The 72,089-nt window shown below is 41.6% G+C and overlaps 1 protein-coding gene across 2 annotated transcripts; it reads left to right on the top strand.

Annotated features, from left to right (window-relative positions):
• Window positions 1-37,910: 37,910 nt before the first annotated feature.
• sptlc3 (serine palmitoyltransferase, long chain base subunit 3) lies at window positions 37,911-70,799 on the top strand. 2 transcript variants are annotated; one of them, XM_053875883.1, is made up of 12 exons: window positions 37,911-38,156; window positions 40,800-40,991; window positions 43,607-43,761; window positions 46,170-46,318; window positions 51,730-51,854; window positions 54,007-54,100; window positions 57,542-57,647; window positions 59,194-59,413; window positions 63,114-63,240; window positions 68,041-68,176; window positions 69,586-69,715; window positions 69,782-70,793. In XM_053875883.1, the coding sequence occupies exons 1-12, from the start codon at window positions 38,058-38,060 to the stop codon at window positions 69,893-69,895; spliced, it is 1,647 nt and encodes a 548-aa protein (XP_053731858.1). In that variant the 5' UTR covers window positions 37,911-38,057; the 3' UTR covers window positions 69,896-70,793. The 2 variants fall into 2 exon arrangements, with proteins under 2 accessions (XP_053731858.1, XP_053731859.1); XM_053875884.1 differs by lacking the exon at window positions 40,800-40,991 and having other exon boundaries at window positions 69,782-70,799.
• The last annotated feature ends 1,290 nt before the right edge of the window (window positions 70,800-72,089 follow it).

Below are 72,089 nucleotides of genomic sequence, written 5' to 3'. Positions count from 1 at the left end.
TGATATAATAACCAGAACTGAACTAGGGAGCTACACTGAACACATTGCTTTAGATTAGAATTCAAATAAGACCTTTTGATGTGGATGTTGACCAGATATTTTATATGGGATAATATGTGTATAGTGATAAACTCTTCTCAAGGACCAATAAAGACCTCAGTTTTAAAGAGCTGGAGCAGTCTGTCAACTGTTTTCTGCTTCATGCTTCATAGGGTTAATACATGTTCCTGGATTATGAGTCATTATTTTAATATACTTGCTTAATAACGTATGGTGTCGGAGTATCACAGTGAGATGATTTAAGTAACCATTGGTTGAACAGACGTTGAAAATAGGTCCAAACTAAGGTAATCGCGATGAGAATAGGACACAAATGGATGTGAAGAGATGGGTGAATTGGCCTCAAAGGTGAAGAAGAGTTGCTCTCCAAAGTAAACTGACTGTTTTTTTTGAGGGCTATCCCATCGAAACTTTGACACCACTCAAGCCAAACACAACATAGATCACCGTGAGTTATAGAGGAGACATTAAATAAGGCTGGAGAGCCCTCCACTTGTGTGTGTCAGCCACACTCTGAGACCTCTCGCTCCTTCTATTGCCTTTTTGATTGCTGAGGGAGATTAGCTGACCTCAGGGCCTGAGAGTAGCCGGTATTACTCACCTTGACCGTGCCCTCTCTGCTCCACAGGTTTCCAATCAGAGCGAGAGCCCAACTCTCATTCCACTCCGGCCGTCACAGGAGGTCATGGTTCTTTGCAACATCTGCTGGTGACAAATAGCTCCTCGAGGGTTGCCCCGCAGAGACGCTGGGACTGCGTGATGGGAGGGAAGTGAAGTCGCTCAGACTCCCGCCAGACAGTAAAGAACAAAGACGGCAAATATTAAAAGTCACTTTAGTGCAGTATAATGCTATGTCTTGTAGAAACATTCCTACACTCTTTAATTAAATTTCGGGTACTGAGGCACTGACTTGTTCCACCCTGAGCAACCTCCACCGTAATTTCTATAACAATAAGAGCGGAACTTTTTTTTCTCCTGCTGGCTTTGATCATGAATGCATTGTGTGCCCACTCTGGAGACTTTCGGATTACCATCTTTGTATATGTTTTACCTTCAGTTCACCTCAAAACTTCCACTTGCAAAGAGAGGCAGGGGGAGCGCTAGCAGCAAAGACGCCCTGGAATATGTTTTAAACATAAGGGGGGGGGTTGTTTCCCGCATTCCGCTCACAGCCATAATTACGCTGCTAATTAGGGAGCCCCTTGGAAAAAAACGTACAAAGATAGAATTCGATTCAGGGCCCTCACGAAGTTGACCAGGAGCGAGAAAACACAGCAGGGGAAGGAAAGACAGGAGGCAGGAAGGCAAACCCCAGAGGCGGAAAATGAGTCAGGCTTGCTCTTCAAACTTTAGGCTTGTTGAGTTTGTCGTGTTCAAGTTGAGAGAGTCGAGTCACTTATTCAAGTCATTTCAATAGTCATCTCAAGGTGTCGGGATGTGCCACTTACTGTGAATCCTCAAGGCTAAGACAGTGGCTTGTGCTCAGGATGCACATTGATCTTTTGAGCTTTTCACTGCAAGCAACATCCGACTTATGACCGGGATCGGTTCCGACTAACCGGTTATAAGTCACATTGGACGTAAGTCGAAGGCCATTCAAAATAGCCGACATGAGGGTTATAGGTGCTACTGTAGTGGTAGATGGCTGTGTGAGAGTGAGATGCTGAGATACAGCTGCCGTAACTGCCGTACGTGATGCCGGGCTGCTACGTGCTGCGGTGCCAGACATTGAATTTAAAGAAATAAAATAAGCGTCTGCTGGCCGTGGTCGTAAGTACGGGTGGACGTAAGTCGAGCAGGTCGTAAGTCGGATGTTTAATGTGGATGACAATAATGCGTTACTGTTATTCAGTCCACCACTCGGGGTCAGTCTGTTTGTGTTGTAAACGGAACATTTCAGAGAAAGACATATTTAACTCAAACCTTGACCAGAAATGAGCTAACTTGGAAGAGATTTCATTTTGGTGGTGGTTTGTTTGTATTTACATAACTCTAAAAGATTTCTATTGATTCCTTGCACTGCATGCCGAAGGTATCACTTGGGGGAAATGTTGGAGAAATGTTCGAGTAGCGGCCAGTCGCTCTTCACCCTCTTCAATATTTCTTCAGTCATTGTCCCAGCCTTCCAACTTTTTCAACATTCGACCAATCAGGAACAAGCAGTTGTTCCCTCAGGGAAGCAAAGCCATTGGGCTATGGTCATTTACAGAACAGTGTGAGCACATTGTGTGTCATGTTGTCATTTCAATATATCGCAAGTGTAATGGGTAACGGTTTCACTTTTATCCACGTTTATGTTTTTCAATTGTGCGACAATAAACCAGTCAAGGTATTAATATGTTACGATTTATTTCGCAAACATTTTTTTCTGAGGGAACTTTCAATTGTTAGCATGACTCAGCAATATGGTAAGCAAATTTCTCAGATGACATGGGGTGATTTCACAATCATGCACTCGTTGTTTATTCCTATATCGATTTATTTTTCAGCTGCAAGGTTTAAGTTCAATGGGATTCTCCACTTTTAGTTGATCAGCACCGCTAAAAAACACACGAATGCAGTGGAGCTAATGTTGTTGAGGTTGCCAGCTGCTGTCAGATTAGGCTCAATAGAATTATATGAATACAATAAATAAAGTCTGAAAATATTGGGTAAAAAATATTGGTGGAAATGGCGGCATGTACTCTCTTGAAAGTCTTTCTATATTTGCATATATACAGTACATAAAATGCATACACACACTTGACTCCCAGAATTATAACTTAGTTGATGCAGTTAAAATGGTTCTCAGTGAGTTTTTGTTTGTTTTGTGTTTGCATTCAACATAAAGGAGTCTATGCACAGTACATGATTCACACTCTCACCCGTCAGCAACAGCATTCCTCAGCCCAACAGCAACAGGAATCAAACAGAATGGATCACATTTGATGGATTCACGAGGGATGAATGAGGGATTTCTTGCATATGTGAGTCCCCTAGTGAGCACTCAGTCCAACGGTTGTGTTTGTTTTCTGACTAGAGTCATCTGAACACGAATCTGGAGATGGGCATCAGCCAATCTCTTCAGCAGGGTTCCCCCTGGTGGACACTACTGTGACATATGTTTCAACTTATGCTATAGTAGCTTGTCGTTTCAGCACTAGCGTGAAACAGCAGGGGCAGACATTTCTACACAGACAAGCTCTCGATGGAGAGGTTAACTTCTTTCATGGTTCAAAGCACTGCTGGGTGAGAAAAAGGTCAGGAGGGACGACAATATGACGGGGGGAAAAGCAATGGAAAAAGAAGGAGAGGGGTAAACAAACAAGGATGTGGTGAGTGAGTTTCCAAACCTAGAATATATACAGAAGAATAACTAGCTCATGACTTGTAATGTGATAATATATGTTTGAATAATTTATATTAATGCGCGGGTAAAGCTTATTGTTTCAGATGTATGTTACGACTGTCTGGAGTCAATGGGATATTGAGCAGCAAAGGAGCCTGATGGAAAAGTGGCCAACTGATGTAGGGCACATATGGAACCCGAATTCTGAGTGAGGAGCGCTAGATTGGAATATATGGTTGGAGAAAGTGTATCGCTGCTATCTATAATAGCCTGAGCAGTAACGAAGGACGGCCCAAGGGTTGCCATTAAAACGCTTAGTTCCCCTGTGTGCCCTTGCTCCCTTTTATGATAAGAAGTAAGGACATCGCTGTCATTACTTGGCTAAATGGGAAGACTTCCTGCTGTGCACCTGCATGATGTACCTAGCTTCACATTCATGGAAGCTAAGCAGTTTTTTTTTTTTAAAAAGTCAAGGAAGTGCACTTAAAATTCTGCCTTGCACGTTCCAAAAGTCCAAATCATCTATGTTTAACTGAAGCCATTCCAGGATGGACCCACTCTGCCCAAAGGAACAAGTTCAAGTCATCGAAGTGGGAAATAGAGAATCCATATTTTAATACCTCTGCTCAGGTCTTTAGACATGCATGGCCTCTTTTTGAGCATGTCTGCTGGACCACATGATGTCTGTGGCATAGCTGTAAGGCTGGGGGGTGTGGATTCCCGCTGCCTTTGATGTGTCAGCGCCGCGTGGACCGCACACCTCTGTGCAATATTGAAATGTGATGCAACGGTGATAGGTAAGGGCAAAGAACAGCCGGCGGCTAATAGAATACGCTCGGCATTGCACGGTCTTTTCCATGCCGGGAGGTCCTTATATCACACCTTGAAATTGCAGCTGTGTGCATGTGTGTGTGTGTCCCTGATTTAGGGTTCTTGCAGTAAGTGTTAACGGTTATGTAAATAGGGCAGATTTTAATCTTTTGGACTTCATAAACATCGACTGATCGATAAGCTAAAGACTAGGCTAGTTAAGACATGCGGCATGTCAGTCATGTAAAAGGACATTTCCAGTTGCAGTCAAAGTTGAAATTAGGCTATGTCTGCTTTTTGTAAAATAAAAATACATTTAAATGACTTGAAGTTTGAAATTCAAGTCATCAGATTACACAAAAACTGCAGACACATTTGATAAAAATGATAATTAAAAACTAATTTAAAATGATTCCCGCATAGTAGTATAGCGGTTAGCGCAACACCTCATAGCATGTTTGCTTCCAGCGTGGGGGAACCTCAGTCCTTACTGTGCATTCTACACAAGCATGCATGGATTTTCTTGTTACCTTCCGTGTTTTCTTGTGCTTTTATTTTGTTATTTCCTGTTTTCCTGTCTGTGGTTTCCTTTTCCTTTGTTCCCACCAGCTTGGCAGCGCAGCTGGAACTTGCCCGATGATCAAGCTTGCTGATTTCTACACCTTTGTTCCGGTCTGTGCTGCCAGATGGTTGTTCCACAACGTCCAGGTAAAGTTCCCCTCGAGATCTGTTTCTGTATCATTCTTTGTAAACTTTGCGCGCACCTTTTCTGCTGCTTCCTCGGTTCTTTTTCTAGCTAATTTTCTGTCCTTTTATACCAGAGTTTTGTGTTTGTGTGAGCGCTTTTGTACTTGCATCTTACTTTTCCTGATTGGCTTTTTCTTCCTCGTGTGTGAGGTTGAGTCTTCCACCACCGATCGCTTTTAGTTATTTAGGTCAATTTTATGTGATGAGTGCGTTTTTTGTTGTCCCCGTTAGTTGGCTTGATAGTAATTCGCCTCTTTTCTGTTTCAGGTTTTTCCCCGTCCTTGAGTGTTTCCCTTGCTCTGCATGTTGGATAGCGGCGTCTTTAGTTCTTCGTTTCCTGTCTGTGCCTTGTTATTTTTTGTTTGTTATACATTAAATCTTGTTAAACTTATCCTTGTCATTCTGTGAGCCAGTTGCAATCTAGCATTTGGGTCTGTTCACCTGAGCCAACCATGACATTTTGGGTTTCCTCCCACTGTCCAAAAATATACAGAGGTAAAGTACTTAAACTGTTCAGAGGATGAGTGGTTGTTTGTCTCTGTACCCTGCGATCGCCTTCACCTCTCGCCTGTGATAGGCTCCCATGACACCCGAAAGGAAATAAGTGGGGAAAAGTGAATGAATGAAAACTATTCCAGCAATGTCTCTTATTTTCTATCTTGTTACTATTGAGATATACTGGACTTTATTTTCTTTATTTTGTTTCCACCAAGTGTGTTAATTCCAAATGAATTTCCGGAAACCCCAATATTGAAACGGTTGTGGATCCATATGGGTGAGGATCCGTTATTCTTTGTCTTTCAGCAAGTCCTCCATCGTGACCATTCTTTGTGTCATTTACCACATCCATGAACCTCAATGGTTAACTTCCTCTTCCTCCATCTTTTTTTTTTTCTCCTCTCCAAGTCAACAAACTAGTCGGCCCTCCCTTAATATGTCACCAAATGTAGCCACTCCCACTGACAAGCTGAGAATCTACAGCACAGCCACTCTCACATCACCTTGAAGCATTACTCAAAAACCAATCTTCAGATACCGTGTTTGATATTACTGTCTTTAAAAATATCACTCTCACTACACCGATGATCAAAGCCGAGGCACTTATTGAAAAGTGGCGGTGCTTTATTGAGGAATAATAAGAGGAAGTGTGGCTTCCATAAGATTAAAAAATGTAAAAGGGAAAAATCATATAGATGCCACAAAACTCAGAATGATTCAGCCCTGTATGTCGGTTTGGTCTACGAAGTGAGAAGGTTCATGAGAGCCCTAATGCAGCATGGTGGTCAAAGAAAGTTGCTACTGCACAATTTGGGAGATGAGTTTGTTTAAGCATGCTGTGAGTCACCCTTTTAAAAGCAACATGTTGTGACAGTGGCTGTCTGGTCTCGGCGATGACATGAGCCTGCTATGAGAAACAGTACTGGTAAACATGCTTCGTCTTCTCAGAGATCTGATGTCGGGCTAAATGGACTTCCAGGTAAACGGCTGTACATGAAAGCACACATTGACTCAGGGCCTGACCTTCATGTTCGACTCATCTGGAAGTAAAACGCATCATCCTGGGAGAACAATGTCATCGCGGCCAGTGAAGCTGAGAGTGAAGGGAGTGACTGTGAAGTCAGATAATCTCTGCAGCGATAGGCAACGTGCGGCCCTTTACCTGCATTTAAGCGGCCATCATGAGCTGTGGATCATGACTGAAAGAACAAGATCCTGGATACGAGTGGCTGAAATGAGCCTCTCTTAGAGATAAGGTGAGGAGTTCTGTCACTCGGGAGAGACTCAAACTAGAGCCGTCGATTCGCGTTGAAAGGAGTCATCAGAGGTGGTTCGGGCATCTCATCAGGATGGCCCCTGGACGGCTACCTTTGGAGGTGTTTCAGGCATGGCCACCATGGGGGAGACCAAGGGGTCGACCCAGAACCAAATGGAGGGCTTATATCTCTTCACTGGCCTGGGAGCGTCTCAGGATCTTCCAGTCAGAGCTGCTGTGTGTTGCCCAGGAGAAAGGCCTTTGGAGCGACCTTTTGATGCTGCAACCTGGCAACAGATAAGCGGATGAGGATGGATTGGAGGATCATGAAGTCAGACCATCTGATGTGTTTCTGCCCCAATAGCAGACTCTTAGACTCTTAGCTCTGTCCTTGGGGTTGAGGGCCCCTCGCAACAGTCACAGGGTTTGATGTGGCCCCTTCGGAAATAGAATTGCCCACTGCTGTTTTAGAGGCTTCAATTTGCTTTTGTAATCCTCCAGTCCCAAGTCCTCTAGTTCTGACTCATGACCTTCACAGATATGACCTGGTAAATTAGGCTTTGCTGTCATTTACTGTACTTGACCTGGAAAGAAACCAGTCAAGTTAGTCAAGATCTTTCCTGAGTGTCTTCTCAGGATGCTGAAATCTTACCATTTTGAACCGCAGTCATGATATCTTTCTTAACAATCTTATTGGGCCAGGATCAAAAGCTGGTTTTCTGTACATCATACCTAGAAGCCATTATCCACATAACAAGTACAAGATGCACTTTTCAAAGTTTGCTGCACCCTGTGTTCACCACCTCGTCGTCCTCCCACCTCCACCCTTCGCTTCCTTTCGTTCGCAGCTCCCCCGAGGGAGTTTGTCGAAAGTCATCGCATCAGCATTGCTGCAGCGTTCAGGAAAGAAAAAGTGGGAGGGTAAAAAATGCCTTTGCTCTCTGGCAAACTTTTTGTTTGGATGGCACTGCCAAGAGGGCGTATGTTAATGACTCACCCTTGTTTCCAATTTTAGGAACTGTTGCTGAAATGACGGTGATGGAAGAAGATGTGTTTTTATCAGCAGCTGCACCTGAATACTAAGCAAAATGTGGTCTGAACTTATAATTCCTGTCAAGTAATACTGATGGCTGACATCAATGCTCACCAACTCTTGGTTCTAAATGATCCTACAAAAAATGCTGTGTCTAAAACAAAATATTATATGCAGACATGACAGCTATGAATTTTCTTTTATTCATTTTTAGTATTTAGGAATTAACAGCGGAGATCAGTCGCAATTTATGCGGCCTGGCCAATTGTGTCGATAAAAGCAGATGCAACATCTAAAAAGTGTATTTTATTGAGGCCTTTTACACACTGAGAAGGAGTCTGCCATAACCACACAAGTTAGATCTTATTCATACATAAGCCGCATCGTAGAAAGGTCAATTTTATTTCTTATAAAATAAATGTCATGTCACTATCCTTGCTCAGCCAAACAGGAAAGTGACATTTTTATTTTATCTTTAATGTATCTGTGGTATATCTAAATAAGGGGGGACGGAACATGTGCATAGGGTTCGAAGTTAACTGTGTCCGTTTGAGTCAGTCATAGCAACATTTTTGTCATGGCTGTCTATGTGATCGGACCCAGGTGCAGTGTGTGTGCTGACTGACAGAAGCCTCGGAGAATGAGATTAAATTAAAAAAACGAACATATACGGAGAACCGAGGACGTCGACACCAGAACGGGGAATGGGAAATACACTCAAGGACAAGGGAAAACCTGGAACAGAAAAGCACTGAATTATAAACAAGCCTAACAAACGGGGAGAACACTCGGAAATTAACTCAAGAGGCCCGATAAACTGAAAACCCTTGGTGGTGGAAAACACACACACACAAGGAAATAAAGATAGCTATCAGAAAATAAAAGTCTTACAAAATACTCACACGCGGTTTAACAAGAGAATAATCGCGGCACACAAGAGAAGAGAAGAATGAGAACTAAGGAGGCAGATGAAAAGGGAATCAAGCGCGCACTGAATCTGGAAGATTCAGGAAGGCAAAACAAGAGAGTGGAGTCTTGGGAGAGTTTACCGTAGGAACGCGAAGTAACCATCTGGCGACACGAGCTGGCACTGAAGTGTTGATATCTGTGGGCGCATGTTTAGCAAAGGCTGTGTCGCTCGGAAAGCTGGGGAGAAACAAGGAAACGGAAAACACAGAAAACAACCGGAATCACAAAAATAAAAGCACAGAATAAACGGACAAAACAGTTTTAACCATCAGTCATAACTATGGGGTCTGTTCTACTTTAGAAGAGCGCAACAGCACAGCCACTGACTTTCTACTAACAGTCACCTGAACGCTGGCTACAGAGAGCATGGCTGGCACCAGGTTCACCTGTGCAAGTCCAAAAATGGCACAAAATCTACACCACATAAAACATGGTAGAGTGGTTCACCGTGCAGCGCTATGCAGGAGACCATTGAGAAGATACTCTTCCTTAAAAGTTAGCTGCTATGGAACGTCTGTAATTGTATTAAACATGAGCAAAGCGGTAAAAAAAAGCCAAAATATAATAAGGCATGTTATTTAGCTCACCCCCTAAAAATAAAGCACAGCGACTGGCACATTAGTGACGTGTACTTTCAAACTTAAAAGCCGCACCCTGCTTCCCTTCTGGTCTTTTCAGCAACACGTTGCAAATCCCCAACTCCAGACTGAGTGCTGCTTCAGAGCTAGCGTTAATGTTCACATTCAATCACGGCAGATGATTTTCCCTTTCATTCTGCGTCCTTGAAATTCTACTGCTCACACATCTATTCAGCCACTTCACCATTCAAAAGCTCTCGAGCAACAGTTGATATAGCTCATAATTTATGCAATGAAATACATGGAGACGCGTCAAAGGAGATCTTAATCTGCTAAAAGGCCAGTGGAGGAACTAAATCGCATGAGAATATAAAGGAGAAAAATAAATCTGATCTGATGAAGTCGATTGTACATGGGTCAATGGTGGGTGATATTTAAACCTCCTGTAAGTCCGACGTGCATTTGACCAAGATGCTTGAATAGGTCCGCGTGATTAGAGCGACATAAAAAAAACGTACAGTCATTTGAATTTAGTCAGTGTTCAGCACTGCTATACACAGCTGTAGCCGCCTGTGATGTAACCGTGCTGCTAAATAAGGATGACTGTTAATGTTTGAACACTACTTAGTCATGCAGTCACCCAAGTCGTGGTGGAACCATTAACAGCTATCGTGTCCTCCTTCTGCAGCAGCACTTGCATCTTTCACGAGAAAGCCATCTTGCCGAGACCCAGATCTCTTCTGCGTGCGATCCGTGCGCTAAAATAAAAAGCAGAACAGAAGGGAAATCAAATGGGAAAACACATTCACAATTGTCATTAACATCTGAGGTGAATAACTCGACGATCACAGCGCTGTCCCCTGTGTGGCAACGTGTCGCCTCCTCGTACGTCTTCTTGGGCTACAGAAATAAGTGAAGGTTTTCTGGGGAACAAGCATGAAAAATGAATTGAATCCCTCCAGCATGTCCTAGGTCTGCCCAGGGGCCTCCTGCAATTGGTAAACGCATCGCCAGTGAGGAGTTGGAGCGGAAATATGATGAGAAGTTTTCGCAAGGCAGCTAAGAGTGGACTTTTTTTCTTCTTCTTTTTACCCACGCGCATCTACAATCTTTGTTTCGACACCAAACAGATCCAGCCGTCAAACGCAACAAGGTCCAACATCTGGACCAAGGGTCGACCGATACGCTTTTTATTAGGGCAGATACCGATATCGATATCTGGTGGCTAAGGAAAGCCAATAGATATTCTAGGTCGATAGGTATTAAGTACATTACATTGTGGAGGTATTGATTTGTTTGCAGACCTTCCATGAGAAAAAAATGTCCACAGTCTTGTACAGAATGGTTTTATAGCTTTACTTGAACAGAAAAATGACTAACTTGCAAAAACAGCTCAATAACCCTTACAACATTTAACATGTGATGCAGTCAGTGACCTAAACTCCAGATGAAGGGAAAAAAGGATAAATGAATTTACCATTGATGAAAACATGATTTAACAAAAACATCAAAAAAGGCAGTAGACTTTTACTTTTCCAAAGGCACAAATGAGTGGCAGGCTGGATTCTTAACACAAGGGGTGCAACTGGACAAATACCTGCAGGGACCGATATGACGTAGGTCGATAGCGACGAGGACCGATAGTGAAAAATGGCCCAAAAACGGCCGATAATCATCAACTGTAAGTGACTGGAATCTCTTTGTGAATGTGTATTTGTGTGTTATTTTATTTAGATATTTATTTTTCACAGCTTGTGGCTACTTCCACACCTGAATTTCAATGGTTCGTTCATTGGATTTTTTTGTTTCCAAGCTAATTCAGATAAACAGGATTAGGGCGTTTTTTGTTTTTTTTTTCCCGCAGCATGCTGGGATTTTTGCCAAGTGAAAAGTCGAAGAAAAAGGTTGAGCAGCATAAATCCTAGACGGTCACATCGGGCGCAAGCCAAAATAAAAATCCACACATAATAATAATTCATGCACATGATGCACAGATATAGCATATCCATTGTATCTCACATACGCGTAGTGTCTTGGAAGAATTCCATAATTCCATCATGGTTGTTTTTCACTGATAATGTGGATCAGTTCATGAAGCCAAATTTGTTGACGGTCCCTAAATGATGCTGATGGTGGAGAAGTAGTGCTTCTGGTGAGACAGCATGTGTACTGTCCAAGGGGTTCATTTAAAAGTACATATGGTATGGTTCAAGCGTGGCCATATTTTTCTCATATTTGTACCGCTCCTCCTCTCTTTTCCAAAATTCCAGCGCAGCCTTGAGAATCCTGCGATGGTTCTGAGTCACATTTTGTTAATTTTTCTGTTATTATTTCTAAAATGTATGTTTTTCGGTTGGAAAGGAAACAAGTTCATCTGTGGCTCCTGCCAGTCTCAGGCGGACATAAATACCGAATAAATAGATCCTCACTCGGATGTTTGGACATCTTTAGAGAAGAAACGGTATTGGATGAAAAATGTTGGTTTCCAGGAAAAAATAGAGAAAGCTTATCAATGAGGTTCATGCATGCGGTAACTGAAGACAAGATGGGGGATGTTGACTCACCATGATGCGAAATGCCAAAATAAGAAGACTGGATAGCCAAGGCATGAAAGCATCCCAGCACTGAATACATTTGCATGCGAAGATGTCAATTGTTTTATAGTGAGATCACTCGCTTACATATAAGAGATTCATCAGTCGCTATATAAATAGGTGCAAGCTGAAGCAAAACGCAGACACAAAGCAGTTGATAAGTCGTCTCCTGTTCGGTTTGTGATTGTTGCCGTCTGCTGGAATTTCCATATTGCCATGTGAAGTGTTTGACAGCCAACAGACCTCCACGAGACACGCTTTTTCTTCCTTCACTTGTCTCCTAGGCTCCTCTGAGCGTTTTATGCGGTAGCTGCCAGCCTGACAGGTTGAAGCAAGTTCATGATATCTTCCTCTATTAAGAATGCCGCTTTAAAAACGACGCCTTGCTGACGTGTGGTGAATATTGAAGGTTGCTGCGCCGCTTCAAATGCAATTTTCTGTTGGTTTGAGGGGGTAAATTAAATTTAGGTCACTGTTTTTATAAGATCCAAGAATTTATTTCAGCAATCAGCTGGAGAAAAAAAAAACACAAAGTACAAGGAAGCAAGAAAAGAGACTCACAACGGAGACGCAGACAGACACGACGTATGATACCGTACAGCATTCACAAAATATCTGAAGCCTCCAGAGCAGCGAAGCTACTGGAGAGATGCTGGAAACTAGGTCATCTGAAGCCTTCAATGCAATCTTTTTTTCAGAGTAATTCTTTTAATCTTCGATATCCTTAGAATTGCATTTGCTTAAGACGCCGGCGAATGTGTGGAGATTGCCACCGATTATATAGTAAATAGTAGCGATGGTCATGGCTGACTGCTGTGTCACACTATGTCAAAGAACATTCTCATCTAGTAAGCATTGGATTAAATTTGTCCCATGTAGTCTGGAAATGAAGTTAAATGTAAGAGGATTGGTCGAAATAAAAATATGTCTTTTCTAAACAGCATCATTGAGGGGAGATAGAGGATGTCATAAAATATCTTAAGCTCATTCCCTTTTAATATGTGCAGGCCAGTGGGTGCTGAATAGATTGTTTAAGAACTGTGTCTCTGGAGAAAAAAGGAATAAGTCATGTTCTTAAAATCCCTACTGGGCTTTAGAGTTGAACAGTTTCCAAAGTGGAGATTTAATTTTCAGATATTAAGTGTAAACTTAATATATTTTATAATTTAAAATATGATGTTATTATTATTATTATTATTATTATTATTATTATTATTATTATTATTATTATTAATCTTCACCCAGAGCTTCCATCGACATACCTTGAAAGGTTCTGCTCGGATTCAATAGAAAATTTCAGGATATGTTCATGATGGGACATGGAACAAGCTTTAGAAAGGTTTGTCATTTTGTCATTCAGAACAAATAAACCTAGTCCCATTGCCAGGCAACACTTTTTATATATCTTTTTTTAACAGTGTGGCACCTAAAAATGTAAAGTGGAATACTTGAAAACACAGTTCTTGAATCAGGTACGTGGTTTTAGCATGGCTTCTAGGTGGACTTCAGAACTAGGGCAGTGGACAGGTGGCAGTCTTTCCTGGCCAGAATTGTGGTGGAGTACAGACTGCAGACTGTCTGTCTTCATTCCCCTCTGCCCTGGCCAGTGTGCTGGCCTTCCTCTCAGTATCTTCCTCCACAGTCGCCATGTTGGTTTTGTCACTGCATGTTGGTGTGTCACTGCCATAAACTTTTGACTGTGGGCTGCACCCCCTGCTGGATATATTGGTGAACACATACCAATCTCCGTCCATCTAAAAACTGTCCCAGTCTCTTCGCACCACCAGGACATTTGATGCATTAAGATGTGTTGAGTTGCTAGCATACATATTTGCCATCCGACTAGGGTCATTGGTTGTTAAGAACAGATCTATGACTATTATCTACATGGATGATCTTACCTTCCACCTTCAGGCTTCCTTGTAGCCTGACCCGCTATTTTCTGATCATCGTTCACACACCGCTGAAACATTCAGTCTTGATTTTTCTGAGGAACCAGAAGAGTGATGTATTATCAGTCGTGCGCTCTGATTTAGTCCCATCATCAACCAACATGATGCCTTTCATTTCATGGGTTATTTGGAGTGATGCATGTTAGTGCTCTTAAACTGTGATGTTCAGATCCTCCCCAGAGTCCCAGTGCTCGCGTGTACTGGGGGGGTTGCAAAAGGAACATTTGCATATCAAACGCCACTGTTGGGGACTTATTTTCACAGCTATTCCCTCTGTCAGTAAATGAGAATGGTCATGCTAACAGTTTACGTCAAGTAGGTATTTTCATATAATGTGAGCGTCTTCAAAACAAAATAAAATTTTGAATGATTTAGACACATTTTTGAGAGCTGCCAAAGCATCATGGAGAAGAGCAGCTGTTGTTGAATGTATTTCTATCACTCATTCGCTCACCCTCCACGCCACAGGAACCAATCTGAGCAGATTTGGGGAATGATGCAGAGTTGACCCTGACATGTGCTGCCAGGCCATCAGGCCCGGCGCTTCAGCAACATGAGCCAAGAGAAACAGCATCCTGTCGCACACTCTTTAAATATAACACTCAAGAACGAAACACTGCTCCATAAAACGCTTACACTGCGTTACCTTAAGGCCATCCTTAGCAGAACTTTGTTGTGAAAATCGGGTGTATTCAAATGATGATATTTGGGGCTTCCCAAAATGTTTGGTACATGACCTTGAAAAAAAAGTAGCAGAGACTAGTGATGTCATGAGCCGAACCCAGATCAAATGGCTTCTCTAACTCCACCTTTTGAGATGCGTGTTAGAAATCTGCTGCTGTACTCTGACATACGTGTCACCTGCTGTGTTTACTGTGTTACTGTTGTATAGACTGCTGTTAACTTTTTTGTAATCATGGATTATATGAAGAGCATTCTGAAAACCATTTTGCAACCCAAGGGACCTGAACAACATCATCTTCCCTTTCAATTTCAAGTCAAATAAAGACTAACTACACAACATGTGAAGGTCTTCAGTGTAGCTTTCTGATTCCTGTGTAAACTTCAGTGTCTCGGTGGACACTGTTGCAAGAGGGTGAGCTCTCCATAGTAGAAACCATGTCTTTGTTTAATGTTCTTTTTCCATCATTTAAACCTTTAAAACTCTTCTGCATTCACTTAATCTGGAGGAGCAGCGGCTCCACCCCGAGCTCCTCCCGGTTGACCGAACTCCTCACCCTATCTCTAAGGGTGCGTCCAGCCACCCTGCGGAGGAAACTTGTCGGGTGCAGAGAGAACTAGGTGGTAGTCAAGCGCGGGGGACCCGACGACCTGGTTCGTGTGGACATTCTCTGGCTCTTGGAACAGCTAGAAAAGTTTTAAATAAATTTGTTTCTTAGCAGGAAAACCAGTTTTTACCACTAAAATAATAACATTCACAAACAGTTTTCTAAGTCATGGAATCCCGCAATACTGTTTCGTAAATACAGTGGCAGCTACCTCGAAGGGTCGGTCCCAGATAGCTGACCGCTGTATTCCCGTCACTCCCCCCGACGTCTGGTGGGTGCATCTATTACATCTAAACCCTACCTACTGTAGTCATTGACTTGCGAGGTCTGACCTTAGGATGACGCTCTCTCCTAAAACACAAACCCCACTTCGAATGGTCTCATGCAGAGGTGGGCAACAGATGGACAGCCGGCCAGATACGGCCCTCTGAGAGATTCCACGTGGCCAATGCCACATTACTAGCGATGTGAGAGCACTGTCTGTTAAGTCCACTGCTGATGCATCAATGTATATATTTGTTTGGGTTTTTTTTGTCCATCATGATTTCTGTCTTTTGGGCAACTATGGATAATGTGACATTGTTTATCAATCACTGCTAAAGAAAGAGGAGGCAAACATTAAATGTGTTAAATGGTGAGATGAGGAGAGCAAGAACATTGTGGCGTTCATTCAAACCTGTCATGTGAGAAGAGCTTAGGGGGCAATGTATACACTGCAAGTGAGAGGATGGTTGGTCATTTGAAAGTTGTGGAATTTGAGGGTGAGCAGCTTCAGTATATTTCCTCTTTTTTTCAGATCAGCACTGACTATAAAGCTACAGCGAAATATATAGCCGTGTTGTCAGTCTGTGTAGAGGCCAGAATATTTGCAAAAACTATGCCTAAAAAGCTAGAGCTGGAATCACTGATGTATCAAAAAGGTGTGTCATGTGTGTCACTGGTATACAAACAAGTGACACCCCAATACTGGAGAAGATATTATAATGCATTTAACTGCAACAGACACACTTAAATCAATATACATTTCATTTTAATCAAATTGTTGTCGCTTCACCCGCAGTCAAATGTTGTATCCAGCCAATCCCACGCGCCTCAGCGTCACGACATCAGAAAGGATAAACAAATTTAATGTCCTCAAACAAAAATGTCAAGGCATGTCAAATTGCCGACAGGGCACAAATGGCAAAACATCAACATTTGCTCTTGCATTAAGAATGCCCCGTTGCATGAGGCAGCCTATCCTGTCGCCACCCCTGGCTTTCATAAATAATTAAAGATTTAATCTGTGATATTTTCAAAGGTCAGAGGCACAACAAAGAACAAAAAAAAAAAAAAGAAATGCCAGTCTTTTTCTCTGAAGAAGCGCATTTGGTAATCATTCTACATTGGCTTTATGTATTCACTGGGAAGCTCTATCAAGTGCGGCGACCGATTCAAAGGCACCTGAGACAGAAAAGGTGGTGAGGCCATCACAACCTGACAATATTGAATCTGCCACTGCCGGGAATATCTCATGAATGTTTCATCCCTTTGTCTGGAAGTGGGAAGAGTTGATGTCGGGGGGACTCCCTGTCCATGCCACGTGGACACACGCATGGCAAGAAAACCAGGCGGAGACATCCCCATTTACTCTGGCCAGGGGCTCCGAGCAAGAGGTCACATGCACTTTCATGCCTAAATGCCTGCCTCATACATTGCATGAATGTGGTCCTGAAGGAGTTGCCCTCCTGATGCATTATCAATGAGAGCTACCTTCTGCACCAGCGCACCAATCCTGGACCATCATCTATTTTTCTCTTCAGTGCCTCCACTAACCAGCAGAATTTTACGGCTGGAGCTCAAGGTGACTGTTCAAGTGAGAATTGTACTTGAAAAGGTACTGTTCGCGAAGTGTTTGGCATCCGGCCATTGTCTTCACCAGCTTTCACTTGCTTACATGCTGTCATGAGTCTGGCTATGGTCTTTCACAGTTCCCTAGGATTCCACATTATCAATGACTGCTTCCATTCCTGATATCCATGGTGGCAGGGTTTGGGAGGGCTCGTGGGGAGGGACCAAAAAAAATAGTGTATCCACTATTTCCAACTCTTTTTTTTTTTACCAGACCATCCCTGAATGTCCTTTGCAAATATCCAAAATATATGAATAAATTGTAAAATAAAATTAAATGCAGTACTAATAAAGACCTACCTGACTTTTGTCCCCTTATGTTGGTCCTGGAGGTCGGGAAGCCAAGGGAGCATTTTATTTATTTCTATTATTACTATTATTATTTTTATTTATTTTTTTATTTTTTTTCTTAGAATTTGTCTTATGTTTATTTATTTTGGACATATAGTTTTTGTTTTCGGGAACCGGAAGCCTCAGACCGAAATTTCGTTGCCATAATACAGTGATATGTTTTTGTGCAATGACAATAAAGAAAGTCTAAGTCTAAGTCTAATATACCGTATCGTCACTACAGCAAAGGGATGTGTATTGTATCTCCAGATACCGGTTTACACCCAGCACTATACAAGGATGTGGACAAAATGAAACCATCAAACAGCTGCTATCACAAGGTTATTAATGTCAATAGAAGACATCGAATACTGACACATGAAGGATGCAGTGTCCAACTTCAGGCTTCATAAAAAAAGATGGCAAATTCTACGGAACTATAAATATAACATGAAGATTTTATCTCTTTAGTCACTTGCTCCTGTCAGTTGTGTTTCAGTTTAAAGACTGGTTTTATCCCGTCACACTGCCCTCTTGGCAGTCGAGTATATGATTATAATATATATATTTTTTTAATAAGAAGTCATGGTTTGCCTGCGACAGTGATGCTGATGGCAGCTTTAGTGTCTGATCGACTCACATTTCTGCGGTGACATTCTTGGCCAGTGTTCCCTTTGTGCTGTCTCTTTCATAAGAGCTGGAGGAGTTGAACGCTGTCAGAAAGATATGAGAAACCGATTGTTTTCATCTCGCCAGCTCTGAGTAAAACACTTTGATTTGATGTTGTTTGTGCTTTTGTAGTCAACAGAGCCCCATCAAGTGCCAAAGAGGTTTGCCTCGTTGGTAATGTTCACGTCTTTGACTAAAGAAATAAATAAAAGTTAGTCAGTGCCATCTGCAAAACGGCACATATTCTCATCTTCCCTCGATCAGCTCACACTGAGAGTCAATTATCTTTTCCATTATCTCCCAATATTTCCCTTCATTTCCACAGACGCCTCCACTCATGGTGTTATTATTCTCACAGTGCAACTTTCAAAGTGCGTCCTGAATCAGACGAACAACAGGATATGATGTGATGGGTTTAAAAGGCATGGAGGCCTGTTTTAGTAGCCTCCTAGTTCAGTCATTCATTAGTTTTCATCTGATAAAATAAAGACAGTATTTGTAAAACAACTTAATACGGATAGCTTCACTTTGTGGAGTAAAGCTCATGAAGTGCATTGAAGTCTAGTGTCAATATGGGGAGTAAGCAACTGATGTGTAAGAGTCTGTTGCTATTCAACTGCATATTGAAGAGGACCATGGAGTGTAAAATGGACACGCACACTTCAACAACACTGGCACAAGGGACACAATATCAACCGAAAAGCCACATTATAAACACAAACAATGTGAAGCATTGTGACCATTGTAACTTATTGAACATCAATATCTTGTACTGCCCAATGTGATATGTCGTATGACGTCCTAAATATTGCCCCCAACAGTCGTGGAGGAAGTACTGCATGAACAAGCACTTCTCAAGAATGAATTAAAGATCTATATAAAAAAAATTGCGGGGCATTTTGTGGGCTAATTTAAAGCCACACATCCAACCCACTTCCTTCAGCAAGAAAGGGTTATGATGAGGTGCCAGCAACTATCATTTCCATGAGCCATAGCAACACCACATCCATCTTAATACCTTTATATTTTCTTATGTAATCGTTCTATATCATTCTCGGCTGAAGAGATGTCTAAGAGTGAAAACTAGGGTAAACCCACGCGCACACACACACAAACACACATTTGCACACACATATTGTGTTTTTTTTTAAGTTTTGTGGGGACATTTCATTGACATTTCATGCCTTCCCCAGCCTCTAATCCTAAATCTAACCATCCAAAACAAATGGCTAACCTTAACCAGGACCTAAACCAAACATAAAATGGATTATAATGTCCCAGATATTTTGAAGTTTTAGTCCTAAAATTGCAAAATCGATTAAAAATTGGTAAAAATCCCAACCTTGCAGGAACCGGCAAAGGGTCCCAAATAGCAAAAGGTCCCCACAAGGATGTGTGTTTCCAAGTTCCAAGTTAACACACTCACACACTTGCACAAATGCTTGTTTACTTTTCTATCCTTGTGAGGACATTGTGAGGTTTCTCATTGCCATGATGCCTTCGCCAGCCTCTCACCCTAGACTTAACCATGCAAAACAAACGGCTAACCTTAACCAGGGCTCTGACCCAGTTATTTCCAAGTCTTCATCCTCAAATGGAGGCTTAACCTCTTGGGGTCCTGCCTAATGTCCCCCCGGTCCTCACAAGGATAGTGTTTGGTCCCCACAAAGTGGGATAAGCAAGCCCACACACACCTCCACACAAACACACACACTGAGACCTGAGCCCTGTTTACTTATCTCAGGTTGTTTCGGGCCTTATTTGTGTCCAGCAGCCACTGTTTCCATGCTCCACTATGCCTCTAAGTTACCATGTTTCTGTCAGGCAGAAAACTCGGCTTGGCAGGCCCAAAACAGTCAGCTTCGCCATTAATCATTCATGAACTGCACTGCAGTGGCACTAATGCAGAAAGGTCATTCAAGAAAGATCAGTTTAGTCGGGTTTAGCTCGGTGCATCCGAACATGACTGACTTAATGCGTGAATGTGTTCTCCGGAGAGTTAGAGCTGGTGGTCCCTCCCTGAAAAAAAAAAAGTGTGTGTATGGTTGGGCAAGCCACGGGGGATGCCATATCCGTCATAGCCTGTCACAGCAATGACATACCTACAGAGACTTCAGCTCTTTGTGAATACTGTCAGTGAGACACACTTGAAGCATGAAAAGGAAGCAGCAAAAATACAAATGATTCACACAGGTCAAGTAAAGGCTCAACTTTTTATTGTCTTCCAATATTCTTCTGTAACCTGTGTAAAGCCCAGGGGACTTTTGTCATATAACTGGACAGTGGATTCATGCTTGGCTTGGGCGAATGTAGAAATCTGAAAGCTCAGCAACAGACATTTCACTATGACGTGGGTAACATCATAAATATAAATGCATCCAAGTGGTTGATGCATATTTTTTTAGTGTCGTCTTTAGAAGTCGGTCTCTCTGACCAAGGTAATCCAATTGGAGACAATGGCTTGTACCTTAAGAGGCACCATTCAGCCACTCCATCGACAAGACTGCGATGTTGCTGGTGGAGTTCTACACGGCCATCATCCAGTCCATCCTCACCTCCTCTATCACTGTCTGGTACAACGGCGCCACCTCCAGGGACAAGAGCAGACTGCAGCGCATCGTACGTTCTGCTGAGAAGGTGATCGGTTGCAGCCTGCCACCTCTTCAGGACCTGTATGCCTCTAGGACCCAGAGACGTGAAGGTCGGATCAGAGCCGACCCTTCTCACCCTGGACATGGACTGTTTGTTCCTCTTCCCTCTGGCAGGAGGCTACGGTCCATCCAGATCAGAACCTCCCGTCACAGGAACAGCTTCTTTCCCTCGGCCGTCAGACTGTTAAATTCATGAACAGCCTTGTTGTAATGTTATTCTATTTATTTTATTTTATTTGTTTTTTGTTGCACTTTATTCCAAGGCACTTTCCTAGTCAGTGGGCTCCCCACTGACCATGGCAATAAATTTGATTCTGATTCTGATTCTGATTCTGATTCTGATGTTTTCCATGGCTGAGTCTACCCCTCGATTGAGCCAGAAAAGCTATTTCATATTTTGCATGGATATATTTCTGAGCTTCAGGATGGAGTATGCAGCTCATTCTTCTTCACTCTTAATGAACCATAAGCTCAAATCAATAGCAGGCCAGTATCAATCCTGAGCTAAAGGAAAGGGGATCGCCAGACTCACCAGAGTGGAAATATAGCCTCGCAATATGGCCCTTGATCTGCCCCCAGATCTTCTCACAACAGTTGTCTAAGCTGAGAGAACTGATGGTTGTGATCCCAGATTCACTGACTCTGTCTCTGTTTGCTCTCATCCTTCCATCCATTTTACTGGTTTGGACCAACAGATGAAAAACCGACTGGTCCTAATCCTTGACATTACCGATTATGTTTATGCAGAAAGAAGAAATATATTAGAACAGTATTTATATAGCAAGAATAAACAACAAAATAAATGACTACAGTCACATTAAAGTTATAGTGGAGTATTTTTGCTATCGGTGTACGTAATTGAATTTTTTTTCTGAACCTAAACAGACCTGGAAGCCTAACCTGCAGTGGACAAAACCTCAAATCCAGATGTAAAACCAGTACACCAACAGAATTTAAGCAAGTGTTTCATGGTCAACTTCACTTCTCTATTTCCTCCTCTTCATTCCCAACTGGCTGCTGCAGTAAGAGGCGAGGCATCCAGAACAGGACGCACGTGGACAAAGAAACATTCACACACTCACACATTCAGTAAACATGTAGTTACCAATTCTCTGTATGAAACAATATACAGTGGAACCTGGTTTTCGAACATCCCAGACTTAGAACAAATCGGACTTTGAACGACAATTACGAGGTTTTTTTGCTTCTGATTTCGAACGAAAATCCAGAACTCGAACACCACCGAATAAAGCTGGAAAAAACATAACGTGCGCGGACCGATCAGCTGACCCTCGACGCGCTTTGTTATTGTGTATAACGCAGCCTCTGTATGCAGATGTGTAGCGTTAGCTACATTTACTGACTGTTTTTTCTTCATATTGAGGTGTAAAACCTTTCCTGTCTCCGCACTGGACCGTGGTAGAGTGTCACAGGGGAGGTGCTGGAGCGCTCACTCCAGGGTTTGATGTCCTGTTGTGGGCTGGAGCTGGGACAGGGATGAGGCGAGTCTGGGACAGAGCGTGACTTGGTTTATGACTTTGTCACAGCCAAACTGCACAGAAGCGCACATTCAGAGCTGGACACGCACCGGGCACCTCTTCACTTCTGGAGAGACGTCACTCACTCGGCAACCCCTCCCACATGCAGCGGCCACACACATAGAGGAACAGCCACCTGCAGCAGACACTCTACATTCACTCCTACAAAAGACTATTTTAAGGCTTGGAACGCATTCTTTCTTTTTCCATTCATTGTCATGGGAAAAATCGATTCAGATTTCAAACAAATCGCTTCTCGAACAGCCGTCTGGAACGGATTGTGGTCGAGACCGAGGTACCTCTGTACCGACTTTACAACCTACTCTAAACCTTCTTGCTGTGAGGTTACAGCACAAACCACTACTCCACCGTGCTGCCCTTTTAACATTTCCAGAAAACTTTCACTATAATCTGTTCAGAACAGGCCTTAAGCTTCACATATTTATTTAGTTTTGCGGGCAAAGTCAAACCTATTCATGAGCAAAAAGTCGATCAAGCCTCTCCACTTTGTAACAGCAGTTTCTCGGGCTAAAGGACACTTCTCCCAAGAATAATGAATTCATAATATCATTTGTTTTGTGCTGTTTAAAGCACACTGATTGAGCTAGGGGCCATTAGAGTGCGATCGCTCGGGATAAGATTCAGTCGACGAGGGCAGCGAGAGCCTGCAAAACAAATCGCATTACCCTTCAATTAACACCAGGAAGGCCTCTGGAGTCCGGTCTGAAGTCTCAGCAATAAACCTCACTGTCACTCTCTCTTTCACACACTGTCTGCAAGCACAACCGTGAACATCTTGTGGTCTTAAGGCGAAACAGAAAAAAAAACTGTACGCCCGTCTCACTTGGTTAATTATGAAGAGCTACATCTGGCTGAGAGGGCAGCGAGCGAATGAGCCTGCCTCGGCTGGTGTCCCATCGCGAGACAAGGACGGCCTCACAGAGCGCCCACTGCACACCTCAAGGCCAGTGAGCCACCTGCTGCTTGATGACAGCGGAAGGGTGTCACTTCCCGCTAATATCAATAATGATTTCTATTTTCTCCAGCGAGCCGATTAAGGCAACGCGATATAATCGCCTTTTGAAAGCCACTCCAACAAAGCAGGGTACTAATTGGTTTTATGTGTTGTAACTGCGGGGTTCAAGAAAATGAAAGTGCGGAAACAATTCAGCCGATTGTTTCATTCATTCCTGAAATGTATCGCTGCGCTTTTGACAAGGACATTGGCAGTTATTGTTCACACACTGGGGGGTTTGATAAGCAAGTCGATTTTGATATGATTTCATATGTAGAAAATTCAAAAACCACCTGAAAGCAGAGGACGGGAGCTTTGCACCGTCATCACCGTAGGACCACAGCACTGCAGCAGATTCACTGCACCACATGCTTCTACTTTCAGCACAACGCTGCATGGCTCATAACTGATGCAAAAAATATTTGAGCCCTTTGTTTGAAATGACCAATCTGTAGAATATATTTGAAAGGTCACTTTAGTGGCTTAAGTCTTCACCTGAAGAATATAACTGTAGAGTCTCACTTTCTTGCTGAAGTTGTGTATACAGTACATGACTGTAGCCACTCACCACTGAATAGATGTCAACTATGTCTGTACTTATACTAAAGTGGTCCTCACAACTTTAGAGACATCATCCACACTAACAACTAACACATGAATGTTCTATTCTTGAACAACCTGCCCGACTAGAATGACTTGGCAAATCATGAGGAAGAAGCAGGTGTGAGTAGCTTGGTGGTGCCGTATGGTTCCAGAGACCAAGTTGAAAGGATTGGAGGGAGATCTGATCTCACAGGTTTTATATAACTTGCCTTGTAGTGAGAGAAACTGTTTTGCTGTCATCTGAGAAACTGAAAATTGGAGCAGTGTCTTTTCTCACGGGGATGGCTCTTTTATTTCACTTTCTATTACCCCATTGTACTGCCATTGTAAGCCATTCACTTAAATGAGGTGCGATAAAATATGAACAAGTATACCTGCAACTTGAGAAATATACGTAATATGAAGAAATTGCTGAATGTAACTGACAGAATGTTTCATGATCCTTATAGATATGATGAGGTTCACCTTCTTCTGTGTTTTTCTCTGTGTTAGCTGAAGTGTCATCGAGTTTTTGCCATGATTTTTACCTGCTAAGCATCATTCATCCAACCTCAGATGGTTTACAACTATGTATCTTTACTCGAACTCACTTGCTCCAGCATCTACCCATCCTCTTCTTGGGACTCAGAACCTTTGGAATTTCATCTGTGCTTGTCTTCACTCCTTCTAGACTGTCTAGTTTGCAGTCTACTCATGATCAAAGTTGATCTGGTGTCTGGCTTGCAAATTTAACATAACATCTGACCTAAAAACATTCATTTTCATCAGCTCTTCTTGGAATATTGCTTAGAAGTAGTGATGGTTAGATGAGGTATTATGAAACAGTATCGCATGGTGGATGAAACAGTGTCCTCATTTTCTGAGGCCACTTGATGGCGCTCTTGGCTTAGAAATGGTGTGAGGTTTCATTAAATTACTCAGACAGCTAGACAGTGCCATCAGGACACTGTTTCATGAAACCTCAACTACTCATCACTATTTTTTTCCTAGTGTGACCGCAAACAAAAACAACATACAATTTCCAAAAAACAAATCACACATCCTGTTTGTCAGGAGAAAGAAATGCAGTACCCAACTGTCCTATGATAACCTGAAAAGGTTTGACAATCCTCCCCCTTGCATTTTACGTTGACCAACTGGGAGGTCAAGAATCTAATATGTGCTTTTCCTTAAAATCTCTGGTGTTTTCATGCAGTTATTTTTTCACATTGCAGTATTTCGTGTTGACATCTCACCCAGTGAGAGAACTAAGGGAACTCATCTTGTCTTGTCGCATTCCTGTTCATCAGACTTCATATTCGTGATGCACATAGAGCTAATATAATTTTCCTATTGTGCTTATTTCTCTATTCATAGTGTCTTAATGAAGTATATAATGGAATGTCCACCCACTCACATTGATGTCCATGCCTCGGTGACGTTACTGAATGAGAGTGGATCTGTCATTTATGGGTGTAATATCCAGCTAGAATATCTCTCATGTTGTGCATGAACATCCATTCGCTTTTTTTTTTTTTCGTTCAACGCTCCAGCTTGATTTAGCCCCGAAACATATTAGTCAAGATGATGATGTGTGACAGGCACTTTTACATCTCGCCCCAATTAACTAGCCCCCTTGTCCCCTCTCAGTAGGAGGAGGGTCGACACATGCCCATCAGTCACTTGCTTCAACTTCACCCCCATCCCCGCCAGCGTCACATGCCTGTTGCCACCACTGTCACAGCCAACCGCTATCATGTCCCATATTCCCCCGTGTAAAGGGGGGGGGGAAAAAAACACAGTTCATTACTGTATTTGTTGAATAAATTCACCAGCTTCGCCGTCTGCAAGGTTTTTCAGCAAGCTGTTTTTCTTCCACTGTGATGGTGACACAGAGGGGCAGTTTCTCGAGACTAAAACATAAGGAGCCACATTACTGATTTATATGGTCGGGTTTTAGCAGTGCTGCTTTTAGCACCCAACGCGCGGCACCTTGGAGTGTGAAGCCTGCTTCAACTGCTGCAGGGATTCAGACAGTAGTGACCAATGTTTTGCTCGGATTTGTCCAGGAATTCCAGGAAGGTCAAATTGACAACAAATTTCAGGTCAATATTTTTTCTTAAGCGGAGCCTTGTTTCATTGTTTTGGGATTACCGTACTATAGAGCGCACTAGAATATTAGCCGCACCCATGAAATTTACAAAGGAAAATAGTTCTTTTTCGTACAAAGGCCGCACCAGTCTATAAGCCGTGGGTGCACTGGTGCTGTCTGTGCCACAGAAAATGCATGAGGGTCACTTCTAGTGATCATCTAGTTCTAGTTTTGAAAACGGGGTCCAGTATCGAGACTGACTCATGAAACAATCTGTTCTGAACTTAAATCATGAACTCCTCACGTCTTATTTACATTTTAAGTATTGAAAATGTGCTGTTTTCACCCTCCAGTAGATCGTCTCTGTCAGAGCTGCGGACAAAATGGCGCAATTTGAGCTCTTTAAAGGTAAGTAAAACAGCCGTGATGTCATCGGTTTGATGTGGGGATGAGGCTCAATATTGATGCCAGCATGACGCTCTTTAGACTGTAAAAATGAGGGATGCTCCAAGAGACAGGGGGGGCACTCAGCAGAAGCCGCTGTCTTCAACCTCTTTTATGAAAGTTCCCACTCTGGACGGTTGCAAAAGTTTCAGATTCAGGTGGCCAAAGAACGCTGCATCTGACACACACAAAACAGCAGAAGATTCAGTAGAGAGAAAGGCTGGTCATCTGACTCGGTGAAATTAATGACTATTTCTTGGGCAATATGCTGAACATTCCGAATGTCACACTCGGACCGGTAAGTGTCTGCGAGTGACAGCTGGTTCCACAGTTTCACCTTCATGAGCACGGAAAACTCCCCGTGCTCCGTCAAATGCTGGTGTTTTAAATACAAGTAACATCCGACTTAAGCTCTCAATTTATGTCCACCCATACTTACGATCATGGCCATCAGATGTTTTTTTTTTTTTTTCCATATTCAATGTCTGGCGCCACAGCACGTAGCAGCCCGGCATCACGTACGACAGTTACAGCAGCACAGTATCCCAGAATCTCACGCAGCGATCTACCACTACAGTAGCAACTATAACCCTCGCGTCGGCTATTTTGAATGGCATTCGACTTACGTACAATCTGACTTATGACCGGTTGGTCGGAACCAATCCCGGTCATAAGTCAGATGTTATTTGTATTTAATTTGTGGCGTTCACGCCTTTTAACGTCCACGTGATGAGGACGCAAACTTTACATGACAGACTGAAAACCTCTGCTTGGTGTTGCTAAGCGAGCGGCGACACATCATTCACCAATCATGCCGAGATCAGCCTTTCATAATGGGTGGCAGATCGATTGGAGCATCCCTAGTAAAAATCCAAATGTTAGCCACATCATCGTATAAGCCGCAGGGTTCAGACCATAACAAAAAAGTAGCGGCTTATAGTCCGGAAAATACGGTAAATACAAGTGCAATGACATGCTAGTGTTGATGCTATAGAGCCCAATTCCTACCAAACCTCACTACCTCACTGGCCTCAACTACTACAATTTTGTCATCACACAGCATTTTATGGCTTCAATGTAGACATGAACACGAAGATTAGGTTTTGCAAACATGAATTCACATCGCACCAGACCACGAGAGACCATGCTATTTCTGCCTATTCCCTCAAGTGCTGAGAGCAACCTCTCCTCTTACGTGTCGTATGTCCATCTTTATAAACACGACTAAAATAAGAAGCAATTAGGGGAGCAACTCAGAATGAATTTTTCAAATGACTTGAGGGAGGAACACTTACGCAGTGATTTTTTTTTGGCTGCTTTTTTTCCCACAAAGCTATTCTCAAGCCTTCATACAGATCAAGGCAACAAACTGGCACAGGCATCACAGACAGACGTTGTTTGAACCAAGCGTACGGCAACCTGGTTCTTCCCCGGAAGCTTCTTTTACTTCTTCCACACGAGCTCTGCCAGAGAAAATCAGCCTCCTCTACCTCAACCTACCCTGCACATGCTCCCAAGTCACACTTCTCCTCTTCATGATTTCATTTGCCGCACCCATGGATTTCATTGGTTCCCTCCCTGCTGGTGCTTCTATGTCCAACATGTCCATAACTTTGTCTCCACCCTTCTCCATGTGAGTTGTCTCTATGATAGGTTCTAGACTGGTGAGGCACTGACTTCATCTGAATCAGAGTGTTTGTTTGCGAGCGGCAGAGTGGTCGCGCACTATGCAACATAACGTGTGTCTCTCGCCCGACAAAGCAGGGATAGCTGAATACAGTGATGGTAGATGAGGTTTCATGGGGACGTGAAGACAGGGGGTGCAGGAGTACCACAAACACTTTTCATTATTGAGTCACACCCAGCAGATGGAGCTCATGTTCCTACCGAGCATCTTAAAACACCACCACACTGGAGGAATCCGCAGCTTAAGTGCCCCTTGACCATGGGGCAGGAGAACTGCATGTCTCATCTGGTGCCGGTTTTGTGATCTGCGATAGTAATGCTACACATGCTAATGCTATATAGTCACCGAACTGTGGTAGTCTATTCAGCGGCATACCAGTAGGTAGCCATACAGTTTCACTGCCAGCACAGTCAGCAGAATCCACAGTGAGGCTTGGCTCTGTTGTCAATATTTGAAAGGCAAATGCGAAAATTCTGTGATTTTCAATTAAAAAAATGTTGAAGTAAAAGCGAAAATAACCTTTTTAGTTGAAATGATTGGATAAATGTCAGGTCCAATAAAGCTTCCCTTTACTGCTGCGACACAGTGCCATACACAGAGGCTGTTCAGGAATGAAGATATCCAGGCTTGGCGCGTCCATGGGAGGGAGGTTGCTTGTTCGACCACAAGGCTACTGACGGAGGTTCAGTGCAAGATACCAGGAGCCATTGGCTGTGGCAGAAGGACACTGGTCAAGAGGCGCCAATGTGCCATGCATGCAGGCCCTTTGTCAAGTGTTCCTTGCGATAGAAGGCCAAAACACCAGTGCGACAGATGGTGCGTCACGCTAGAGTCCACAGAACCACCCATTGATCACAGGTAATGACTATTCCGAAAATACATTCCAGGCTATTTCAAATCTCGGTTGACCCCACAGGCAACGACAGAAGTTCCGCCTCAAATTCTCCTGACGGATTTGGTCATCTCACCAACTTAGAAGATATGAAAGTGAAGCACTTCCTAAAGTCTCATATTATTCAGGAAGGAATTAAACTGATGTGGCATAAATGAGTCTCCTGTCGAACCTTCTGTCATAAAATACATTCATTAACATTTTGGTACCCATACGTGCTCTATAGAAACCATATGAAGTCATTAACTAGCCGAACGCATAAAGCAATGAAAAGCACCCGCGGTCAGGAATCGCATTCTCTGTTAAGAATGCAATTTCTCAGTGGCCACAGTTTTCATTAACACTTCTTTGTGCCAGAACTGAGAGAGAAAAAAAAACTAATATTGAATGTGATGCTTAAGTACAGTAACTGTGCAATTCCCTATTGAGGACTGGCAGCGTGTTGTAAATGCGTGGAACTGAAGTGTGCAGTAATGTGGATTGATATTCTCATAATAACTGTGCACACTATGCAGCCATTCAAAAAAAAAAAACATTGCCTTTGGCTATCTTGTTCCCTTTATTTCTGTGTCTCTTTGTGTACTTATGCACATATAAAAGGCATTCCAGCCTTGCTCAGAACATATTTCTGACACTCATTTATTGTGACTGTTGAGGCGGAAAACATCTTTTTTTTTAGGTTGTGATGAAAATGAAGGTTGCATGAATATGTTTCTACACTTATTGAATTAAAGTTTTTGTAGTTTTTATCAGGATACAAACAAAAAACTCCTTAAAAACTCCTTTTACTGAATAATAATTATTTATGAAGAGTAGTTATTTTGCTTCAGTCACCAGCTGTCAAGAAGGTTTCATGTGGTGCAAGTAATTTAGATCACTAAATACTAAATTTCAAATTATATTCAGGAGAAGTTCATCATTTCTCTTGGTTCTGGTGCTGTGTAGATGATCCCCCAGACCCTTGGCTTGTTGTGATCACTTCTGTTCAGCAGTGTTTTAAACCCATAAGAAAACAAATATTATCGTGTTTCATGACCACTATCCTTTTGTTATTCACCTTAATACGATTCTCTCATTTCTCCTCACGGCGCGACACAAAACACGAGTGAGTCAGTGGGAACTTTAAGAACATTCAAACATGATTGGCCAACAAAAAGCACTGATCTCATCGCCAAAGAGCAAAGATACAGATGGAAGACACAGTGCAGCGTCACCCACATTCACAGCATGACTCAGATAAAGCAAGAGAGTGTGAATCTTCCTAAGCAGCCGGACAAAATTGAAACGGCTCAACTGAGGCCGTTCTGCGGGGAGCCTTCTGAAATCTGTGTCTGACTTGAAACTGCATGGAAGGTTTTGTTTCATTTTTTGTATTCATGCTGAGGCGCCAAAGATCCAAGACAATGACTCATAAACAGTCATAACAGACGTACAAAGTCAATTTGTTTTTCTCCCTAAGACATTAGTTGCAGTACAAATAACACTAAAAAAACGCCACCTCATTGTACGACTTGTCTTCTTTTTTTTTTTTACAATTTTCCGAAGGACATATTGCATCACTTATTTCTCTATCTGTTGACTCACATTAACAGCAACCCTAAAAGCATGTCCTACTGAACCGGCTCACTTCTAAAGTTCACCCATTTATCCCCTGTTTTGACACATCTAATGTGGCAAAAAGAAAAAAAAAGTGCAACCTCGTCTTCTCATAACACCTTCCTCCTCATGCTATATATGGCAGGCTCATCTATATTCCCAGACACATTAGCCTGAAGTGACAGTGACTCGAGCGTGTGTCTGCACATAGGGAGTAGAGGGGAGGCCATTTGTTAAGATCCGCCTGTCAGCCCATACATCAAGCTCAACGTGACCAGATCACCTCCTCCAGGAGATGACTCTTCTGACTGTCCAGCAAACCTATCTGGACGGATAGTTGATGACACTGCCGAGATTTAGTGCATACTGTCTGAGCGACTAGTCGGAACAATCCCTGTAGATAGAAACTATCATTACAGCTTCCTGGGACTGGTGTCTTGCAGAGATTTGTTGACACCATGCCAATACTGGGGTACAGTTTCGATTTGACAGGCAAGTTCTGGTGGACTCCATTCTAGCTGTACACATGGGAACAGTTTTATGCATGAGACACTCAACGTTGACAATAGTATGACAAAGAAGTGCCTTTTCAGAGGTTGTCTAAAGAGCGACTTCTGACCTTCCTGTTTCATACTATATTCAGATTAATGTTCAAACTACAAATTCCATTTATTATCCTTCCAATACATACAAGGGGATTGTGATCATCATACCTGGCTTCATTTCTCATCCAAAACCAACGTCCTCTCTCTTGTAATCATGTGAACTTGGACTCCAAGCACTACATCTTGTTTACTGCCAATGATGCCAGAGAAGACATATTTGCTGCCTCCATATTTCACGCTAACACAGTTCAGAATGGACGGAGAGGGGACCTTCCGAGGAGCGTCTGAATGTAGGGCTTTTCGGACATTTAAAGGTCATTGGAAAATGTCAAATAATGCAGCCATATTTGGAAAAATGTTGGTGAGGTGAGACAGATGATTTGAATGAAGGTTGGGGATAGGAGGAAAAATGCTCCCTCTGGATATGGTGCCTTGAGGCTGTGTCCATTTCATGTGCTCTAAAATAATAAATAAATTGATCAAAAACGGATATATGTTGAGCATTGTACCAGGAAACCAGAAACAACTTTATTGCCATGGTCAGTGGGGATCCCACCAACTAGGAAAGTGCTGTCATCAATAAAATAAAATAAAATAAACAGAAACAACTAATAAATAAATAACCCACAAACAATAAAGGCTGATCACGACGGCTGTTCCTGTGACGGGAGGTTCTGGTCTGGATGGACCGTAGCCTCCTGCCAGAGGGAAGAGGAAGAAACAGTCCATGACCAGGGTGAGAAGGGTTGGCTCTGATCCGACCTTCACGTCTGTGGGTCCTGGAGACATAGAGGTCCTGAAGAGGCTGCAACCGATCACCTTCTCAGCAGAACAAACGATGCGCTGCAGTCTGCTCTTGTCCCTGGAGGTGGCGCTGTTTTACCAGACGGTGATAGAGGAGGAGGTGAGAATGGACTGGAGGTTGGCCGTGTAGATCTCCACCAGTAACTTCGTCGGCAGTCGTAGTTTTCGTAACTGCCTCAAGAAGAACATTCTCTGCTGGGCCTTCCTGATGGTCAGCTCCTATTTGAGGTCCTCGGAGTGTTATATGTTTCAATGTGATTGTAAATATAAATCTTCTAGGTTTTTTATTCACATAAATGAGTGCATTTTTCCACATTTTTCCATGATGTCCATGACACTATGATATCTGAGATAAAAAGAATGATTGATACCATCAAAGAGATTTACTTAGGATCCCCTTCGTGTCAAAGTGGCAAGTAAAAAAAAAAAAATTGGTATGATACAATTTGGTATGATACATTAAGGCAAGATGAGATACACTATTGGCAGTAAGACAGCGTCCGATAACTTCAACTATCCCACCCCATAATACAAACCAGATAGTTAGGGAAACAGTGCAATTCACCTCAGACTATGCAATCTAAAGTGAAAGTCTTAGGGAGGAAAACAAAACTTATTCTGAAATGAAACTGAGTTTGAATATTGCATTCCACATAGTAAAAGAATTGAGTAATGCTCTTCGCCGGAGTGACACATGACCCATTTTCTGATTACTCACTCTCGAGCATTTCTCCGTCTTACCCATCAACTCCCCTCATCCTCATTCTGCTTCCCAGTCACGGTGACACTCCCGAGCACTTTAACCTTTCATGCCCCAATCTCAGATTCTCCCACCCAGCCTTTAAATATGCCTCGTGGCCTCTGTATTTGTCTCCCCATCTCCCACTGGCATCCAAAAAGAATCAGCAAAATCCCACATCCCCTCTGGATGCGAACACCCACTGAAAGTGCTGCATCGGCAGGAGCGAACTGACTCCAGTGTCTATCGTCTTGCCGGACTGATTTTGGAGTTTCACGTGTGTAGAGTTGCAAACAAAGCCACCACAAAAACATTTTATGGTCCATAAGGATTTAATACAAAGTGATGTCTCACGCTCTTTTTTTTCTATTCTTCCTAAAAGAAACACAATTCAAGTTGTATTTAGTTAAGTGAAACACAATTTCACTTCCACTTACAGAAACAACAACAACAATAGAGCCACTAAACGCGTCAACCTTCTATGATTTTCTCATCTCTCTGAAACGGATGGAGCTTTGACACGTCACAGTCAAGACGGCACCCAAGCAGAAACACACAATCACATCACACAATGTAACATCCTCCTCCTGCCATTCCACCTGGAATCCCCGCTTATTCTGCGCTTACATCGACGTGATCAGAATGTCTGCCTGGGGATGAAATAATAAAAGGCAAGATAGCACGATAGACAAAAATGCAATATTTCCCCTTTTCATGTGTTTCCTTAATGCTGTATGATGTGAGTCTTAAATGAGGCCAACCAACCCTGACGAGGGAATTTCATGATTTAATGGCACCCCAGGGGGGGTTTAAATATAGCACTGTGTTGCGACTGGCTTCAGACAGCACGGCGTGGCACGGGTTCATCTCAAAACACCTCCATCCTGGAGAGGTTGAACTCGCCAACCAGCAATGTGGGGAAAAACCTACAAATGTGTTCAAGGAAATAGTATATTCCAGGTTAACAGTATGACAGGTGTCGATTCTCCTCACTTGCACTAGGTGGAGGGAGAGGCTATTTTTCTGTGATAACCCATAATTCACTCTGAACTCCTCCACTGTATTAAGGAAAGCTTTTTCAGTGGATTCATGCATTGTCAGCTGTAGTTTTAAAAGTCCATCCCCAGAGTCCACTCCACCTCTTCTGGGACTGCCCACAATAAAAAGGAATGAGAAACCTTGTCTTGCCAAAGATGATCTCATAAGAACGTGCACTGCTGTCTATAGCTCTATTTGGATTGCTTTAGGTTGTTAAAATGACAAGACTTTAGACCCATCTGAATGCACCACGTCAGTAGTCTACACTGCCTGACGTCAGTAGGAACCTCTGGGTAAAGAGTCTGGGAGAATCCCCCCCCAGGTGATGCTAATCCAGAGCGGCAAGACCAGCAGTAAACAGGTGCCAACATTTGTGGTTGTGTTTGAAACCTGTAATCTCACCCTCCCATGTTTCAGCCATGGTCCAATCTCTGCTGTTATTTTAGCAGCAAGCCTTCTTTTGCCAACAAATACAGTAAGAGGTGTTGTGTGGGGAGTCGTCCCCTATTTTACATAGGGGATGAAGAGTCCCTTTTATTGAACCAATAAGGGATGCAATTTGTACTGTATTCTGAGGAGTCCTGAACCACGGTGCCACAAGCTTTGTGTCGCTTATTGAGTGAAGAACTATCATCACCTGTCTTCCTAGCTGATAATAGTTGCTAGATAGAACAGAGGGAGAAGAACAGGCTCCATCCATGTACTTCTATGAAGATTCTTCTGAAAAAACGGTTTCTAAATACCGGGAAAATATGTTAAAATCCAGGGTGAATTCCAATTTATTCCTTGATCCTCAATCCTTGACCATCAAACTCAATCTTACTCCTCAAAACTATCCCTCAAAACTAAATGTTAAGGTCTATGTATGTCTCTATGTGACTTACTAATGAGACACTCTTTCAATGCAGATAGATCCTCACGCTGCTTTTCGCATTATGCAAAAGCAGCGTTCAGTAAATCACACGTTGTACTGAGGAGTGCCATGAAGACGGTCAAAGCCGGGTGCACTCGATACTTGACACCATGGACAGCAAACGAATGACAAAATAATGAGAATACGAGTGAGACATGAGTCGGAAGTAGCTGTTACAAGGTCAACTTTTGTAGAACCGCTACTGTTTGGTTTGCAGCCGACTGGGCAGCAACCCAGGGGAGTGCGGAGCTTGTTTCACCTCCACAGTAACATTTTTTCAGAAGCATCTTCAGTTTTAGTCTTGGTTCTAGTCTTTTAGACAAAAATTCCAATTACTTTTAGTCATATTTTAGCCATGTCTTGAATGAGTTTTTGTCTACTTTTTAGGCCTTTTTTTTAGTCAGGGGGAAATGATTATAATAATAGGAAGAATAAAAAATAAAAGAGGGGATACAACTACAGTATATGCCACTGTATGCAAATTCATGTAAGTACATCAACTATATTATGCATAGTGTTCAATTATACACGTACACTGAAGTATAACACACACAAACCCTGATCGGAGCAGCCTTACCATTAACAAAGACAATGTACCTTTTGTTCACTTTTTTTGCCGCTTTGGACGCCAACCATTTTTTATTGGTTGGAAATACACAAAGCATTCTATGTATTCCTCAATCTTAAGGTCGGTGCCGGCATATCTAAAAATTGAGGAAGCTAAGCTAGCGAAGCAGCTGCTTAGTCCACCTATTGCAGGACTACCACCACAAGGGGTTTGCCTTATTTTTAGGCATGAAAGATGGTAACCACACGGACGTGGCAACGTCATATGCAGATGTTTGGCCATTATCGAAACCCCTTAGTAAAGAGATACAACACAAATCTGCAAAGCCCCGAAGGGGACATGACCAAAAAATAACAATGAAAAAAAGAGAAGTTTTGCGATCTCGTATTGCAAGTAACATCGTAACTACTTCCAGGTCAAACAATCATAACAACAGCGACTCATTGAATTTTAATTCGAAATTGGACTAAAATATGAGGACGAACAGTCCATGCTTCGTCGCAAGCATGGTTTTGGTCATCCTCCATGACTCCTCTACTTCTCGCAGCAGGATCAATACATGTGAACGGTGTGAGATGTTGCAAAAGTATTGTAGCGTCCGCTGGTAGAAGACAAAAACAGCCGTTCCGTAGGTTAGTTTCTTCTTTTATTTCACTCAAACACTGTGTACTGCTCTCCTCAACAACTCCCAAAACACCCTCACGCACTTGTCACCATTGAGCTCTTAAAGGAACAGTACCATAAACCCAGAACGTCACTGTATTGCGAGATCTCGCAAAACTTCTCTCTTTTTTTTTTTTTGGTTCTGTACAAATCAAATCAAAACCATGGCTGAAATAGCACTGCTGTTCCAATACAAGCCTGTTCATTTTACCAAAGGTCACCAGGTTCAACACATGTTCGCACATGATGAGTCGGCGTTCCCCGGCTGTGACAACTTCATTCTTGATCTTCACACACGGCTGTTCGAGAGCCTACATGCCAAGAGTGTGAAAAAAAAAAAAAAAAAAAAAAAAAAGGTTGGATGAACATTTGTGACGGCAAAACCAGCACTGCTGCACAACCTTCTCCAGCTAATGATGCCTGACAGATGTGGGCTGCATCTGGTCCCTCTAAAAGCAGCGCTGCACGTAAGACTGTTCGCTGCCGTGACAGCTCCATTGCAAACGCAAGGTTTAGGTACGAGGATGCAATGATGAAATGTAATTAAATTGCTTATCACTGAATAAGCAAATTCCATTTGGTCAGTGGCTGTGGACTGCTGTTTTAGAGAGAACTGCAAATCCCATCCCGCCCTAAGCAAATGAAGGAAATTGCCAAACATATATTTCCGCCGGACGGAAGGCATTTTAACCCTTAACCCAAATACAAATACTTCAAATGCATCCAACAAGCAGGTTTCAATTTAATCGCTGTAATCTGGTGGTGTTAAAGGAAGGAAGCGCTGTGGTTTAGGTATGTGGCACATGTCATCCTGCAGGGCCCGAGGCGCCTCAAAACAACAGTACACTCACTGACAATTACTTAAGAACAGGTCAGGCATCACTTTGTTTCTATGTTTGACGCATGTCATGAGAGGAAATACTTTCATCAGCGTCCCTGTTCACCCGCTTCATCACGACATGGTTTCATCCAAACATTGTCAGGGCCTCTTCTGAAACACACAAACGTTCAGTTGTGAATTTGTAATTTTTGTAAAGACTGTTGCCGTGCACAATGAGGCCAGGGAGATTTTAGCCAACACTTTTTTTGTCAATTTACAGGAAATCGATACTGAAGTAAAAGAGGAATTACCACTTTTTGAGGTTTTGTATTTTTGTTTTTCAAGCAACCCGCAAGTGTTGCGTCAGTTTGACAGATGTTCAGGCATGCACTCGCATTCCTAAAGTTTCTCTTCACATTATCATGATCTGCTGACTCATGCTTTATGAATATGACTATGAAATATGAAAGAGCAGGAGGTTAAATTTAAGCTTTTTTCAATGACAGTAGTGAGTCATCTCTTAAAAATCCAGAATGTTATGGGGAGTATAATTTTAAAATTTGTCACTTAACTCTATGAGACTAAAGTTGAGACAGTTGAAATTGCTCTTCCTGACTTCTGCTCTGCTCAGCAGGTTCTACGCTCCAGATATACCTGCGATCGACCCCTGACCTGCACAGGGACATGCAGCTCAATTTAGACAAGAAACATGCCTGAAGATGGGTGCTTCTTCCTCCTATGTGATTTTAAATCTGGAATCTAGTGGTCGGTTTCTGTAGTATTTAATTCAATACTTTTTAATTTAATGTGTTTAACATGGATGTTTGAGCAACGTTGGTTATTGATATGTCCACGCTAGTCATACTCACCAAGAAGTAAATAAATATAATTAGATGGCATTTTCAATATTACAGATACCAATTTGACAGCAATAACATTCCACAGACAACGCAAACAAAAGCTACAATGCACTAACACTATGGTAGTGATTGTTTGGCAGTGGTTTACATCATTATGAAAATATAATAATAAATATTTAAATTTATAATCAGGTTTTCTTTTCTTTATATATATTTTTTGTGTGTGGGTTTATTTTAACATTTCTTCTGCAAAGAAAAGTTGTCTTTTAAAAATCTATATTAGTTTCAATAACTACAATTGCGATCACAAGGTTTTTCAAACTCGAAAGCAGCGTTTAGTTTCACTGCCAAGTCAGGCGCAAGGCAGAGGGGACGAGAACGTCAACGTTAGAGACGTCAGTGTTTTGTGGAGCATCGAAGTTCCGATGGCAGGAGGCAGAACTGCAGCAGCGCAAGCAGGAAGTCGCCTACCTGAGTTGAGCGGGTGAAAACGGAGCGTGGATATTTATTAGTTGACAGTCTGACGAGCCGCTGCTGCTCCCGACAACATGACAGTCACGAGTGCGAACGGCAACCTGAAACTCCTCAAACAAAATGGAATGAAATGCGATGAAATTAAGCGAAATGGCTTCCGCGACAGGAGAGAGGTACGTTTGTCCTTTTCAATATGTCATTCTGAAACACCTCATGCGTGGGGTCAACTGTGTGCGGACTGAACGACTGTATATTCCATTCAATGTTCCGGCTGCTTTTATATTAATTATATACCTGACAGGTCCGCAACCTGTGGAGTGAATTATTTTGAGTGCAGATACTTCCGGTTTGCGTTGTGACGTATTTGTAGCTTTATGAAACTAGTTTGCTTCATGTTACTTTTCATATTGTTTGTATTTTTCTGAGTGGTGTGTAATATTTGAGCAGTACTACACAGCAGTGTCTGGCCATAAACTACGCCCTGAAATTCTTCCTCCTCTCAGGAGCAAGTTTTCTTTGCCCTCAGGCAGGCAGAGTGAGGAGGACACGTTACTGTTATCAGCAGTTTTCTGAGAATATAAGTCTCTTTCTGTCACTCACTATATGATGTCTGTGTCCATAAAGGTGTTGTGGGATGCTTGACCTTGTAACAGCTACTTCCGTCTTGCGCTGTTGGGACATATCTCCTGTCCATCACGAGACACACTTGGACACACAGTTTCACGAGTTAACATGTGTGAGAAGCCCAACATGAGCAGGCATCTGTTGAGCACTCCGATTTCCTCCTGTATAAAAACCTGAAGTTGCTTCCCATTTGAATTAGCAGTAGTCATGTGCGGATCGATCCTGAAATACCGATACCTCCGATACCGGATGTTGGTTCTCTGAAATCGATTCTCAAACCAAAATATTGATACTTTCGATGCTAAAGTATTTTGAAAGTAAAAGTAAAGTAAAGTACTTAAACTGTTAAATTTATATATATATATATATATATATATATATATATATATATAACTGTTAAACTTAAACTTAAACTGTTAAATTTATATATATATATATATATATATATAAATTTAACAGTTTAAGTTTGATTGAAATTAATACAATATTTGGTTGCTAAACTTGTGTTTTATTCATCTTTTCTAGTTCATTTTTCACATAGGCTGTTATATTATCATTGCACTGTATAATTTAAAAGACCTTCCAACCGCGTCTCAAACAGGATCTCAATAGCCTTTGTGTTCCTGTTAAGAATATGCATATAACTTGAATAATTTAATAAATAATAATTAAATGAATAATTTATATTGATTTAACAGTGCAATTATTATGGCATTATTTGTTTAAATATTCTACTAGCAATTTCAGTTTTGAGTTGCCAATATAATAGTTGTTTGTATCCTTTTTTTGTTGATAGCTAGTATCGTATTGGTATCGGTATCGCCGGCACCAGCCTGAATATGACTCAGTGTCCGATCGGAAAGGAAATCAGTGGAATCGAACATCACTAGTTAGTAGGGTTTATCCTGCCGCTGAACTCTTATAGCACCATTAGGGACGGCTCTAACATTAGGCAAACTAAGCAGCCACGCAAGCCCCCGAGAGCTTTCCAGTTAGCGGTGTTTATTTTCACACTACAGTATTATTGCTGTTTTCAATGCAAAGCAGCTCTTCACCAAAATAAACTCCTGTCGCCTCTAACTATTTAGTTAGCCTCTTCAAACTTGTTCTTACTCGCATGGTTGCAGAGATGTGATTAGAAAACGCCCCACCCTACTTGCTGAGTTGCTTATGAGCAACGCAAACTGGACGGTCAGGGTGTACAAACAGGCCGTGGGATGTGTGGGTTTCTTTAACTTAAGTTGCGTAAATATACCGAATATAACGGCAATAAGTGCAGAATATTGTCGTTTAAGGAGTTTACTATATAATTTAAACTCTGTCCTTTATTTGACACACACACATATATATATATATATATATATATATATATATATATATATATATGAATGTAAGGCAAACAAATCAAAGAATGTCTACCAAAAATGTAGATAAATAAAAATCATATTTTAAAATAGATATGTTCTTTGCGTGAGCAAAAGTTAACAGCACTGACATAAGTGGGGAAAGGTGATAGAGGAAGTCACCAGTATGCTATTGATATCAAAAGAAGGTAATGATTAACCTGTACATGCCGTTTTAAAACGTTGCACTAATATATTGAGTTGTAAATACACAATTATATGAATCCTAGAGTCAGCTTGAAACTGAGCCACCTGCCCGTGTGGGTTTTCATTCATGCAGATTTTTGTCATTTTTAAGTGGTTACTGTCTGGCTCTCTCTGCGAATCCATTTGATTTTGGAGTGGATCCAGTTCAAACAGCAGACGGTGTATTTATCCAATTGAAATATGAATCTCTTTAAAGTCTAAGTGAATTTGTCAGGTGACGTGAAATGGGTCTTAGCAGTGTCCCGTCCTTGCAGAGAATACTTGCGTTTGTGCTTACAGTTAATCCGTTGCTCTTTCAAGTGGAACAAAACGTGTTTACCAGGAGGAGGGTTATGCGTTGTTTGTTGAAAGAACGTTTGCAGCGTAGTATTTGAATATCCTGGGTAAATATCTGTTGCGTCATCTGTACCTGCAGAGACGTTTTCCATGTCACCTTTGCTTTTCTAATTATGATGTCAGCGTCCATGTACGATGGAAGCAACCTGGTTTAAGTCAATTGTTTGCCGCCATTTGAATAAATGGAAGATGTTCTTTTGTCCTCTGTGTGTTGTACGACAGCTTATTTGCCGCTTTGCCTTTTAGACAAAAGGCTCAGGGAGTGGAATCGCCTCCAGGCAGCACCAGCAGGAATCTTTTGAACAGGCGCCCATGTATGTGGCTGTTATGACATACCTCGGCTTCGGTATTGTCACCTTATTTGGCTACCTCCGGGATTTCCTCCGCTCTGTGGGCTTAGAGAAGTGCAATATTGCTCAGGAGAGAGAGGAGCAGAAGGTAAGTGAAGCTTTTTTGTTTTCAGAACAACTGGGGACACCGAGTGATTTTCTGAGTCAACAAAGTACACTGTTTGCACTCAACTTATACTGCACACAAGCTCAATTTCACTTGGAGTGTTTAGTCTTTGCTCCGCCTTTGCTGTTTAAAGAAACACAGTTCAGTTCTTTGAAGGAGGAGCCCTTGCATTAAGGGGCTCATCGACCCTGCAATACTGTTTCATGATGCCTCATCTACCCATCACTACTTCCTATTACTACTTGTTGGTGGACAGCTTTAGTGGCCTAAGAACATCTTATCCTGAGATGGAGTAACACTAAAGTCAGCAATTATAATAGATTTAATTCCCTTCATCATTTCACATATGATGTTGCACAAGAAGTCTTGGTCGTTCCTCCTTGTCAATCCTCTTCATGTCCTTATTTGTCACATCTATGAATCTCAATGGTTAGGCCCTGATACATATCTGTTTAGGCTTCTGTCCACATGAATGTGGCAGTTTCAGTGACTGGAACTGCAGCATTTTTTGAAACTGTATCGCCCAGTAGATACATTTGAAAATGTTTTTGCACGTGTACAGCCAAAACTGCCAACAGTTAGTTTCTGCAGTTCTTTCCTACAAAACTCACCATTTCAAAACAACAACTTGTGAGAGAATCGTGTGCTTATTGGATTTTTTTAATACAAAATCTTTGGCTAGTCTTTCATTATGACCACTCATAGTTCCGAACAACACAAATAAGTGTTGCAGACATGACATTTGAGAAGCCCACGCTCAACAGAGAACCTAGTGATGGTTAATATTTATAGAAAACTTTCAGATTCTCAAGCCAGATTAAAACAAAAACTTCAAGTCAAATTTACACAAATCGTTGGCTTCAATGGATCATGTAGCGGATGGTTGATCGGCACACTACATTTGTAGTCAAGCGTGACACTAAACAATAGCTCAACCATGTCGTGGACGACGTTTGTGGACTTTTGTGTCATGCCTTTTTATCTGTGTGTGACACGCCTTCGTTGTTTGCTGCCAGAGTATTACAATGCTTCAGGCCTGACAAAAGTGTACTACATAATTTTGAAAAGGCTTTTTTGAAAATTGTGGAACTGAGAAATGATCAGATGGTCCACATCCACCATGGTCACACCCATCTTCTTGTCCTCATTCACCACTTCCATGAACCTTATGGGTTGTCCATCCCAACATTTTCGGTCCAACACTGTTCTCACCACGTCTTCATACTTCACCTTACTCTGCTGACCTCCTCACTTCTAGACGTGTCCTTCCAAGTCATTCCCAATTGAAACTTGAGCGGCATTTCTTCCCTTTCTAACTCTGCTTCCCATCTTTTTCCCAGCTACTGTCGTTGGGACCATACCCCGCTGCCTGCACTAGATTTCACTATAGAGAGCTCAGCTTGAATTTACCATTTCACAATACTTAAAAATAACAATCGTCTGGCTCCATGTACAAAGCGAAGGAGCTCACTTTTAACAGACAATGACTTGAATTTCTTTGTGAATCTCTTGTGTTCCAAATGTCTTTTCCTTTCACTCTACAGTGCGGGACAGAACACCAACCACACATGCAGAGGGTTTATACAATGCGGCGTGCTGGCGGGCCTTGGGTGTCGACGCGTTTTGTTTTGCCCTAATTATTTCAATTTCTGCTCTTAAGCTCTCCCCCTGCCTTCATCAGTCATGTTGCTCTGCACTTGAATGTTGCCAGGGGTGAGGAAGGACACCACGGAGAATATCAGTCGAAAACCTAATTAAATCTCCGAGGAATCAAGTTCCTTATTCATTATTGTGCAACAGATCCTAGACGTGCCTCAAACGCTGCCACACGAGAGCAATTGTGCCGCCACAGATTTAAGTTCTGAAACCGGGAGCTTGCTCTGAGGACACGTAGACTGTTTTAATTTGTTCTGCTCTGCTTAAATTATACATTATTTTGTCATAACAATAGGTTTGTTGTTGTCTTGTCAAGGCGGAACAACAAGAGGAGTGAAGGAGGAAGAGAGTAGGGTAAATGTTAGACTGCTGTTGGCCAACAGCAGTAAAGAAATACTAAACTTTGACTGACAAATCATTAAAATATCTTAAAAAACACAAGACATAACAAACTTTCCCTTTGTTGCAGGAGCTCAGATAGACTTTTTTTTCTGATTTTTTTTTTGCTTTGAAGTGTTTTTCTTCTGACAAAAGGGGGTTGTGTAAATAAAAAAGTTGACTGCAGATATTTTTCTGGGTGTTTCATTCATGTGCTCTTGAGAGCGATGAGATGATAAGTTGCTCTTGACGTGCTGTCGTCACCTGCTGTTACTTGGTATGCAAACAGGATTCCAAAGGCGCAACTTGATGTGCAGAAGATGAATTATATCAAATAACATTCAGCCTTTTATCATTCATCACATTTTGTCATTTGGCTCCTTGTGTGACGTCAGTAAAGGGAACATTATCTTGTAACTCTGACAAAATGGTAAATGACTTTTGAAATTCAAAGTGTGTTTCATGAAGCAGCTTGACTATGCAGAATGTAAAAAATGAGGGTTAAAAAAGCCAATAAAACTTGCTGCTTGCACATATGTTATTATGGATGTTTTTTTCCCCAGAGTTTCACCCCACTCTACCAAGACTTTGAGAACTTTTACACTCGGAATTTGTACATGAGGGTCCGGGACAACTGGAACCGACCTGTTTGTAGCCTGCCGGGACCTGTTTTCGACCTCATGGAGAGAGTTTCAGATGACTACAACTGGACATTCAGGTACCTGCACTGCACTACTCCTGTAAAAACAAGTCGCTAATGAATACGCCAGGCAGGTGAGACTGTTGTGTCATGGGTCTAGTCAGTGAAAAACTCTCAAGAGGGAGTCATCACTCATTACCGCTAATTGCTGGAGCGTCTGTCTGGCAACGGTTCAGTTTGTGTTTTTATATTTACATTTCTGTCACGGGTTCACTCTCATCCTGCTGGTCGGGTCGTGCGCTGGGCCGCTTAGCTAAAATATGCATGAATACCCACGTCAGGAAAACTTCATATCAGTTGTGAAGTGCTTGTTATTACTGTTGCTGTGCAGTCATGGTGCTTTGTCTTCAGTCAGTTAACTTGCTCACATAAGGACTTGATGTTTACTTGCCAGAATAAATCTTTCAATACAGTCTTTGGTTTGGGATATTAGGATCTCAGCACTGTTTTTTGCTTCTGATGTGGTGCTGTTGACTCCTTCGGGTCAGGGCCAAGTTGAGGTCGTCTGTTCGGCATATGGCGAATACGGGTTGACGATGATGCCAACACGGCAGATTGAAGTGTTGCCATTGAAAACATCGGGCTTGTTGTGTCCCTTCACGAGTCATTGACGCATTAATCTGTCCATGACTGATTTAATAGTCGATTATACTTTGACTAATTGTTGCAGCCTAGTTATGGTTCTTAGTCACCAAAGGGTCTAGTTGGGTTCAGTGAGCGCTGTTCTCGGGCACGTCAAGTTGAGAAGCTTGGCCGTCAAGTACAAGTAAATCTGACTTACGACCCAGATTGGTTCCGACCAACCGGTCATAAGTCAGATTGGACGTAAGTTGAAGCCGTTCAAAATAGCTGATGCGAGGGTTATAGGTGCTACTGTACTGCTGTGTGAGAGTGTGCTGCCGTAACTGTGGTACGCAATGCCGGGCTGCTACGTGCTGCGGTGCCAGACATTGAATAAAAAAAAAAAATCTGCTGGCCGTGGTTGTAAGTACGGGTGGACATAAGTTGAGCAGGTAAGTTGGATGTTATGTGTAGTAGCTCAAATAGAACCCAGTTGAGGTGGTTTGGGTATTTTGTCGAGCTTCATCCCAGTCCCATATTTTGACCTTTGACGTCCTCCAATCGACTCGGAAAAGCTGATGGATGTTTGGAAGAGAAAGCTGGGCACATTAAGTTAATCTGCTGCCCCCATGACTCGACCTCTTATAAGTGCAAGGAAGTGGATGGAAGGAGTAGGATGTCTTGGACATTGTAACATGGTGGTTTTGTTTTTCATGTCTTTTGAAATGTCTTGCAACTACATAACTGCATCAAACAAAACATCACCCAAATACATTCCCCAGACTGGAACACTCCCTGAACAAATCAAAATTGCTCCATCCTTAGATGTCTTCAGAAATAACCTCCAACACCATCGATGCACTCAAGCAAACCTCCATCGCCCTCAGTGTTTCAGTTGTCATTTTCTCTTTTGCCTGTCTGCGGAGCGTCCTTGCCTCCTTATGAAGGACACACTACTTGAGTCGTTTCTATTTTTATTGGTACAAACAAGTGTGAGGAGGTGCAGAATGCTGTAGGGTTGCACCATAGCACCAGCACAAATGGAAGACCATAAAATCAATTGTGCACTTGTGAGAAGTAATAACAACATAAATTCAACATGAAAAATGCTCGATTTCAAAGCATATAAAATCACTTGCAATACGAATGTTAGACTGTTGAATATCTGAACGCTTCCACTGTAAAATGTGCACATGAGTAGAACTAAGGGGAGGGAAAGATATGGACAGAAAAAAGGGGTAATCATGGATTACATGTATAAAGAGCTTTAATGTGACGGGAAGTAAGTATAAATAGGGCAGCCATCTTGCCTACTGGGATGATACTGTGAAGGGGAAGGAGCTTTTTTCAGCAAGTTTACATGAGCTTCCTGCATCAGAGATTAAATTGAGCTGCTCTGCTTGAAAGAAAAAAAAAGGAAAAGTTTGGAATTTATTGTTGTTTTATTTATATATATATATATATATATATATATATATATATATATATATATATATATATATATATGCTCTATTTATATATATATAAAACCGGGAGCTTGCTCTTAGGACATGTAGACTGCTTTCATTTGTTCTGCTCTGCTTAAATTACATATTATTTTGTCATAACAATAGGTTTGTTGTTGTTGGAACAACAAGGGGAGTGAAGGAGGAAGAGAGGAGGGTAAAAGTTAGACTGCTGTTGGCCAACAGTAGAGAAATACTAAACTTTGAATGGCAAATCATTATATATATATATATATATATATATATATATATATATATATATACAAAATGACTCCATCACATGATTTTGCTTTCATGTAAAGTGTCAAGTGTGTCTTGATGAATGAAAGCTGATTGAACTTCTCGTGTGTTTGCTGTCAGATTAACCGGGAATACGCTTCACAATGTCATCAACATGGGCTCGTACAACTACCTCGGCTTCGCAGAGAACAAGGCTGACTTCCTGAGGACCGTGGCTGACAAGGCCCACCAGTACGGGCTAGGGGTTTGCAGCACGAGGCAGGAAATAGGTGAGTCTGTGGTCTTTCTCGGAATCCGAATCAGAGCATGGCGTGTCACAATGAGAGGGAGTCAATGTAGTATTGTGAATAAAAGGTGAAGAAGTCATTTGTTTTTGAAGTTGTATTTGGAAAAGATACATTTTAAACTTGTTAAAATAAACATTATATATATATATATATATATATATATATATATATATATATATATATATATATATATATATATATATATATATATATATATATATATATATATATATATATATATATTTCACACCAATCACATTTGTCCAGTTCCTCATGAAACAAATTCAGCCATTTTAAATTAAAATACATCACTTGTGATGGCTCAGCTTTTCCGATCATTTTGGCAAGCACAATTTCACAACGGTGGATATTGAGGTGAGTCGGGCAATTTCACCTTTATTTCAAATTTCTTTTCGCCATCCCCCCCACAAAGGTGGCTTGTTAAAATGAATTATTTTTCCTTTAATTGAAAACATCAAAGCACAACTTTTTGTATGATATATGAACATAAATGAAAGGACAAAATTGGGCAGTAATTAACCTTCTATGAAACATTTCTTTTTTCACGGTTTATGTGAGTAACGGTAGCCTCTGTAGGTCGAGTGTCAAACATAAAACATACCATCACTTATTATGTCTCTCATGAGCCACAGAGCCCACAAGTTTAATTATCTTTCACTCCCTGCAATGTTTTATGAATTATTCACCATTTGTTAAATTATGCACCATCGAGCATAAGCTGAGATCATTACACACTCATCTCCTGCGAGCAGCGGGGAAATTATATCTTAGAGAATTGTAACATTATAAAACACTCCGGACATCACGGCGGCACACAGAAAGGATAAATGTGTGATGTGAGTGAGTGAGTGAGAATCAGAAATAGAATCTGTGCGTTCAGATCAATTTTGCATGTTGGAATCTGTGCTTCAATCCCAGTTCTGATGGCAAAATCTGATAAATGTTGTCCCCTTTCCTGACTGGTAAACAAGCCAGAACTCACGGAACAGGTTGGATTCTAAACTCTGCAGAGAAGCTGGAGATGTTTCCCTTCCGGCAGGAACTTTTTCGATCAGTCTCTGAGTCGGTGTCACTCAGGAGGATGAGTTTGACATTTGTAGAGGAGCTAACAGGCATGTGATTATTAATTTTATGTTGGTGAGAGAGCATCCTCCATGTGCAGCCTCCCCCAATCTGTTCCATAATTCATTCATTTGTGTGATTATTTCTCTTTTGAAAGTGGGACACATTTGTATGGCTTTTTGAAATATGCATTTCTGAGGGTGTTTGTTTGGATGCATTTCTCGAGAAAACAACAAGTCTCCTCTTATGGTTCCCTTGAATAAAGAGCGAACATCAACATCAGTGTTAGATTTACTTCAAGCTCAACAGACATAAGTTACAATTTGTCAACATTTTTCGTTGTTGGTTAGCACTTATTTGTGTAGCCATTATACATTATATTATCATAATAATGATATGAGAATAGTCTTCTTTCATCCTGCACAGTCACAGCTATCCATCCTTCCATACACCTCATTGGTTGCCTCCCTCTTCCCCTTTTTTCCTGGTATCTCCTTCTCAAACATTCTTAGTCAATCATGGAAGACTTTCTCTCTTCTCCATCTGAGTTTGCCTCTCTAACAGTGTCTAACCTTTATCATACTAAAAAGATAAGGTCGCTCCTTAACTGGAGGAAGGATGGTTCAATATGCAGGTTATAACTCCTGTTACGCTATTTATATATGCAGTTCATTAATGGTGCCAAGGCAATGTAAACGACTTTCAAGTCAAAGTAATGAAATCATTTTTTTAAATTCAAAACATACAGTCATAGTAGTTTTCCCAAGTCCATTCATAAATAACTCGAATGCACATAGAAATCCAACACTTCACAGCTGATAGAATTTTTTTTTTTTTATGCCTCAAAAACAACATAAATTATGTACCAACCAAAAGCTGGTCACTCAGTATTCCCTGCAAATAATCTTTATAGTCACAGCTGTGTGAACTATGAACAGTGTGACATATTATTTTACAGTAAATGCTGAGGGAGAGTGGTGATAGTGTTCTGGTATATTACAAATGAAAATGAAGAATGCCTGTTAACAGAGGTTGAAAACTTCATTTCAGTATTTTTTTTTTTTTTTTTTTGCAATATTTACCTTCAGCTATTATGATTATAAGTAGTTTAGATTATAACTATAATTAGTAATATATATATATATGTATATGTATATATATATATATATATATATATATATATATATATATATATATATATATATATATATATATATATATATATATATATATATATATACATATATACATATATGTATATATATATGTGTGTATGTATATACATATATATATATATATATATACATACTACTCATTATTTTGTTGGATTTATATGCTATTTATTTATTTTGGACATATAGTTTTTGGAAACTGGAAGCGTCAAACCGAAATTTCGTTGCCATAAAACAGTGATATGTTTTGTGCAATGACAATAAAGACAGTCTAAGTCTAAGTCTACTCCAGCTACGCAAGCTTTCTCCTGTAAAATTCTTTGTTTGCTACCACTGTAGGCACTTGTCCATTCCTGTTTTACCTGATAAGTTAAAACCAAGTACACTCCGAGCACTCTTTTGAAAACACAACTGGCCAACTGTCAGAGTTTTTCAGTTGATTCCCGGCTCTCTATGTCCTCTTTTGACGTAATCATTAACACACAGTAAAGCCTGTGGTGAGATCAACCTGCTTTAACACGACAGTACCATATATACGGAAAAGAGCGAGTGATGTTTTGTGGTGATGGGAATTATTAACTTTTACTACATTCGCATGACTCTCTGATATAAACCTGCAGTAGGTAGCGTGCAGCCTCCTGCTAGATAAAAGCCTCCTTGTAAGACATTGTGATTAAATAGTTTGTGTGGGTCGAAAAGCCGCTTTAGTTATTCCGACAAATGATAACAGGCACGCACGTGAGGAGGACAAACATGAGATCACATGGGGACGGTGGAACGAACCGGGATTAAGTCAAATGTTCTCCAGAAAACACTACACGCCAAATGTCATGTGATGAATGGGAAAAAGAGAAATACCAGCAGGGGCTGTGAGGCTGAGTGGTTGAGGAAATGTAGAAATCGATTTGGCTTGGCTCACAGCCTGATGGAACAGACCAAACCCAACTCCCCACGCTGCTTCACTGCATTATGATTTAATACACATCCCTCAATGTGCATTTGTATTACGTTCTCTGAGAATACTCCAACTCGTTTTAGCTTTTCAAGTGATTGACTTTCTTATTGAACTGAATGGAAATTAAATAGTATCCTGTGTAGCGGTATTAATGCACCACATGTTGGCTCCGAATGATTATCTTTTTTTTAAACTGCTGCTTGCGAAGATACACGTATCTTTGTTCTGCGAAATGCGTTTATTGAGAGTCAGTTGGTTTTATCATACTGAGCTACTTAATGTGTCTTATAGTGAAATCTGAAATGTTCCCAAAGCCAGACTACAGATCTGACTCCCACATTTGATGTCACGTCTGTTCTCGTCTGGCTGTTAAAAAACAGTTTAAGCCTGAAGTCGGCTTCGCTTTAAGGCGGAAAACCAGCAGTTCCACCTCAAGTCTCAAGTGGGTGACTGACTTCCTCGACCTTGTCTTTATGGAGGGCCATCATTTCATCTGTTTTTATCTTTACCCCTTTGGTTATAACCGAGTTCAGTGTCAAGGTTTATGTAGACATGAAACTGAAAAAAGAGAATAACACCTTCTGGGGAAGGTTTTCAGCACCAGGATGAGTTCGGAGAAATGTTCTGCTGCGCATATCTGTGTAAAGTTGTTCAACGCCAACATAAAAGGGACTGCAAGATCCAAGCGTTTTAAAAATCAAAACAAGATTGTACAATACATAACATGGGGTTTCCAATCGTAGGACTGGTTATTGCCTCTGGGCTCTCTGCTTTCTTGCCAGATTCCACACTAATGTAAGTTAGAAAAGTAGGAGTTAAACTTCAATTCATATGTCCATGACTCGTGAGTCTATTGACGGACAGGAGAGCAATTTTGGGCATCCAAAGACATACATTGTTTAATTCTAAATCTTCAAATTGAAATTCATTGTTCTGTCCAAAATGCTCAAAATAACTCAGGGAGGCTTTACATACAATGAATGTGGTTCCTGCTATCGCTGGGAAAAAGGGAAGCGAAACAGCCCATCGGCATTTGAAGAACAAAGAATACAAATGAGGTAGGTAGTAGTTTGGGCGTTTGGTGCAGGTACCAACGCAGAGATGGGTAATGAAGCTAATGAAGAGCTGAAGTTGTTTTGAAGTTGGGTGTTGGCCAGAGGGAAACAGCCTTGTCTGATTTAGCAGGAGGTGTGATAATGATCTGTTTGTGCTGTCTCCGTTTTCGTTTCACATCTCACTCTCTTCTAAATGCAATGCTTTAAAGTGAAGTTATCTTTAGAAATATACATCTGTTCAATAGAAGGCTGAATCATTTTATGTTGCATTAGTGTTCCTGAGTACAAAGTCAATATATAGACAATTTGATGATTAGAAAAGCGGTTAAAAAGCTGTTGTATTAGCAGATGCTTGTGTTTGGACGTATGGCTAATTCGCAGCATTTTCAAGGAGATTTAGCGAAGCATATTAATTAAAACCTACAAAACAAATTGGGTTTTAAAGCTTTCGCTGCTTTATTGTCCTGGTCATTATTCTTCCATGTGTTTTCATGAGCTGCTCTGTTGTGCTTTTCAATACCGCTCTAATTTGCAAAACAAGATTCTGTGAGGCAGATTATAATTTGGTAAATGGATTGTGGTCGCCACCTGTCACGCTGAATCATAAAAAACATCTGCTTAGTTTCCAAAATGCGCTGCCGGTGTAAGCAGCTTTTTAAATTTTGCTGAATATAGAGGCTTCTTTTGAAGATACAATGACAATAATGAATCTAATAACAGCTAAGTAGATGAAGTGGAGTGTTAACAAGTACAAATGAAATGAAATTGTTGATGGAAAATGTTATTGCGCCTTTGTAAATGTAATTCAAGTCTTTTGAAGGACATCATTTTGTAATGTCCTCATTGTCAGGAACTCACATTCTGAAGAGTTATATCATTCATTCTTTGCTAACCCCCGAATTCTGGTGACTGTATCTGTGTTGCGACTCACAAAATCTCATGGTGGTGTGTACATAAATGGCAAAAAATGTCCCTGTGAAGAGGTGGTCCTGCTGCAGCAAAAATCGAGCTCTTGTATACACATATACTGTCCATACTCATGCATGTGCATGTGCAACCCATCCAGTGGATTTTGTGACAGCAAATGTTGTGAATAACCTCTGAGCATATGTTCTCACTTCTGTGCAGGTAACCTTCAGATACACGAAGATCTTGAGAGATTGGTGGCCCGTTTCCTGAGAGTGGAGTCGTCGATGACGTATGGAATGGGCTTCGCCACCAACTCCATGAACATCCCAGCACTGGTGGGAAAGGTACAAGACTCGTATGTCCAGGAAGTCTTCCATTTAAACACTGCTGCAGAAAGTAATTTCATTATCCCCGCTTTTGTTCGCCTCTTGCATATGGACTAAATGAATGAATAACAGTCAACTTAACTGGGCTGCCGCCAAATCCAGGCTGTGCCACTTTAATTAAAATCCTAATGAAAGCGTACAGTAGCTGGGAGGTTGAGGCTCGGGGAGTGTGCAGCTTCTTTACGACACATAGACAAGGAAGGGCAGATTCCGTTAAGAGCACTCCTCTGGGGAATGATTAGCTGGACTTTGGCCTGCCAGCTCACCCGCCTTCCTCACACAGGCGGCCACTGGTTTCCAAGGGCAACACACAGCACGAGGAGCTGTGATTGGCCCAGACAAAGAGGACGGCCTTTTGAAGTGATGGGAGTGCGGGCGTTTATGTGGCTCAAGAGGTGAAGACGCTTCTTCACCCCGTTACTGTAACCCTGCAGGGCTCGGGGGGTGGGGTGGAGGGGGTCAGCACAGACTGCCAACTCTATCCTACAGGGACGGGCTGTGAAAGCGAAGGCAGGCAGCCACATTGGAGTGACAGCTGCTGGTGGAGCAGAGACCACCAGCTTGACCTGGGGGCGAACGCACTGTAACTGTCACTGAAACGGTGTCAACATAACATCCGTAACAGCTCATTCAGACTAATGCTCGCAGCTCCAATGTTTAATATGTAAATTCACAAAAGAGGATTTCACTCGGAATTCATTTGCATGCTGATTCTTGTTGAATATGAAGAAGTATCTCATCCAGGAATATTAGGATGCAAATATACTGTACAGCCAATTTAACTCATATTGAGCACCAAGGCATTGATGATTAAGAGGTTGACTGGCTATTTAGCCTCGTGGCACGGCTCTGATGGGAGTTATATTCAGACTTTCTGGTTATTTTGGCATGCTGTCAACCGCTAGGAATGTCTGCCGTACTATAGCAAAGCAGGCAACAGCAGTCATTAATAGACAAAAGATTAAATCCAGGAAAACCAGAAAAACACTCTCTGCTCATACACATTATTACTCACTACACCACATTTTGTTAGGAAATTACTTTTAAAAAAACAAGAGAAATCATTGATAGCAAAGTGCTCAGTGAGGCACAGAGTGGCAGTAGCTTTCTGGAACTCGCTCGCACAGAACACACAGTGGGAGTCAGGAAAAAAGGGAAATTGCATTGGATTTAGCTACACTTCCAAACTGTTGAGACCTAGGGTGAGGCTCTTCATGCTCCACCAAGAGACATGGGCTGAGGACCTTTCAGTCTGGCTGCATTGGCGCCACTGGGAATGTACGACTGGACCTAATGGATTTATCATAAGTTCATGGTTCCTCCATCACTCTAAGACAAGACCCAGACTTAGACTTAGACTTCCTTTAGAAGAAAACACTGCAGTGAGTCCATGGCAACGAAATGTCATTGTTTGGCTTCCAGATCAAATAATAATAAAATACTAATGAGTGTAAAACTATTATTACAAGTGCAAAGTAAGTGCAATTGAGTAAAGTAAAGAGTGAAACAAAAAACAGAATAACCGAATGACCAAAACGCAAACTGTACCAACAAACAAAAACGAGAGCCTAAGAGCCTCACACAGCCATGGACATATTACACTGTTCACTGTAATTATAGGCATTAATAAAATCATATTTACATTTCAGTGTATTGTAGAGTTGTATATAAATTCATTGTCATTAACGTGGTCATGCCATAAACATAATAAAAGCATTGTTAAAGTATTTTTTGCCATGTCATTTCCCCTCAATAGTTCTCTGGAACCACACCAGAATTTACTCTTCCTCACCCCATATACAAATCTTTGAGGGCCCTAGAAAATGTTAAGCCCAAAACCAATGAAAGGGGTGAGAACAAGAGCAAATCCGAGGCCAAACTGAATACATAGATTTCAGTTGTTGATTCATTTAGGGAAAAAAACGTACAAAAAGCAATGCTTTTAGAATACATCCCCCTGTGAATAATAAGAACGTAATAAAAAGAAACAAATGTAATCCTATATTGACTGAGATATTGTTCAAGATCATTCTGTTTCTGGTTATTATTTCAGGCATTTCATGCTTCTACACTCAACTTTCCGCTAAGTCTGTCTGTCTATTGCTTGCAGGGCTGTTTGATCCTGAGCGATGAACTCAATCACACTTCTCTCATCTTGGGGGCTAGATTGTCGGGAGCCACCATCCGGGTGTTCAAACACAACAGTAAGTCCGGTGGATATTTGACTAGAGCTTTCCATCAGAATGAGGCATTATTTGAGCTTAAATTTGAGTTTCTGTTCCTGTTCGTCCGCCTCTATCTCAGGAAAGACGTTATTCTCAGTGCGGTACAGGGTTAGCCTGAGGAAGCACCCACTTAATATTCTGTTTTCGGAGCAGTAAATGTAAAAGCTTTAGTAAATGTGCTCAGTTAAGAATGAGGTCTGGCTTCATCCGTCAGCAGTACAGCAGAAAAACAATTTTGTTTTAACGGGAAGAAAAATCATCCTTTTAAAAACTTGCAGTCTAGAGAGTATTCAGGATTATTAAACATGATAAAGCATTCGCTGTGTTTTCGCCGGATTCGTTTTTGCTCTTGTTGGAAAGACAAGCAATGAGGCAGGACCAGCAAATGTGTCCTGACAGGTACAAGCAGAGTCAGTTAAGGGTCTTCCAAGCAGATCCCAAAGGCCTATCCGAAGGCGAAAAGAGCCCTCAGGCACCTGCGCCACTGACCCCTCTCCTTCGTCTGTAACCTTTGAATTGTGCTCTGGCAACTCGGTCTATTATTACCCTGTTTGTTAACAGGGCTATCCCTGACAACAGAACAGTTTCATGTGGCCTGCAACCTTATACAAATGCTGGAATAACCAGTTTTTCTGGTCTTTAGCAGCCCTGTTTGTCAAGCAGGAATGTCGCGCTTTTGAGCAATAAATTCTGGTCTCAGTCTTGGTCATTTTAATGCCTAGGTGTGGCTTTTGAAGGGAAACCTCTTTGGTAAATAGTTGAGCTCAAAACACAAATGTATTTAAGCTTAAAGCTAGATTAGGGTTGGTTCAAGCCTTACATTGATCTGCTATATCGGCCCTCCTTTCTTACTTGTGCTGTTCAAGACCCATATTTTTCTGTCCTCTCCGTGTCTCTTTCGATGTAGTGGGCCCAATAAAATTGCAGATTTATTTATTTTACTATTTTTCTGGGATGGCATTCAGGTCTGTTATAAGAGCTTTTACTGTTACAGGATTATCATAAAGTCCCAAAATGCACTGCAACAATCAAAGGACCTAAAATAGTTTGTATATCTAATTTAAACAGACCAGTTTCAGATAGTTAAGTACTGCCCATATTAAATTATTTTTGGCTCTCCACTTTGTATTTTTTAAGGATTCTCAGCTGGTGGCTATTCTAAAATAAAAGCGTAACGAACTCAAATTTTGGAAAGTGGAAGTTAGGTCAAGTTTTTGTTTAGCCTTTGCAACTGTAAACAACTGGGAAACATGTGAGGGATTAACTTCTGTCCAGTGACTGCTTCCAAATTTGTTCCAAAAACATTACCCTGACTTAACAATGAACAAAAAATCTCGGTCTGAAATGTGGAAGCCTGGAGGTGTTTGTTCTGACACCACAAAATGTATTAGTAAAGGTGAAAGAAGATGATTCGTAGGCTGTTTTTTTAAAACCAAATCACACTCGCGCACTCAAAGCCCCGGTGACAGAAGACTTCACTGTCCCATATAGAGCGCCAATGATGAGCCAAGACAAATATTGTGCGAGCAAAACATAAAAACATGTCTCTTGCTGTTGTGAACAATGGGGTTATAGTCTCACACACTGCTGTAGTGTCACTCAATGAGCTGCTCACTTTTGTCAGGTGCATCATGAATGAGAACTTTGTCACCACGCTCCTGTCCCTCACCAACATTCTTTTAGTTTCACGTGCCACTGAAGACGCCCCCAGTGTCCTCTGCTCGAGAGGATCAGAGACTCCACGCCTGAGGCCCTCCAAGCATTTTCAAACAATGTGTGCAGTTTGTCTTGAACAGATACAGTTGGCAACAGTCCATAATGCCCCAAACAATTTAGTCCACAAAGACCTGAATCAATGAGGATGAGGTTTATTTGCGGCATTCAATCATGAATACACTGAGCAACACTGAAGTTTTTCTTTGCTTTTTCAATAAAAAATAATAAATAAATGCAACACTGTATGAGAAGGAGACACACAAGTCCTTCACCCTGGTACACATAACTCAATGAAATGAATTATAAATAATTATAATGACCTATTAATTACAATAGACCAAATGGAACCAGTAGTCAAAACTCGATACATAAGAGAAAAAAGACAATAAAGAGTTGAAGAAGTCAATAAAGCATGGAGACACATGGGGAGTGTGAGGGATTACAGCCCAGCTGTGTTGTAATCTGCGTGAAACGTGGGCTGCTATATCACGTGAGGGCAATATAAGGTGAAAGGTGCGGCAGACCAACTCAGAAACTCAGTGTTCAGATTGTTCAAACTGATTGGAATGAAGGAATTTAAAAATGTTGTCAGTTCTGACAAAAAATGACAAGTTTTTCCGATGAATGTCAGATCCGTCTTTGCTTTGGCATCTTATTTTGAGGGCCAATTGTATGACTGGCCCATGGTTTTACTGGGAGAGGTTTACTTATTCAAAATAAAATGTAGACACAGGTTGAGTTATTCAATCTGAACACTGCTTTAGGGGCTCGTAAACACACACAAACACCCACACAGTTGCGAGATAGCCAGTGTAAATAGGTGGACTGTGTACATTTGCTGTGGAGTTGCACACCCACCATGTAAGATAAGTCTGGTATTTTTATTATTCATTTTCTTCTTAATGTTTAAGAAAGTGGTTTGCACTTTTTGGATGAAGAATTGTGTCAGTGATGTGCACCGACGTGGCAGAGGTCAGTACCGGTACTTTTGAAGCCATTTCCTGACGTGTCTGTTTTACTAGTACGAACCCTTTTAAGCATTGTGACCTCATCCTTTTCATTACACCACATTTGGCCTTATGTTCCCCTGAGACTTGGCAGCTCTGATTTGTCACCTTCTGGGACCTCTTCTTGGAATATCAGATGATATACCCTCACCGATTACCCAGAGCAACAAAGTTGTGCTGCTGAAAGTGTATTATTAGTATGTGAGAGTGAAGTGAAGAGTGAAGCAAAGCCACATACTCTGGAATCCCAGAACAAAGTGATGCTACTTTTCATTTCTGCACTCCCAGGTACCCTTTTTGTTCCAGCCAAAATGATAGACTTGAAGTTATTGTACCATGGCATGGTACAGTCTGGGTGGATGTTGGCTTGTTTAACTTTTTTTTTTTTTTTTTTTATAGAATCCCCGCTGGTATGGAACACTAATATATCTCAATCTCAGCATATCACACAGATTTGGGGCTTAAACGGTCACGTTGAGTTCACTCTGAGAAGGCACCGTGGAGTACATTATTCAACACTGCCACCTGCTGGTAGATCTTAAAACAGTGGCATGAAACCATTATTTAAATTTTAAAAAATAAGAATAAAAATAATCCTAATGTACACACGTTGTTCCTGTTCTGTTCTGGTTTTGACTAGAATCTGTTGCTGAGTTTAAATGTAACAAATAATTTCAGTCCTGTTTGTGTGTTTCAGACATGCACAGTTTGGAGAAGATGCTCCGAGATGCCGTGTGTTCAGGCCAGCCACGGACCCACAGACCCTGGAAGAAGATCCTCATCATGGTGGAAGGCATCTACAGGTCAGTCGCTGTTGTTTAGCACATAAACAATACATGCTTTAAAAGGTAACAGAGCAATAAATAAAATGGAATCCTATGAGACTACTCTGCGCTAACATCATGTTACTGCACTTAATATAGATGTGTGTGCATGTGGAATGGACACAGGCCATACTTCTGCACTTATGTACCACTTTTCTTTAAATAATAGAAAGCGAAAGAAAGAGAAAACCTCAAACCGCACTCAGAAATGTGTAAGAAAAAGGTGTTCAGTATGGAAGCAATAGAAAGTTGCTCAGATGACAACACAGATAAATCCACTGTCTCTATAAGTCTAGGTGTAATGGGATCATGTTGGCCTGTTACACAGCTTTAAAATGCATCATAGCTGCTTTGTTTTCTTTGTGATGGTGGTAGTAATTACGGCGTTCCACTTTAGTATACGATTGCGCGCGTGTGTGTGTTCATTTTACAAAGAAAAAGAAGTGGTGTGTGTCTCTCCTGGCAGTCAGCGATCACAAGTCTTCCTGACCGGCTCCATCTGCTCATTAGCTCTAAATCAAGGCCAAATGGAGCCACGGAGATTGTCTCGGCTCCAAAAATGTATCACAGCCATCGCACTGACTCTACTTAAATATCATTTTTGCCTGGGGATATGTTGCTTGTCTGACATTGGGTCATTGAGGAAGGTATATATACAGTATATACAATCCAGGAATAGCATCAGAGGAATCATTTGAAGAGCTATAAAATGGATGAAACTGTAAATTCTTTTTTTTTGCCACCTTTAAGTCTTTTAATGCCACGTTCTTCAAAGAAGCTCACTAGTGGCGGTCTTAAAATATTTGTTTTATCAGCTGCAAGCTGGCTATTTAATGTATTTTTAGCTTTACTAGTATGGATTTTTAAGTGATATCATTTTTTTTCCCTCCACATAAATTCACGTTTTGTATTTTGACACTTCGAGTGAAATATGTGACGATGACCAAGCAAGGTTCAGGTAGCATCCTTAGCAATAATAAACATGTTTTATTGACTTTTTGCTTTGCAGGAAGGGACATTTTTCATCATCAACTGTCCTCATCTGTCCTAGTTTGTGATTCAGTTTGGTAAATCCTTCTGGCTCTTTTGTCCAGGAGAGATCAAAGACGCTCCTAACTGTTTTGTTCACATTAAATCACGACTAATATAGCAACTGTCACTGGACCGAAATGGGACGCAAATCTCCTCACACAGAATCGTCACAGCATAGAACACTGGCTGGCGACGTCATTGACGGTATTAAGTTTCTTCCTGCACTTGGAGATAATTCTTTATCCACTGCCGCTCCGTTGACATCAAACACTTTGGCTTAAGAATAAGCTAGATTTAGCTTCACTCCGGCCAAGCCTTTGAGGTCTACACTAGTCCTTGTAAACCCCTGTCACATGTTGTCGGGGACGAGAGCTTTCTCTACTCAGTCTGACACAAGTTTAATGAAAGGCAGAGCTGGTGGAATTGTATTTGAGATGGAATTCCAAATGAATATTGCCTGTCCGTGTTGAGACATTTTGTTATTTATCTGCAGCATGGAGGGCTCTGTGGTCCGGCTCCCTGAGATCATTGCTCTGAAAAAGAAGTATAAAGCGTACCTGTACCTGGATGAGGCTCACAGCATCGGCGCGGTGGGGCCGACGGGCCGCGGTGTGACTGAGCTGTTCGCCGTCAATCCGGCAGACATCGACGTGATGATGGGAACCTTCACAAAGAGCTTTGGGGCTGCTGGAGGCTACATCGCAGGCAAAAAGGTTCCTGTCAATCTTCTGTTCATTCCCCTCCTATTTCTCCAAACGTTTTTAAATATTCTCTGACAGTCGTTTGGCCGTGGCTTATAAAAATTAATCAGCATTCTGACAAACCCATTTTCCTTCAAAAAAGCAGATGAAGGTCAGAAAAAATTATACAAACTTGAGAGAAGGAGACATCCCTCTCTGTTACTGTGCAATCCAATTGTTGAATTTGTAGAATATGAGGCGATTTCAGATGACCTGAATCGTGAGAGACCCTAGTAAAAACTTGTTGTTCACATGTTGTGAAAATGAATTGAGATATCTTATGCAGTGCACCATCACATTCTCACTCCTATGGTGTCACATTTAAGAGGACTTTTGTGTCTCATGTTGATGCTGAAGTCAACCTTTTGCGTTTCTTATTCAAGCATAGGTGTTTCAATAGAGTCAAGTCGGCACCGTGACTGATACTGAAATTATTTCAGGTGCTTTGTATACTTGATACCTCTAGTTTGACAAAACAAGCAACCACCAGCTCTCTATTGCATGACAAACTATTATTAAGGTTAGTTTTGAAAGGAAATATGAGTGTGGTTCCAAACATGTTTGAGGGAAGATGACTGAATTGAACGGAAAAAGTGTTTTGGCAACACTTTTTATCAGGCATAAATGTAATTTCTGCTTGAACTAACGTTCAGATAGGCTATTTACAGATAAATGTGTTATTGGTGGTTGTTTTAACTGCTGAAAAAATAGTTTGTAAACTCGTGTTTGGGTCATAGCTATTGTTCCTATTGCTAAAGTAGACATTAACATCATGGTCACCACCACAGTCTTTGGGCCGAACGACGTATTTTACATGAAATCATGGGAAAGCTGAAGGTTTTTAACTTTCCTCCCAAGAGTCCTCTCCCCCATTGGACAACCATTATACGCAAAACAAGTTTTCTTGATCATACAGCTGTCCCTCCTAAACTTAATAGTGTAGCAACGTGTAACCTCAGCTATAATCATTGCTGGAGTCTTCTTTCTAATGGTTCAAAAGATTTCAGATATGACGTATGGCTTGTCAGCAGTCAGTTTTGGACAGCGGTCAGTCAGCCATCCTTCCCTTACTTGTGATATGGTCTAAAGGATCTGCCCTCTGTCTTATTGGAGTTGGATTGTGATGTTGTTCTTGGAGATATAATAGTGATTTGACCTGTTGCATCTAGTGGACGGCAAACCTTTGACTTGCGAGCTGCATTTCAACATCACTTGTGCTTGGTTTCAGGAAAACCATGGGTGCGGTCCTGATACTTCCTAAATCTGTGCGCCACACTGCGCCACTCAAAATATCCAGTACTTCTATTTTACCTCAGACACTTAGGACACGAAGTCAATTCACAGTCGAGCGGATCACTCAGGCATAAAAGAAAAAGTAAAACACTTTGCAGACTTCGAGACACATCCCATTTTTGTTGGCATGACGCCATAAAAGGCAGCGTTGATACCGAGCCCTCAGGTGAAAGATGGGAAGAAAACTGTAGGAAAGTGTTCACGTAAAGATAGTCCGACTGTCCAAATAAGCACTGGCTGGTGTTGAACCTTTTCTGTTCAGTCACCACCAGACTGTGGTCATTGACACAGTAAGATGCCGCTACTAGTGTGATCAGATGAAACAAGGAGATATTTTTTCCTGCAAAGAGACTTTAGTTTGTCTGGTTAAATTATTTTTCTGCCTCATTCAGCTGCCGGAAATAAGAGTAGCGTGCCTGTGTTGAAGTTGTACTTGAACTCAGGTGACCCTGCCTGTGATGGGACATGATGTCATCACCATGGAGGCACTCTGACGGTCCGGCTTAGCTTCACTAGTATCGGCGTATACGTCGGTTCAGGTTTCTCTGTAATTACGCGACACACTCGGCTGCCAGCCGCCAGTCACATATCAGAATTTGTTGCGGAACTTTCATCTCTACATCCACCTCCTGAATATGAAAACCCCTCATTGAAAACATTCTCCATTCATCATACTTCCCTGTCACTGCTAAAACCAAATCTGGCAGCCATTCTCAATCCTCTCTGCTCATTTGGCTCCATAACAGAGAGAAACACACCATAAAAAGTATTCCAAACACTGATTTACTCAGGTCTGTGTTTTAAGCGAGCCTTCTCTGTCAAAACCAACTCTCCAAAACACCTCACGTGTCCAACAAATGCTCCGGCTGCAGCTAATTCCTTCTTAACTCCATTAAAAAGAACATTTTAGTACATAACCACACCAGTTCTGTGGCACTTGATTAGAAAGAAACGGAGGAAACGGCCATGCTTTTTGAATTAGGTATTCCAAGAGGGGACCCTTCCTGTCCTCGCCCCAGCTCTGCCTTAATAAGAAGGTGAAGCTGGCGGTGGGCCAGCCCCTTCTTGTGGCAGTCGTCGGAACTGCGCTCCAGATTTCACAGGATGGCCTTTAACAAGCATGATAATGTTTGAAGTACCAACACTCTGCCGGGTTGGACAGCTGGCTGTCGTAAACTTGTGGAGGAAACACGCAGGATAAGAGAGCGTAAGCCCTTAGATTCGAGGTATTTGTTGTTGTGGTGTACTCCCCCGAATCTTACATTCATGGCTTTGCATTGACCGACGAAAGATCTTGCAGATGTGTTCTGGAAAACAGTCCTCGCCGTTTAATGAGAGAACCAAAAATAAAGTCACCAGTAAATTGACTGAACACACCTTCTAATTCACTTTTTTTTTTTTCCGTTCCATTGCTGCGCCGTGCGCGAAGCAACACTGCGGCTACCATGCGGCGGAGGAAACACTCTGAGCTGTCGCTCCAAACCCCAGATTTAAGATGGATTTCGGACATGTTCCCTTAAATGGTTTGTCTTGGTCGTACCGAAATCCTGTGGTGAAAATCCCCTGGCTTAAATGAAAACAGATGTCAACTTGTGTCAGGATTCTTATCCTGTATTTAAGCACCCACCCCCGTCCACAAACTTCCTTCCCCGGCTTTGTACGAGGAAGCCACAGTCATCACCCAGTGGGACGGACGACAGGAGAGTGAGTGGTGGCCAGAAACATCTCCTGCCTCATGTCATCACCTTGCTGGCTGAACGCTGAAACATCCTGTCACAGCTTTGTGTCGCGCCACTGAGTTATTTGGGTTTATTTAATGCCTCTAACCGCTTTGAATATGAACACCGAGGAGCATGTGTTGTGGATTTGTTCGGTAGCAGTTAAAGCCCCTATATAAGTGCATTTTTACTGGTGCTGATACATTTCTTACACACTTTGGTCAACCGCAGTTTATTTAAATAAATGTTTTAGTCGACTTGCTGCCAGAGTCTGTAGACGCGGGGTCAACCTTCTTCAGTAAAGAATCACTCCCTCTCATATTCAGACTTACAGTTGCGCCCCAGAAAAGGTCAACGTTCTGTACTTTCAGGATTAGTTGGCTGTCTATTTTCTCAGCTTCTGGTGTTTAAAATACCCCCCTGACATTTGGGAATAGGAACCATGACAGTCCTCAATCTGGCTCATTTCAGCCTCACTTCCTGCACGGATTAGCGCGGCCGAGCACAGAGCAGAGGATCCATTTCACAGTCCATTCCAAAGCAGTGAGACTGACAGTGAACTGACTGAAGCCTTTTTAATTGATTCTCTGTTGTCGGTGCACAAGTTAGCACCTCTACTCTGGAAAAAAAAATCAAGTCTGAGCTTTATTTTTGTCTCGCAGGAGTTGGTAGACTATCTGCGCAGCCATTCTCACAGCGCCGTCTACTCCTCAGCCATGTCTCCCCCAGTCGTCGAGCAGATCATTCGTGCGATGAAGTGCATCATGGGAGAAGATGGAACCAAAGAAGGTGAATATCTGAGACACTTCTCACAATCCCTGAGCTGCGGATCCCTGTCTTGCCTTGTGCTAAATAAAGAATGACATTCGTATTTTAAGCACTAACATTCTAGACTATTTTAAGCACAAACTAGACTTTGATTTTATTGTTGTTTTTCTGAAGAACACTCAAGTATTCTTATTGATATTCTTAAAAACACTATGGGAAAAGATGTCAAGTGGCCATTTGATCTATATTCCTTCTCTCGCACATGGACCCGCTGTCGTCCAAACTATAGTCTGGATTCAGAACAGACCATTCCCATTCAGTCATCACCAGACTGTGCTGTAGTGACAGGGAGATTGTGAGACACGGTGCTCTGGTGCTGTGGAGGAGTGTCATGATGAGATGTCTCACGCAGACGGATTACTGTTCCCTTCAAGGCCCCACAGAGTATCATGCAATGTTACAATCCTCATGTGATCTAGACATGTCGAGACCGTTCCGTGTCTGTTGTTGGCCGGTGCCAGCCGTCGCGGTCTTTTTGCTTTTTTGTATGCCACTTAGTCGTCTGTCCAGTGAGATACTGGGAGAAACTATCTCTTGGTTGGCCTGGTAATGACTTGGTGATTCTGGGGAGAGGAATGTCTGGGCCTGGATCTATGGATCATAAACGTATGACATGACTTGCTACATGACTATTTTAACATCTGCTCTAAATGTAACTTAAAAGGAGATGTTATCAACAGCAGAGTGGCCAATAATGCTTTCTTCATGCCAACATTTGTTGACTCCAACAACCCACAGACACTGTCAGGAACATGCTTTCGAATAATCTCAGAGAATAACCGAAGAGGCCCAACAACATGCATAACATTGTCACCTCAAATGCCCTTAAGAACAGTGCAATGACGGAGGAGGCACTCTGAAAGGTGCATGTTTGGATTGGGGAGGAAGTCAGCAGTTTTCCACAAATTTAGAAATAGAAAGCGTTGTCCTCTCTCTTTATTTAACGTCAGTGTATCAAATATTAAAACCTCGGCTGAATGAAAATGAGCCAAGATGGAGATGGAAAGGGCAAACACCCTGTTCCAGGAGAGAAATAAATGGCAACCACTCATTCATGTACTATCACAGAACATTTAGGGTCAAAATATCATCATCAGGTCATATACAAGTAACATCGGAAATATGACCTACTTGACCTACGTCCACCCGTAGTTACGACCACAGCCAGCAGGTGCTTTTTTTTTTTTTTTTTTTCAGTGTTTGGCACTGCAGCATGTAGCAGCCCGACCTCGCATACCACAGTTACGGCGATAAACAGCTTGGTATATAATAGTATTCAATGGAAAAAGTTGCTTAAAAACGCAACATATATATAAAACCCTCGTGTCGGCCATTTTGAATGGCGTTCGACTTACATCCAATCTGACTTACGACCGGTTGGTTGGAATCGATCCCGGTCTTAAGCCCGATGTTACTTGTATGTATTTGTGCATTTTACAACAATTTCAAGAAAAATTATTTTGATTTTTGTCTGTACTTTTTTTAACTTCATTCCTTAAGTTTTTTTTCATCCGATGTCTTCTCATTTTTGCTCTTCTCTTATCTTATGCAAAACTTGATCTCAACATTTTAGCGGATCATAAGTGTGTCTTCATGATTCCCCCTTCTGAAGAGGAACTGTCTGAGTGCCCTCTGCTGAAAAATCTGATCTTCCTCATAAAGCCTTTATAGCATTTACATAACTTTTATGGAAACAGAGCAAAGCAGATCCAGAGAATGGTACCGATGTTGGCGTTAGGAGTCGGCCCAGGGCTGCAGGGGAAGACGAACAGCTGCTCGCGCTGGAAATATGGTAGCAATTACAGGGGTCTGCAGTGGTGGAGAGAGGAGGGGGCGCCGAGTCCCAGAGCACACGTGAAGCTAACATGGAGGAAATCATTTACATGTGTGCTTTTAAGGGACCCGGTACCTCTGAAAAGTTTCTACTTTAATGGCATCAGACACCGAGGCAGGGAAGTAGTCATTTCCAGACGAGTCACAGCGAGAGTGGAGGAATTCTCCTGCTGTCATGACGACGGTGGATGTTGAGCAAGGGACGGGTCAGAGTTGAATCTCACCCTGTCATGCTCTCTCATTGGGGCTGGTGATGGCAGTTCGTATGTCGCCACTGAATTTGAATCTTGACTCGCCGTCGTGTTGTGAGTCCTGCGCAACCGATCCTGGTTTGGCATGACTCGACTGCTGTTTGTTCATGTGCTAGAGATTAGCTTGTGTTTTTGATGCTCTAATGTGACACTGGTTTGGGTTTGAAGTCAAAAAAACATCCTGTCACATTTTTTCTGTGAAGCAGTAACGTGTTGTAAGACAGTGTGAGGAGTTCTGTCGGCCCACGTCGAGCGGCGTCTTGAAACCAGATGGCGAGTTAACGTACTCGCTCCAGCACAGGATCTCTCAGTGTAACGTCAAGGTGACAGATGAGCCGCTTAGAACCAACCCAAATAGTCAAATGGATGGCCAGAGGGTGAAGATAAAACAATAATTCCACTCCAACAACAAGCAACCGTGCCTTATGTCACCACTAGAGGGAAGACTGGACAATGGGTACTGAACAAACAAAACCACGTGTTTTGAAAATATTGTCATTGGATTGTAGCAAGCAGATTTTGATGTCCATGTCACCCCTGACTTGTTCCAGTCAAAATAGCCAACTGACCATTCTCTCCTGCTTTGCCCCGTTTTCATTCACTGTGATAAAAATGTCTATTTGAGTCCGTAGTATAGCGTCACAGAAGAAAAACAGCGGGTTGAGTTGAAGTACGTTGGGGCAACTCTGGGTTTGGATCGGGCGCCGGTCCTTCTCTTGTGGAGTTCTGTGGGTTTCCTCTGAGCACTCTGGTTTCCTCCCAGCGTCTGAGGTGAATTGATGACTTTAAATCGTCTGAAGAGACACGGAGTGGATCTCTGTTCTCACCGTATGTTCTGTCCTCTGTATGGGTCCCCTGCCCCTCACCTCTTGTAACTGGGTTTGCCTTAAGACCCCGACGCCCTATTTGTGGTTGAAAACTAATAAACGCAAACCACATAAGCTGACCAGACAGGTGTACACCATTTGGCCCACCAGTGCCCCCTAATGGTCAAATGAGTCCAATGAGATTCATTTTAAATGTGTATAAATTGTTGGACTTAAGTATGTTAAAATTTAATGAATGGATTCCCCCAAAAAATGGAGGCCAATGATGTAGATTAATCGCAAATGAAGTTTATTTCGGAGGAAGCTGCGCCAATTTTCACCAGGTTTACTACATTATGCAATATGATTCAACAAAAATATTCATGAAGGAGGCGAAATAAGATTGTGCTGACTACTTTGAGAACTTTCTGGATGGAAACACAAAAAAGGTTCACTAGATTATTATATATATTTTATATTTTATATTATAAATATGATATTATATGATATGATATTATGTAGTATATATGATATTATTTATTTATTTATTAATGTTATTTCATATAATATAATAATTTAATATATAATATATTTTTATTTATAAATTATTATTTATTATATTATTTATTATTTAAATTTTGGTGTTTTATATTTAATTTTTCTAAATAAATAGTGGGTTTTCACTTATTTTGAGTATTGACTGCTGATTTTATCCTAATCTTTTTAGCATGTATATTTGTATTTATTTGTGTGTGTGTATATATATGTATATATATATATATATTTGTGTGTATATATATAATATATAAAAACAAATATATTATACATATTTTATGTATATATATATATATATATATATATATATATATATATATATATATATATATATATATATATTTTATGATGAAAATCTTTTGAATATTGAATATTTAAACGCAATTAATTTGTTTATTTTTTAACGGCATCCATCGTCTAGTTATTGTTATTATCATTTCCTTCCCCTCGCTGTGTTTAAGGAAGGCGAAACTAGGGCAGATTGATGTTTTATACTTTCTCACACATGCCTCATCTGGACAGGGCCCAAATGCACTTAGAATGTAATGTCTCAATAAACTGCAGAGAAACCGCGGCTCCATCGAAACCATCTCCCCCCCCCACCGTCCTCCTCAGACGCCCCATTTTCCTCTTAAATGTAGAATGTCACACTCTTAAGCAAACTGCTGGCGACGGCAGCGGGAGGAAGCTGACAGACAGCAGCATCGACACATTCGCACCTCCTCATATGTGTCTGGCAGCAGGTTTTTGACCTCCCTGACCCCTTTTTTTTTCCTTTGCAGAGAGGAACAATTTTGCAAAATGGGGCCTGCGCTTCTTGGCAGATGCCCGAGTGTTATGTGTTTTTCCCCCGCCGCGCTCTCTCTCTCTCTCTCTCTGCTGAGATAAGGGGATTTAAAGTGCTCTCTTACATCCCTTTGAAAGAACTGCCAATCTGTTCCCAGGTAATCAGAGGGAAACAGAGCTGTGTTCCAAGGTTGAGCCCAGCCAAAGCAGCGCTGCAGCGGCAGAAGGCTGGCGCTGCACGGCCGGTGTCCCCTTTACCTGCAATACATGTGACACCCAAACACCATCAGTATGCACCGAGCTGCTTTCTATTTTGCGGAGCTTGGCGCGGCTGAAGTGTGCGCGTCCTCCGCCGCGCCGACAAAACTGAACCATCTGCTGCTGCAGCTGTGACCACCATCAAGTTCATAGGGGAGCCAGGAAGGGCCCAGATGGAGGAGCAGGAGGAGACGGTTGTGAGCTGCGGAAACCTCACCGACAGGTGACGTCCATCCCCAAACTGCAGCCTCACGCCCGCGTGTTCCTTTCAGGTATCCGAAGGATCCGGCAGCTGGCGGAGAACACCCGCTACTTCAGGGCCAGACTGAAGGAGATGGGCTTCATCATCTACGGCAACGATGACTCACCGGTGGTTCCCATTCTCCTCTACATGCCCGGCAAAGTTGTGTAAGTCTCAACCCACCTCTTGTTTTTTCCCCCCCTCGTATGAAGGCGACTCATTTCCAGGCAGTAAATATTAACATCTCCCGGCTTGTTGTCACAAGACATTTCCACGCGTCGGGTCAACATGTCTCATCGCTTTGAAACGCTGCCATATTACACAATCCAAAGTTTCCATGAATCAGTGGTGAAGACTGTGTCTGTGCAGGCCGACACATCAGGTTTCTATTATTCTCCATTATACATAACAACCGGCGCTTTAGCCACTCAGGTAAAATCAATCGCTTACAGAGTGTCTTTTGATGCACGGCGGAGCTTCAGCGCTGGCCAGTGTGTGGCCCCGGAGCTGCACAGTACCTCTCTCATGCACTTGTTTTCATGTTTACCTCCTCTCAGGATGCGTTTTTTCACCTCAGTTCGACCTCTTACCTCTTTATTTAGCAAAGTAATGGAACATGTTTTGAGGTCGTTGAGGTTGGATGAAGCAAATTTTGCCCCGAAATCCGTAATTCAGATTCATACTTTTCAAGAAAAATAAATATTGAGGGGTTTAAGCCTCTCCCAGATGCCGGGGGTGAGAGGCTGGTGGCACCTGAGACAGGCCCCAGTCCTCACATGTTTGGACAAGATCCCACTGGAGACTGTGTTGTTGAACTGTGGGATGCAACCAGAGTTCATAATGTGTTATTCTTTCTGACCATTTTACATAAGGAATTATTTTACTAGTCTTTGAGCAGTAAGATTTGATTTATATACTGTAAGTATATAAAACAGTAGGCCTGTTTGTAATGTGTATTTTATCATATGTACACAGTGCTGCTTCTCATATTTTTTTACTTAAATTAATTTCTCCTCAACAATTTTTTGCGAAACTTTTCGTATTTATGTATTTCTTTTTTTCAACTTTTATATATATACATATATATCTATATATATATGAATTTATTATTAAATGTATGTCTATTATATTTTAGTTTTCTGTATTTCTAATACATAGTGGGTTTTTACTTATTCTGAGTATTGACTGCTGATTTTTTATCAATCTTTTTAGTATGTATATTTGTATTTATTTGGACTGTATGAAAATTGTTTTGATGTTGTTATTATTATTATTATTTATTTTATGTATTTATTTTTTACATCAAAACATTTCAGCATTTTAATGTATTTTTATGTATCTTTGACATTCGCTCAGTGAAAACCTTGCACTCGTGGTTGTATTTGGCTGCACTTCAGATGAGATAACATATATTTACTGTAAATAAACTACTTATTTCTGTGTCTACCTTCAACATATTAGTCATGTAGTATACATTATGAAGTACTGTGAAGCATCTTGTTAAGCCTATATTTCAGGTAACAATCTAGATAACAACAACAAGAAAATGATCGGATTTCTGCCCCTTCTTTTTCAGGGCGTTTGCACGAGAAATGCTCGCAAGGAAAATCGGAGTGGTGGTGGTCGGCTTCCCAGCGACTCCCATCACAGAGGCCCGAGCTCGATTCTGCCTGTCGGCCGCACACACCAGAGCCATGCTGAACCAGGTATCTGAACGCAAAAATCCGCCCCTCAGAGAAGCAGCGAGCCGAACAATAGGTCTTTGTCCTCAGGTGCTGCACCATCTGAACGAGGTGGGAGACACTCTGGGCCTCAAGTTCTCACGGCGGAAATATTCCCCGCGGCCTGACCTCTACGACGAGACAGACTTCGAACTGGACAGCTGATACGACCTTTGACCTCTTGGCGCGACTGTGTCAAAACTGCAAATGGACACAGCAGCACACAGCGGAGGAACCGGCCAAGTGTTTGGCAGCTGCTTTTTATATTTTATAAGAGATGTTAAAGGGCAGAAGATGAGCGTGAGAAGGACACCTCAGTTTTTACTTTTATTTATCAGTGCCTCTATTTTATACACCGCCTCCCCCAAAAAAAAGAATCCGAAATTCATACAGCTACTCAAGCTTGTTTTTAATTCTTCGCCTTGTAAAATTCACGTATCAGAAACAGAACTTTCATCACAGTTTGTCAACAATGAGTGCACATCAAGAACACTTGAAAGACAGTTTGTTCAATAAATGTGTTTGGAATAATTATTTATTGAAATGGTCTATTCTGGAATGTGTTTTTGATCTGTGTGTTCTCTATGTTTTTCCGTACAAAGCTCTTGTTCTTGCTCTTTTTACTCCAGCTCTGCTGAGGTCCTACTCATTTCTTGAGGTCTGAACCCTGCAGCTTATACGACACAGCTCGTAACTGGATTTGACAATAAAGTTACCTAACCTAATTTCAGGCTAAAGAGTGTCATGCTGCCAAAATATTGAACCCTGTCACATCAAACCGACGCGAGGAGCTCATGATTCAAGTTCAGAACAACTTTGTTTCATGAATTTCATGCTGGATCCCGTTTTCAAAACTACTTTAGAAGTGATCCTCGTGCATTTTTAAGGCAGGTGCACCACTGACTTTTCTACGGTGCAGACCGCACCACTGCACCTGCGGATTACGTATGAACAATATCTATTTTTCTTCTTAAATTTAGTAGGTGCGGCAAATATTCCTGTGCAGTCTACAGTCAGGAATTTACGGTGTACTTAAATGTTTTATGTATGTTAAATGATTTTTCTTTCTAATTTGTTCATTTCAATGATAGTTTTTCCTATACTTTTATGTACTTTACTTTTTTGATAAAATCTTTTTTTTTCTTAAAATTATTACGTCCTTGTTTGGTCCTTTTTGATTCCATTTTCTTTCTCTTTTTATTATTATTATTGTAGATACAAACAATGACATAGCTGATAGATAAAACAAGATTGACGCGTAACATTTCAGTCGTATATGGAGGAAAATGACTCCATTCCAAAAGGAAAGGAAAATGATTCCAAAGATTTTCATCATAAATTTCATACTCACAAATATTTTCAATGAGCTTTCTACATCCGTAGCTCAGTGGTACAAAACAATTTCTTTACCTCAGGAATTTATCTTGTATTCTAAAATGTTTTTATAGTATTATAATAGTTTGTCATGTTAAATATTGTCAACTATTTTCAGAATGTGGTCACACATCCTGTGGAACAGGGAGGAGGGAAAAATAACACTACGGTGGTATCAATGGCTTGCTACCTTGAAAACACATAGTGACAACACATCACAGGGGGCGCACCAGCCCAGTCCTTAGACAGCAGAGTCAGCAGTCTGACACCTCCTCTGAATGTTGGAAGTATCCGTAACACAACCAAAAAAGATAAATCCAGCAGGAACCCGAGAAAATGTGAAAATATTGATCCAAAAACAGAAAAAGATAAGGGTCGTCTTCTGATCTGTGATACATCCTAACCTCGGTGTTCCATAAACGCTGTGATCAAACAGCGAAGGTCTTCTTCGGCTCAATAGCTGATGAGTCAAACGTAAATATCCCGGGGCGGTAAATGTGTCTGTGAAATCTAACCCATGCTTGCCGCTGCTATACGACCCAGATGTATACAAGTTGGAATGTGCGCCACAGTTGGAGACACATTATCCAGTTAGATCTTTGGAGTTTGTGTTTGTTGCTCATCAAGTGCAGCGTTTCCGAGGCTCACGCGATAAACGCCGTGGCCGCGTTGTTTACACGGAGGGAACAGAAGACACACAAACGCAGTCACGTCCTGGGGGCAAACAAGTGTGGACGCGATCCGATCTGACGCATTGTGAAAACACATTTATCATCCATCTATAATCCTTCCTGTGTTAATCAAATGATTACCCCATACCAGGAGAATTCGGAGTTCAGCGCTAATTGGCGGGTTAGGTTTCTGTTGGCTCAGGTGCTGCATAGTCTGCATAGTTACCTTCACAGCTCGTACACTGTGTGCGCGCCTGTGACGGAGAGCAGCAGGTCTTTTTAACATCAACAATTAAGCGGTTAGGACTTTGTGG

This window comes from Synchiropus splendidus, chromosome 9 (genome assembly GCF_027744825.2).
Source record: "Synchiropus splendidus isolate RoL2022-P1 chromosome 9, RoL_Sspl_1.0, whole genome shotgun sequence".
Taxonomy (NCBI): Eukaryota; Metazoa; Chordata; class Actinopteri; order Syngnathiformes; family Callionymidae; genus Synchiropus; species Synchiropus splendidus.
This window is presented reverse-complemented; position numbering and strand designations above follow the sequence as displayed.

What these genes read in the sequence shown, in the direction of transcription:
- sptlc3 (XM_053875883.1), top strand. Translation starts at nt 38,058, where the DNA reads ATGACAGTCACGAGTGCGAACGGCAACCTGAAACTCCTCAAACAAAAT. An exon ending in GCTTCCGCGACAGGAGAGAG is followed by an intron (nt 38,157 to 40,799) that starts GTACGTTTGTCC and finishes TTTGCCTTTTAG; the next exon opens with ACAAAAGGCTCAGGGAGTGG. An exon ending in TACATGCCCGGCAAAGTTGT is followed by an intron (nt 68,177 to 69,585) that starts GTAAGTCTCAAC and finishes CTTCTTTTTCAG; the next exon opens with GGCGTTTGCACGAGAAATGC.